The sequence below is a fragment of the Erithacus rubecula genome, assembly GCF_903797595.1.
Source record: "Erithacus rubecula genome assembly, contig: scaffold_528_arrow_ctg1, whole genome shotgun sequence".
In the NCBI taxonomy this organism is placed as follows: domain Eukaryota; kingdom Metazoa; phylum Chordata; class Aves; order Passeriformes; family Muscicapidae; genus Erithacus; species Erithacus rubecula.
The window spans coordinates 1-67,500 of record NW_027635810.1 but is presented as its reverse complement, the minus strand read 5'-3'; the positions used below and the strand labels follow the sequence as shown (position 1 = coordinate 67,500).

General features: G+C 40.9%; 1 protein-coding gene across 1 annotated transcript; it reads right to left on the bottom strand.

Moving 5' to 3' along the window:
• Window positions 1-46,298: 46,298 nt before the first annotated feature.
• RNF31 (ring finger protein 31) lies at window positions 46,299-67,455 on the bottom strand (the record flags this gene model as incomplete). Its single annotated transcript, XM_079332791.1, has 12 exons — window positions 46,299-46,846; window positions 47,507-47,603; window positions 49,346-49,403; window positions 49,996-50,109; window positions 53,162-53,280; window positions 56,021-56,135; window positions 58,856-58,945; window positions 59,621-59,719; window positions 61,728-61,901; window positions 63,292-63,522; window positions 66,169-66,348; window positions 67,210-67,455. Coding segments are annotated over 12 exons (1,752 nt in total), but the record flags the coding sequence as incomplete, so codon positions are not given.
• Window positions 67,456-67,500: the final 45 nt, after the last annotated feature.

Below are 67,500 nucleotides of genomic sequence, written 5' to 3'. Positions count from 1 at the left end.
CCCCGCTCACTCCTTTTAAGTTGCTCAGTTTCCGGGGTTTCATGCCCCTCCTCTAGTAGTTCTACACATGCTCCTCGGGTTTCATGCCCCCCCTTCTAGTAGTTCCGCGCATGCTCCTTCAGTTGGTAGGGGGTCTTCTTCTGCCTTCTGGTGGTCGAGGGATGAAGGTGAGTAGTCTTCCTCACCCTTATTTTACTGACCCTTACTAACACTTAAGGCGATAGATAATTAACGCAAGCAAATTGAAAATGACTATCAGCATCTTGGCAAGCAAAGCAAAACAATTAGAGACATCTTGGCTCACTCTCAAGGTCTTTTCAGACAAGCAAAGCAAAATAATTAACAGCATCCTTGCAAGTAAAGCAAAATAGCAAAATGATATCCCAGCCTCCAAGTCCTTGCAAATCCTCTCAAGGTCTATCAGGCGAACAAAAGGTTTTCATCACAACTCCCCCCTTTTTCTATATTATTACTTTTGTTCACTAAACCTTTGTAATTCTTTCTTACTTAATTCTAAATAGTCTTCTGTTTCTTCCCCATTTAAGGCTTCATATTTTGCTCGTATTAACATGAGGTGAGCTGCTTCTAACTTGTTCTTTACTATGCTAATGATTTTGTTAAAAATGCAAGGGCCAAGAGTGAGCGCTAAAATTAGCAAGATTAATGGTCCTGATATGGTAGACAACAAGGTTGTTAACCAGGGAGAATAGTTAAACCAAGATTCATACCAACTTTGTTGGGCCTCCCTTTCTTTTTTACATTGCTCCAGTTGTTTCTGGAGCTCAGCCATAGTGTCAATTACTACCCCAGTATGGTCTGCATAGGTGCAACACTCCTCCCGCAAAGCCACACACAGCCCCCCTTGCTGTAAAAACAGCAGGTCTAATCCCCATCTATTCTGTAATACAACTTCTGAAAGAGATCTTACTGATTTTATGAGACTGTCCATTGCCTTCTCTATTCTACTTAAATCCTCATCTACTGACATTCTGAGATTTTTAGATCTTTGCTGTTGGTTCACTAAGGAAGCCACTCCTGTCCCCACTCCAGCACTTCCTATGCCCAGTAATACAGCAACTGTGAGGGCTGTAAATGGTTCTCATTTTTCTATATGATGTTTTGAAGGGATTTGGTGAGTATACACATAGTCTTTTGGGTAGTATACAATCCGGGGCATTACCATGACCTGAATGCAGTATTCGGATGTTTCATTGAAAATAGATATTGATATACACGGGGTTACCCCTAATGTATTACAAACCCACTTGGTGTTTGCAGCAGGGATTAACCATTGAGCCGGTTCGTGGGAATCAGTTACGGCCATTTTTACCCCACAGAGGTGGTCTTTATCTCAAGGTGTATTGCCTATACACCTCCCCTTCCCCTTTACCTGAGCCATTGACACTCCTGGGGTGTTTTCTTTTCCCCTTTTCCAAAGGCACAAGGAGGGATTTGTCCCATTTACTCTTCTAGACTTTGCTACAGAACCTAAAGCTTCATAAAAGGGTGGATTAATACTGTAGCATAACCAACATTCCTTAGTCAAATTGGAGTATGTGTCATTCAACAGTCTAAAGGTAGAATTTTCCATAGGGCCCCTCTACTTGATTGTGTCATGATTGTGGTTCCTATTAACTGTGATTTATTGTTGGCCTCTATGAAATTTTCTTGGGTCATGCTGTCTAAGTCACCCTGATTTATTTTTGTGGCTTCTGAGTCTATTATTGCAGGATTTGGTCCAACAGGTTGAGGATCGTGGGGTACAATTTCCTTTTTTATAATAATATATCCTCCCTGGTCTTTCCCAGGTTTCCATATTCTAACTCCCCAGATTTTTCCTATTACCCATCCTGGGTCCTGGGGCTGCGTGACGTTAAGATAGACCCATTTGCAAGTGCCGATTTTCATCACCCCCCCTGACAGATCTGTCCAATGCTTTTTGCATCCATGTGGACCTCTTTCAACTCTTAAGTATTTATCTTGGATTTGGACCAGCCATCCCAGGGAAATCGTTTCACAGCCCCAATATCCACAGTAAAATTCTCCGGGGTAATTACAGTATGACCTTCCTGGGTTGGATGCTGGACACATGTAGAATACACTATAGAGGCTAGAACCCCTCCTATCAAGCAGGTCATCCAGGGTTATATTAAAGCTAGGACTTCCCGAAGCAATTTGTGTTTGAATTTCTCTCTGACCTTCCCATCTCATAAGTGACCATTTAAAGGGCTCGTGACTCGCATGCACCCCTTCTAAAACCATTAAACAAATTATTCCTAACTGGAGGTAGCAGCTTTCCCATTGTCCGCAACTTATTTGCCAATGATTTTTTTGATTATTCCAGTGTCTATTTTTCCTGCCCTGGATTTTGAACTCTGTTCTCCTCTTTGCACCTGGGTAACCCTCTCCACAATATTTTCCTCCTCTGCCTCACACACCAACTCGGTTGCAACGAGCTATGGGGAGTTCCATCTTCTCGGCAGCAGGAGTATTCTTCAGGAGGGGTGCTTGTCCCATGCTTTTTGATTCGTTTTATATACTTGCTCCACTTACGGGCTTTAATCAGAGCAGTGTAACAGCTGAGTTCAGGTACCCACCGTCTACACAGGGCAACTACAATTTTGGCCACAAATGGGGTAGGTTCGTTAGAGCGATAACAGTAAAATTGAGGGTTCACTCCCTTTGAAAAGATTTTCCACCACTCTTCAGATCCCACCGAAAGCCCACCAGCAGCCACTATGGTGGCTAGGACTTGAGAAGTGAGTTTCCTTTGACTCAAATAACAATTGCAACACACCCCCCTAGGGATGTAACCGTTGCAGCAATGTGTCTACCACTCCTCTTTACAAACTAAACAAACAAAACATAAAAATGGGTTACAATTTCCCCAACAATTTTCAGCATTGCATTTGATTTTAACTTCAACAGCCAGTAAGCTTTCCCTGCCCTCTAGTGGCGCTCCAGTTTTTCTGTTTTCTATTGTGAAAAAAAGTATTGTGGGTCCCAAAATTCAGCATCCATGTGATACAGGTCTCATATCCTAGAGAAAGGAGAAAAAGGGAAAAAAAAGTCTCTCAAGGTTGTACCTTCTTTTTCAGTGTTTGTTTCAAGTCTCCAGGTGTGCCTTTCACTTCCCACTCAGGATCGTTGGTAAACTTGGACGGATCTATTGGTCCTTTGATTCGACTTGCATGAGTCCACCCTTTCTCTGCAGTGCGCACCGCTGTGTCAGTTGTAAGCAGCACCTGGTAAGGTCCTTCCCACTTAGGTGTTACTGGATTTTCCTTCCAACTTCGGACCAGTACCCAGTCTCCGGGCTGAACCTGGTGTAATACAAGATCTAAAGGTGGTCTCTGAGCCAACATTCCTTTTTCCCACAACTGTTTCCTGAATTTCATTAAGATTACTAAGTACTTATTAACATACTGTTCATTAACATTTGGATTTGTCTGTGTCTTTTCCAGACTATAGGGCATGCCATATAACATTTTGAATGGGGAAATTCCTAAATCCGCTCGGGGTTGAGTCTGAATGTTTAACGAGGCCAGGGGAATGCACTTAACCCATGATAACTTTGTTTCTAATACCAATTTAGTAAGTTGTTTCTTTATTTCTCCATTCATCCTTTCTACTCGGCCTGAACTTTGAGGGTGCCAAGGAGTATGCTGTTCCCATCTTATTCCCAATGCTACTGCTAACTCTTGAGTTACCTTCGAGGTAAAATGTGGCCCCTTATCGGAGTCAATTGTTTCTGGTACAACATATCTGGGAACTATTTCTTCCAGTAAAACTTTTACTACTGTCTGTGCGGTTTCTCTGGATGTCGGGATTCCACATAATGGGTAAGATGGTCTACTATTACCAAAAGATATTTAATCCTCCCCACCTTTGGCAATTCGGTAAAATCCACTTGAATATTTGCAAAGGGTTGTTTTGCTAAAGGCCTTCCCCCATGGGGTAATTTTCTGAGGTTGCTTCTATTTACCCGCAAACAGGTAGGACATCCCTTTGTAATATGTTTAGCCATATCGTGGAGCCCGATGCCCATATATTTGGCAGCAAAGTGATCTACCAGCCCCTGGGCTCCCCAATGAGTTTTCTGATGTAATTTATACAGTATCCTTTGAGCTACTGCCTTTGGTAATACTTCCCGGCCGTCTGATAATATCCACTTCCCTGATTCCTCTTTAACCCCCATTCTCCTAAGTTTTCCTTTTTCCTCATTTGTAAAAATTGTATCAGTCTCTTCATCGTTATTGACTCCATCCTCATCTTTTTGCCCCCCTTTTTCTTTTAGGACCATTTCTTTCAGGGCTGCCCGTTTTGCCTCCTGGTCTGCAGCATTGTTTCCCCTGCTTTTTAAATCTATTCCTCATTGGTGTCCCTTTAAATGAACTACTGCTAACTTCTTTGGCCCTCTCAGAGCTTTTAATATTTCAACTATAAATTTTTGGTGTATCAGATCCTTCCCCTGTGAGTTAATAAGACCCCTTTTTTCCCATAACTTTCCAAATGTATGGACTACCCCGAATCCATATCTAGAGTCAGTAAATATTGTCCCCTCCTTCCCTTCAAGAAGTTTTAAAGCTCTTAATATTGCATATAATTCACATGCTTGGGCAGACCATGATCTGTCTAGTGTGCCCGATTCTACCACTTGTAAGTTTTGACCCTGCACTATTGCATACCCTGATCTTCTCCTTCCTTCTATTACCCTGGAGGATCCATCCACAAAAAGTTTTTCACCACTTTCCAACTCTTCTTCCTCCAAATCCGGTCTAATCTTAGTCTGTTCTTCTATTGTAGCTATACAGTCATGGGTTAAAGATTCATGCTCTGGCTTCCCATATAAGAATGCAGCTGAGTTCTGTAGTGTAGTAGTTTCTAATGTCAAATTGGGTGCCTCTATCAGAATCCCTTCATACTTTAAAAGCCTAGCATCTGATATCCATTTTTCTGCTTTTTGCTGTAATACACCCCAGATATTATGAAGGGACATTACTTTAAGATTCCCATTAAAAATAAGTTTTCTAGCTTCTTCCACCAGTAAGACACATTCGGCCACTATTTGTAAACAGGTTGGCCAGCCCCTACTCACAGGATCTAAAATTTTTGACAAGTAAGCAACAGGCTTCTTTTTCCCTGCCCAATCCTGGGTAAGTACCCCAAATGCAACACCCTCTTCTATGTTCACAAACAAGAAAAAAGGTCTTCTTAAATCTGGGAGACTTAAGACTGGGGCATGGACCAGACTTTCTTTTAATTCCTGAAGTTTCTCTGTGTCCTCCTGTTTCCATTTCATTATTCCTTCCTGTGTTAATTTTTGGTAAAGAAATCTAGCTTTACTGCTATAATTCTCAATCCACTGTCTACAATACCCAGTAAATCCTAAGATTTGACGAACTTGTCTCTTGTTCTTTGGAATAGGTAGTGACATAATTGCTTGGATTCTTTCAAGGTCTATTCTTTTCTCCCCCTTCTTTAAATAGTGTCCCAAGTATTTTACCTCCTCTTCTACAAACTGAAGTTTAGCCTTAGAAACCTTTAATCTCTTAAGCCCCAAAAAGTTCAATAGCTTTATACTTTCTTTTCTCACATCCTCTTCATGTTCCCCTGCTAAAAATAAATCATCTACATATTGGATCAAATTGACTCCCGGTCTTGTTTGGTAATCCTGTAAAATTTGTTCCAATGCTTGTCCAAACAGATTTGGAGATTCTGTGAACCCCTGGGGTAACACTGTCCACCTCAATTGTTGCCTCCTCCCTGTATCAGAATCTTCCCATTCAAATGCAAAGTAAACCCGGCTCGCCTTGTCGAGAGGGCAGGCCCAAAAGGCATCCTTCAAATCTATGACACTATACCATAAATTATTAGGCCCCAATTTACTCAAGAGTGTATATGGATTTGCCACCACGGGGAATCGAGCCACTGTGCGTTTATTGATTTCTCTTAAATCATGAACTAACCGATAAGTGCCATCTGATTTGCGCACAGGGAGTATCGGTGTGTTAAAGGGTGACATACATGGTTCCAGCAGCCCCTTGCTTAATAATCTATCTACCTCAGGTTTCAATCCCCATCGACCCTCAGGGGATATGGGATATTGCTTTATTTTTACCGGGACCTCCGGATTTCTAATAATCACTGAAAATGGGTTATTTTTAGCTGTCCCACACTTTATACCATACTTCGGGGTTTATCTTTTCTTCATCTTCCACCCTAAGAGAGCAGAGTTTAATTCGTAGTTCATTCTCTGCTACTTCTATCCTAATTCCTAGTTCTATAATCATATCTCTTCCTAATAAATTATATTCAGATTCCAATGCTAACAAAAAGTCTCCCAATCCAATTTTTGATTCTGATTCAACTGTCACCTTTTTAATAACCCCCACTTCAAAAGGTTCTCCTTTTGCTCCTACCACCGTGGCAGTTTCTTTAGATAAACTACATCCTTTTGGCAAAAACTGAATAGTCGATCTTTCAGCTCCCGTGTCAACCAGAAAAATTATCTCCTGGCCATGGGGACCCACCTTTAGTTTTATCAAGGGTTCCTTATGATGTTTCCGGGTCCCCAAAAGATAGAGCCCCTGACCCCTCTAATCTGTCTCAAACTCCTTCTCATCCCGAATCCTGACCCTACACTCTTTCTTGAAATGTCCTTTTTTCCACAATAAAAACACACCTTGGTGTCACATCTCTCCCTAGGCTCCCTAGGCTCCCTAGGCTCCCTTACTGGCCGCTTCTGTGTCTCCCTCCGATCTTGTTCCCTACTTTCTTGTACCACAGCAACCATCATTTTAGCCTGTCGTTTGTGGCTCTCCTCTTCCCTCTGAACATACACTTTTTGGGCCTCTCTTAATAACTCATCTAAGCCTCTATCCTGCCAATCTTCTAATTTTTGTATCTTCTTTCTTACATCCTCCCAAGATTTAGACACAAAATGTACCTTTAACACTGCCTGTCCCATTTGGCCATCTGGATCCATCCCTGAGTAAAGCTGGAAATTCTTTCTTAACCTTTCTAACCACTCTGTAGGAGTTTCATCCCTCTTTTGTCTCTCATTAAATGCTTTATTGATGTTCTGGCCTCTCGGGACTGCTTCCCTAATTCCCTGAACTATGATTGTCCTTAAGTCCTGCATGTGTGCTTGATGCACAGGATTCTGATGATCCCACTGAGGATTTTGAAGGGGCCATTTAATATTAGCTGGAGGACCCTGAGCGTGTTGGGCATCCCAGATACGCATCCCCTCTCTCCTAATCATATTTTTCTCTTCAGCAGTGAACAAAATATTCAGAATGGACTGTAATTCCTCCCAGGTGTACATATTGGGGCCCAAAAATTGGTCCACTTTTTCAGCAACTCCCAGTGGGTCCTCTAATAAATGTCCCATTTCTTTCTTAAATTCCCTACCATCCCCTGAACTAAGGGGCACAGATATAAATCCTATTCCAGCCTGAGGTCCCCCCATGGGCATTTCTCTCAGTGGGAACAGATTTTCCTGGTCTTCCTGTTCTTTCCTTGTTTTACTTCTTGTGACTGGCCCTTGATAAGTGAGTCTGAGTCCGAGTCTTCTGCTTGGGGTGGTGCACTCGGAACTGGCACAAACGGTGGTGGGACAATCAAGCTTTCCTCCTTTTTATTTGCCTTCTTCTTTTTCCCTCTGCCCTCTGGTTTTTCAGTTAGTTTATAAATAAAAGCTTTAGGAGGGGCCACCCAAATTTTTGCATATTCACTCTCCTCTCTATTAGGGGGCTTCTTCATGTTGACCCAAAAATTTAACTTTCGTGTTATCCATTTTTCTGTTGATCCAAAAATTGGCCAGAACACATTTTTAAAAATTTCCTTCCCACCCCAAACCTATACACAGTAATGTATCATCTTGGCCTTATCCTTATTCTCCATCCCAGGGAAATAGTCCCAGTTTTCTAATATAAATCCCAAGGGACTATCTCTGGGTATGGGTGGGAGCTTAACTGCTGCAGAGGGTTTACTCTTCCCCTGCCCCATTCCTCCGGAGTACCTTCACTCACACTACAAATCACTTTCGCTTCCCCTGTTTCGTGGCCCACGCCCTCGCGGGTCAATGGGAACTGCACTACTGAGGGTCCGCACTTGCTTGGGGAGTCGGGCTGCCAACCCCCCTCTCACTCACACACCATTCGTCGTACTCCGGGATCCCGACCCTGCCCAAACGGATCCCTTTATACTCACGCATCCTGTGTCTTTGTCCGGACTTTGTGCACAAAATTTAAGGGGTCAGCCGGGCCTTCTTACCTTTGCTTTTTCCTTCTTAATTTGGGTTCGTCAGTCGAGGTTGGGATGGGGCCCCCGTCCCGGGGCCACTGAAATGAATCAGTGGAACGCGCCTCCCCGCAGGTGGGGAACCCACTCCGAATTCTCGATCCGAGTCACGGCACCAAATTGTTATAAATGAACGCAATGGGCCATAAAGGATCGAATCAAAGTTAAAAAGATTTATTAGTTACAGAAGGCAAAAGCAAAATCCACAGCGCCAGGCGACAGGGGAGCCTCCAGCTCCGAAACTGCCGCGCCCCCGCCTCCCCGTTCACTCCTTTTAAGTTGCTCAGTTTCCGGGGTTTCATGCCCCTCCTCTAGTAGTTCTACACATGCTCCTCGGGTTTCATGCCCCCCCTTCTAGTAGTTCCGCGCATGCTCCTTCAGTTGGTAGGGGGTCTTCTTCTGCCTTCTGGTGGTCAAGGGATGAAGGTGAGTAGTCTTCCTCACCCTTGTTTTACTGACCCTTACTAACACTTAAGGCGATAGATAATTAACGCAAGCAAATTGAAAATGACTATCAGCATCTTGGCAAGCAAAGCAAAACAATTAGAGACATCTTGGCTCACTCTCAAGGTCTTTTCAGACAAGCAAAGCAAAATAATTAACAGCATCCTTGCAAGTAAAGCAAAATAGCAAAATGATATCCCAGCCTCCAAGTCCTTGCAAATCCTCTCAAGGTCTATCAGGCAAACAAAAGGTTTTCATCACAAAGACCATAGTAGAATATTATAAGTGCCCCTGGAGCAAGGCAGTGGTCAGGAGAAAGCACAGTCACACTTCCCACCAATGCACACAATCCATATGGGAATCTTCTACAATATACCTGTTTTGAAACCAGCCAATGTCTGATCGAGAAGAAAAAAAAATATGGTTTAAGAGTAGTTTCAGGGTTCTTTTGCATATATTTGCAAGAAAGTGTAACTGTGCAGAAAGCTGAAAGTAATGGTAAGAAATGCAACTCAAAGGATACAAAACCCACGATGAGACTCAAAAAATTCCTTCCAGGGCTCTTGAAAAAAATTTTACTCACCTCTAGTCTCAGCATTCTCAGAGAAGGGTAAGTTAAATTCTACATCTACATGTTTTCTGGTTTGAAATTGTGAGTAAACAGAGTCTTTTGTGAAGTAATGATATATCTCTGCACAACATGAAAAAAAGCAGAATTTGTGACAGAGCAGATATAAAGGAAAAATTTTTTTAAAAATTTTTAAAAAATTTTTTAAAAATTGGCAAAAAAATTGAATTGTTCATCCTTAACATATGCCATATTACACTGGGAAAGAACCACATGGGGCTCTTGAAAGAATTTGTAAAGTGGGAAAAAAGAGGATGTTTATTGTCTATAACAATCATGCATGTCCACTGAAAGTTATTAGTGCTGATAGGGATAGGTAGGTGAGAAAGCTTCAGTTAGAGCTTTCATGCACTTTCTTTGCCACCATAATGGATATTACCAACTTAGTCCTGTGAAATGCATGCTTCTTACAATAAATCCTGTTAGGAGGTCAGCAGAGTGAGGCGGCATTTTCTTCTGTTCTCTTAAAAAGACTTCTAAAAGGTAAAGATTGTGACAGGGATGGTCTTGTAAAACAGGTTCCCCTTAGAAATTCTGTGTTATGTCAGTGCAGCAGCTGGATTGACATCCACAGGCACAGCCAGTTTTCATTCACATCTGGGAGAATGGCTGGGATGCCTGCCATGGGCCAAAACTCCATTCTCCCATTCCTTCTCACAACTATGCCTCCTATATGCATAATCAAATGTGCCAGCACTTACTTGCCAAGAAATGTTAATTTCCTTTATACCTCACATCTTAGCAACTTAAAGGAAAAAAAAAAAAAAAAACTTGCTCAGGGACACCCTAAGGAACTTCTGCACTACAGGTTGCTGTGAGAAAGGATTTTGTACTGCCCAGGCACCAGCTTGTTATACAGATGTTGGAGGATGAAGCTGAGCAATGGCTGCAAGAAGAAAGAATGAACTCTCCTCTTCAATTTTTGTAGATGCTGAAAGATTCTCCACAGCACAGACTAACTGTGCTTGCCTTTGTCACTCAGGCTTTGGTGGATTTACAGGATGTGGTTCATTCTTATATTTTTATGCAAGAGGAGAAAACCCCAAGGAAGAGTGACAGCATTATCTTGTAATTTCCCAGACATTCTTGTACAAACCATCTAATTCCTGCATTGTAGAGGCTTGCATGAAATAGAAAATCAAACCCATGAATCTCAGAATACAGTTAAAAAATCAGACTAAAGGCTACTGTCCTTAACTGCTAAAAAAAAGAGCTCACAGTAATACATGCAGTACAGATAGCACTACTCTGAATAATAAAAATGCTCAATACCTCTAATAATAGGTCTCAATTACATTTCAATATGCAGCTTCAGTTGCTAGCAATTTTAACAAACTTCATTTATTTGAACTCTTGTCTCTAATAGGCCAGTCTCTGGCTGCAGCCTTTTAACACATTTTCTCAAAATTAATTTATTTCCAATAATGAGATTTTTCCTTTACAGCAATAGCAGAAGAAATTAAATAAAATTCTCACATCCCTTCTCTACCTCTGCCTTATGAACAAGAGGACCCAAGAGATAGCAGCTCAGCAACTGAATAGGAAAACTGGAGTGCCCACGCCCTCCTGAAGCCAATTGCTTTGGGGCTTATGCTTTATTATATGTCATATGGGCTCAGGAATATGTGGTTTGGATATGTCTGGTTCCATTGTGGTTTAGACCTCTCAAAATCAGAAGTCAATATGGAATTACCAATACCACAGAACAAGCAAATATAAATGTTGATTGAGGACTCCCTCCCTCCTACTCAAAGTTAACACAAGAAAGACAAATCATGGCTGGATCAAATATTGCAAATGTATTCCCATAAGTAGACCCTGTCTCTGAAATTATTTGCAGGCTGACAACCTTGACAAAAAGGAGAGCGGTTACTGAATTTACCATAAAGGTTTTATCAGGAAAATTAAGTGAAGATGCCATTAGGGTAAAAGTCTAGACAAGTAAACTTCTATTGTTTAGAGGCACATTCAGTATTCCGTATGTGAAAGAAACAATCTATTGATTTCAGGAGGCTTCTGCCAAAGTCAACAGATCTCTCTAATGCCAACAGATTTCTTCCTCCAAAATAAAAGCCTTTATTATATAAAGACCTTTCCTAAATAGATATAATTTCTCTGCAGAGGAGGAATTTTATTTGTTGCATATCCTCTTTGACGATGCATCTGTAGAGAACAGAAATAGCCAAAAATAAAGGTCTGCTGATATGCCACTTTTGTGATGATGTTGGAGGGGTGGGTGAGTCTTACTGCAGAGCTCCAAAAAGAGCAGCATGAAAGCACCATGCTCCTGAACATATACAAGCTGCATTATTCTGGTTTTTGTATGGCAGCAGAGTACAACTCGCTGGATTGTCACAGGAAAGCAAATACCGCAGCATGGAACCTTCAAGTCAAGTAAATACCTCTCACTTTGAAGTGCAACCCAGTAGATATTGCAAAACATTTATAGTTTAATATATAAAATACTTCTAGTAGAAGAAAATTAATAAATAAAACCAAATAATTACCCTACAAATTTAAAGGAATGTTACTTGACTTTGAAGAGATACAAAGGTCACCTTTCCAAATAAATAATATATACTATTTTTTTTATATACTAAATGCCTGTGAAGTAAAAAAATGGACATTCAGGAAAGGCAAGAAAGGGGTCAGACACAGACTTCCTGGATAAACAAAAATAGACAGCATTGGAAGAGAGACAGGCTAGTGTAACCTTATAAGGTATTTGATAATCAGTTGACAGGCAGACCACAATTTCCTTAGCTGATTGGATTTACTCAGAAAAGCACACACAGGGATGCAGCTGATAACAATCCAACTACTTAAGCCAAATACCAGAATAATCAGAGATACCATTTGCCCAGGTGGGTTTAGAGGTCAGCTAAGAAAGTGGAGAGAAAGCACAGAACTAAAGAAAGGGAGCAGTAGAGGCTTTGCTCTTTTTCTCTGTACTCAAGTGTGACACTATCATCTATAAAAGTACAAAACTCCTTTTGGTTCAGTGAACTACATCCATTGGACACAGGGTGCAACTTATTTCACACACAGTCTGTCAAATGCCACTGGAGTCCTTTTACAGCTGGCTGGAGTCAGAGAAGGACAAATCTGGCAGGAATGAATTTTGGACAAAAGAACAGTCCTAGAATTTTTTCTTCCAGCATGCTGAAGCAAGAAGAGGTCTGTGGGTCAGTCTGTCAGCCAGGATGCAAACACATCTGAGAGTGGAAGACAAATGCTCAGCTGGGCAGCTCTCACTTTCGTGAGGGGCTTGCAATACAATTTATGCTTCAGATTTTATGTGTGGTATGTAGGAGGGTTACTCAATTTGGGAAGAACCTAAAAATTTCAGGTTTTCTATCAGCTGATTGTAAAGGTATTATTCCTCAATCATTTTTCTAAAAATTTTCCATACAATTATTTTTCTAGAAATTTCACTTTGCCAATGTAATTAGCATAATTGCTGCCTAGTGTAGTCAAAAATGCAAATCCTGGCAGTACAAAATGTGTAAGTGTATAAGAGCTAAATTTGAATAAAGAATAATGAACTCAGATTTTAAGTTAGGAAATGAAGTGTTTTTAAAGTACTCAGGAAAGCATGAAGGAATTCCTTCAAATTTGGCAGGCAACACACACACAGTGAAAAACAGAAAAAAGGGCAAAATAGAAAAGTTTCTAGAAGGATTATGAAGAATAACAAGTACATCATGAAGAAATCATGTCAAATATAATAGACACACACACATACTGTGTGTCTATGTATACATTTGCATGCTACATAATATTTACTAAAGTGGCAAACTAATATTTTAGTTTGTCAGTAGGCTATTTCAGCTGATGTAGAAGTGAATCTTTTCAACTTCTCAGAGCTCTGTTACACAGTACTTGCAAAATTAAGATTTAGGTGAATTTGGAAGGTTGAGCATATCTCTCAGAAGGCTTTGAACTCTGAGCCCTTTCTTCACTGTTGTTTGGTGCTAAATTCCCTTGTTGCTTGGTGTTTTGCTTGACTGCTATGTAATCAAGCTGTGGTCATTCATAGGCAAGCAGCAGGCCATTCATCTGGATGCTTTCAGTGTGGGTTCAAGTGCTCTTTGGCTGGAAATACTGAATTATTTTGAAAAATGAAACCCAAACTCCTGAAAATTAGTACAATGAATCACAGTGATAAATACTAATAATTTCCTTTCTACTATCCCATTAATGGAGCTTACTTTTGAATGTGTAAAAGTTACGCACTCTGATTAATACATTTTCACCTAAAATCTTTTCTAATGAGCAAACAAGCTACATTTAAGTAAATTAATTATGAAAACATATTCAATAGACAAAATCTGTCCCTTCTGCTCTCTTGGTAAAATGACATATACAAAACCTTTATTAAGGTCAACCTTATTTTATGGCTCTGAAGACAGATATGTGACAATTTTTGAAAATATATTAGAAAAAGATCAATAGAAGCAGTAAGGGACAAAAGCAATATCATATAAATTGTCCTGTGATAGATTAGGCTTTTGAAAGCATCTCTCACATCCCCAGACAACTCAGGGGTGCAAAATGAATATTCTTGTTGACATTTTAGTGTTCTGCTTCGTCAAGGCTAGACTCTTCAATATTTTTAGTGCACCATTTTAAGCCAACTGCAGCTGTCTCTCTAGAAACCTAATAATAAGCATAGCAAAATTGTACAGAATACTTCCTCCACAAACCAATTTAACATCATCTTTCAAAATTCAAGTCAACAGCTTAAAGTGCAAAACCAAACTGAAATTTACTTTGAGAAATGACATGATGCATGGTACTACTGCAATTTTTTTTGCATCACAAAAATGTGCTTATTATACTCCCTATTTGTTTTAGCAATTGGGTATACACACATAACACTGTTTCTTTACAAATTATTAATGCTTAATCAATCCCAAGTTAAGGATAAAGAAACATGTTCCAGAAACACAACATAAGTATTTTCTCTTGTCTGATCTATTACCACAACTTAGTAAAGACCTTACTCCAAATCCCATTGAACTCACTGAAAAAAAACAGATTTCAGTAACAGCACATGCAATCTGAGGTCTGCTTGGCCATAGTACAGTATATGGAATATTCAGAAAACATAAAAATAATCTTCCAGCAACATACATATTACAGATGTCTCATCCCAGTGTTCCAACCCATACAAGCACACTCTGTGAATACATTCAGAAGAATTGCTGGATTACCCCTAATGTAACCAGTATACACTTTTAATTCGCTCTTCTTACCTTGCCCTGTAGCACTGTGTTATGGGCTGATGTTTGGACTGGCTCCTCTCCTTGCTTCCCCCGTGCAGCTGCCGGTCCCTCCCTCGGACGGTTTTATCTAAGCTGGTGTTTTCCGGCTCTCTCTCTTGCTGCGCTTCGGTTGTGGGCTGTGTCTTGCTCTCTGCCGTCTGCTCAGCTGTAACCCCCTCCCCTGGCTGCTTTGGCCGTTTTTTCCCTTTTCCCCCACCTGTTTTGTCTGTGCCCCTGTGTTGGCTTGTCTTGGGTTTGCTTTTGCTTGTCTTGGGCTCACTTTAGCTTGTCTTGGGCTTGCTTTGGGCCTGCTCCCAGCTGCCCCTCCCCCTCTGTCCCTTCTCCCTGCTCCAGGGATTTGCACCGACTCCGGAGGATGAGGATCTGGACTTCGGGGGCCGCTGCTGGAGGTCGGCTTGGGAGGCTCTGCCGCTCTCCCTGGCGAGGACCGGCTGGGTTCATCTTATCTGGGTTTGGGTTGGGGAGTGTTTCTTTTGTATTTTTGTTAATAAAAAAGTTTTTTCCATTTTCACCAGAAGAACAATTCTTTCTGAGCTCAGTGAAGGAAGGAATTGTGAAAAAGAAAAGGGAGGTGGGGGGGCCCTTTGGAGCTCTTTTTCCCCAAATTTGTCCTAAACTTGGACATACTTTTTGGTGGCCCGTATGGGGATCGAACTCACGACCTTCAGATTATCAGCACCAGAAAAAAAGTGGAAAAAACTTTTATCTAATACTATGTTGGTTTCAGCTGTCGGAATGGCTAAGTTTCTTAAATCCATAATGTCTTTCGTTGTGGGGGCCTGTTTGTATGTCGGCTCGTTAGGTTTCTTTGATGTTTTGATGCCTTTGTGGTCAATGGGTCTGTTTACTCATCCGGAGATAGCTCTGGTGTTGTCTTTGATGCGTAGTTTTTGTATGAAAGGGATACTGATGAAAATGCTCATCGGGCTAGGCTTGGTTGCAATGGCTTACAGGAGATTTATGAGAATGTTGGAATCTACTTCAGGAATGTATAAATCATGGTTTGTGTTATTTATTAGAGGAGAAGCAGGCAAAGATTTCCTGCCTTTATTTCCTTTCCTCTCCTCTGAATCGGTTACATCTTTATTAGAAAACATTCAGATCTCCCTGAGTATTAAGGAAATCATCTTTATGGCAATTAATTTAGTAAGGCTTTGTTGCACCATTTTCAGTCTATATAGAATGAAGGCTGAGATTTCTAAAGGGGCTGGGAAGACTCCTGATTTAGGAGTCAAGCTCGGCAGGAGGAATCTTGAGTGGAATGGCAAATGGGAGAAAATGGGCCAGATTTTAAAGGAATTTTCCGACCCCATAATCTGGGAATTCCCAACTGAAAAGATTCAGGATCCAATCGAGGTTGCAAGCTACTTAAAAGGGAAGTGCCAGGATGGTTCTAAAGAGAAAAGGATTATTACAGTAAGCTGGGCCCTAGCACATGCATATCGCACCCTGCTAGGCACTATAGAGCAGGAGACAGAGGAGAGGGAACAGGGAGATAAATTGTCTCCTATCCCAGTTACGCAGGTTGTTGCCAACACCCTAGGCTGAAACCCAGCAACTAAACTGGAGAATATGCCCCAACCAATGGCTGTGGCTACCAGTACAAGAAGTGGGAAACGCACCAAGAAGACCGATCGGCCGGTGGAAGATGATGATGATGATGATGCTGGAGAGGGACCCTCGATACCTCCTGATGTAAAATTAGGAGTCAAGACAACTGGTGGGAGAGCAGAGACCAATAATGAGTCCTTTTCCCTGAAGGATCTTCGTGGATTAAGAAAAGATTACACCAGGAGACCTGATGAATCTATTATCAGCTGGCTGGTTCGTCTCTGGGATGCGGCAGGTGAGGCTACGGTTTTGGACGGCTCTGAAGCGAGACATTTGGGGTCTCTGTCCCATGATCCTGTTATCGACCAGGGCGTGATGAGAGGGGCTAACCCTCAAAGTCTCTGGGAACGGGTCCTGGATAGTGTGGCACAAAGATATCTGTGTGCAGACCTGTATGTGCAGCAGACCCGATGGAAAACCATAGAGCAGGGGGTCCAATGCCTCAGGGAAATGGCAGTGACAGAAATTATTTTTTCGGATGATGTAACAACTAGAAATCCAGACCTGGTACCATGCACACCGGTGATGTGGAGAAAGCTCGTGCGGCTTGGGCCACCTGAGTATGCGTCTGCCCTAGCGATAATGAAGAGAGATGAGGTGTATGAGACAGTACTCGATATGGCAAAGAAGCTTCGTGCATATGCGGATGCAGTACATGGCCCGACTCATGCTAGAATTGCAGCAGTGGAAACACGCTTGCAAGACTTAGAAGATAAGATACAAAAGAATCATTGGAAACTCAGGGAGGAGATTAAGGAGGGCCTCCTCCAAATCTCAGCTGTACAGATGAGAAATCCTGATATCCAACGCAGTCGTTCCCCCAGTTGGGAGAGAGGGTACACTCCCCGAGCTGAGTTTTGGTTCTTCTTGCGAGATTCTGGAGAGAACATGAGAAGATGGGATGGGAAGCCTACGGCTGTTCTGGCACGACGAATGCAGGATTTGAAGGAAGAAAAAATTTCCAAAAGGAAAGCCGCTCCTGTTTCTCGCAGCCAAAGTGCTGAATGTGATACTGATAATGACATGTCTGACCCTCTTGAGGGAGCTTCTAAGATGTATGCCTCAGAAAAGAAGGAGCAACAGGCTTAGAGGGGCCCTGCCTCTAGCCAGGGGGAGGCAAGGGAGAACCGTGTTTTTTGGACCGTGTGGATTCGATGGCCTGGCACTTCGAAACCACGGAAATATAAAGCTTTAGTGGACACAGGTGCAATGGCATTAAGTCTAATGGGACTTTCAGATCTGGATTAGGCATGTGTAAATACAAGTAATTTACAAATAATTTACAAAGACATTAAGAGACCTTGAGCTGTTTCTTTCTAAACAAGCACACTAAAATTCAGGTATTCTCTTTTATTGTCTTAGTGTTATACTTATGCTGCAAGTAACAGATATAGTAATGTCTCTGAAAACATTTTCTAATAGGCTTTTTCATCACCTTTCAAATCTCACTCATTCTCCCAAGATACTTCACTCAAAAAATACTTCCTTTTTCAAAACTGGATCAAATTCTATTGACCAACACCAGAAGGACAGGAATTGTGGGTTCTAGAAATCAGAGTCCTCTGCTTACACAACAGGAAGGACTTCAGTAGGTGAAACTTTCAGAGCTCCCCCACAATACCCTCCAGCTCTCACTCCTTATCAGGAGAGATGCCATTTTAGATACAGACATTCCCCCATCAAGGAAGAGTATTAACAGTTAATCTCAATTTACAGGATCTACCTTACCTTGCAGTCTCTAACAGATAGAGGTCTGAATTCACTGAAGATGCTGCCAAGAAGGCAATCAAGAGATGAAAAGCCCTGGATCCCATAAGCAATGTCCCAGGGCATTCCATCTCAGTTCAGAATAACAAGGAAAACAACGAGGACAGGTTGGAGAGGTGGAGGAAGAGAGATTCAAAAACATATCACACTAAAAAATGAATTCTCTCATGTAGGTCTGGATAACTTTTGCACTCCTATGCCTCTTCTGACATACGGAGTTGATGGATCAAAAGGAGGATGCAATAACTGGAGACAATCTCATTTCTTATCTGAAGTTTAAATTATAAATCTTTACAGCAGCTAAAATATTACCACAATAGCAGATTCTTCTCAAAAAACCCCCAAAAAACAAAAAAAAAAAACCAACAAAAAAACCCAAAACAAACAAAAAAACCCCACCCAACTGTATTTTTAGAAACTATTTTAATTTTCCTAGTGGCAGAAGACATGTTCATCTCAATACTTGAGATAATCTTCGCAAATTAGTTGTATTCATTAGAAAAGAGACTGAACTTCAATATTTTGCCTTCTCAAAGAGACAACAGATTTTTCAATAGGGAAAAAAGAAGCCCTGGAAAGTGATATTGTTCTCACCATTCAAGTGAAAATTCAGTCTAAAAGCAGAGATTGCTTTTTCTCAAGCTGGTGTGACAGCAGGTGTTATACGCATCACCATCAGCTTCATAATCATCATAATATGTTGCTTTTAAATAAATTCTTTCATCTCAAGCCTTTGTACATTATGAACAATTAAGCCTTACAACCCCCCAGTGAGGAAGGTGCATTAAAAGCCTGAACTTGTCAAGCACTTCTACAGAACAGAGTTAACTACAGTAATATAATTTAATAAAGAACGAATTTAACAAGTGAGAGCAGAAAAGAAAATATAATCTTTTTGTGTATAATTTTTGAATAGCCAAGAGCATTTCAGAAACCCAAGGGGCCACCCTCTCTGCTAGTGTCAATTAGTAATCTATACTGATTTACACAGTACCTACGAATTCATCCTTTAAATTCTTGGAGCTGCAAGACTCTGGGGAGTACATCACTATCACTATTTATAAGACCATACTGCTGACTTGTGTCTTTGCACATGTAATCATACAAATATTTCAGCTGATATCTAGAAAACATGTATAATGTTGACTTGATTTTGTCACCTACTCCCTGTTTCTATTTGTCTTTTCTGTAGAGAGCTGAGTAGTACCATGTCAGGGAATGGCAAACTGAAAGGAAAATGATATATAGATCCTTGGTTGCTTTTATAGAGTAGTGACACCTTGGTCACCAATCTGACTTCAATGATTCTGCATCACTGCATTCTCTATTTTGCTGTATAGGCTCCAGCACAACATCTTGTACTTCAAAAAACTAAAGTTATGAGAAATCCCTACAACTATCTTGACAGTGCCTTTAGATTGGATATACTGGGAAAAATTTCTTCACAAAAAGGGTTGCCAAACATTGCAACAGGCTGCCCAGAGCAGTGGTGCAGTCACTATCCCCAGAGGTATTTAAAGTCCATGTGGATGTGGCACTTGGGGACATACATAGTCTAGTGATGGGATGGTCAGTGCTGGATTAACAATTATGCTCAAGGATTTTGTAGATCTTTTCCAACCTTAACAACTTTATTATTCTCTCAGAGGTACTGGAACTTTCCAGAAGCACAGTACTCAAGCTTGGAGTGTCTGGCCAAAATTTCCTTTACCAACACACGGAAAACACTCCAGCTAGTGTCTGCTTACCTCCCAGACTGATAACAGTACTTCAGAAGCACCAGGGGACAGATGCCACCTAGATTTTTTTAGTACTTTGAATTCATTTAGGATGATATAGTTCAACGTAAATTTGAAATACCTTTCTTATGCATTAGTCTGCTAACGATACACAGTTCACTCTCAGTATAAAAAAAAATAAAGCACCATAAAAGACAGCTGCATTCCTTCCATAAAGTACAGTGTATGTCCCTAATGGCATATGATTTCAAAACAGATTTCCAGTTCCACTTTCTTGGGGTATCTCATTACAACATTTTGTTTGCAAAAACAGACTATAGGAATACTTCCTATATTTTTTGGTAATGCAACATTTAATTTTATGGTGCATAAAATGCATTTCTCTTAGCAGATGTATTGGCTCCCTGATATTATGACTAAACTGCTTCATATCCATAAATGCTGTGTGGTGAACTAGCAAAGCTATGGCATTTATCTCTGTTGTTGTAGCACACACTTCTACTTGCTCCTAACATCCTGCTTCTCTGAATAACAAATTTAGTTTTGATTGCTTTTAAGAGATTTGATCACATGCATGTCATATATATTCTTAAATACATTTTAAGATTATGCACACAAAGTTTCCCAGCTATGCCTTCAAAAGTACATAAGAATTACACAACTCCTTATAGATAGGAAATTACTAAAATAAATAAATAATTTTTAAAAGTGCAATATCAATTTTCCACAAAATGAAATTCAGCCTTTCCCTTGTCAGAGGTTGGCACCCTTTTCAAATCAAGGTTAAACATCCCATTTAATCATATCCTGTCAAAAAATTACATTCTGCTCTGTGTTGAAAAATTTTATGGAGAAACTGTCCTGGTTTGAAAGGACAGGTGCCTGCCAGTAAGGGCAGAAGTTTCCCTTTGAAATAGAGACTTCGGTTCCACTCCCCCCAAGTATTATAATTGTTTGAATCAAGTACTCTGAGGCAGAGATAAAGGGAGTGGGAATAACAGCTCTTTTACTAATATATATCTAACTGTACAAGCAGAAAACAACAGCAGTTGTTAATACTGCTAACAGAACAGAATAGATAATTCGGTGTCAGTCCCTTTAGATGCAAGCACACTGTCTCTGTGCTTAGTCCCAGCCCGGAGCTGCAGAGGGCAGGCAGGAGCGCAGGCGGGAGGGGGCGGCAGCGGCCACGCCGGTCTCAGGTGGGAATGGGCTGGAGCGTGTTGGGCAGAATGAAATGGTGAAACCCCACAAATATGAAAGCATAAATTCTGAAAATGATGTTGAAATGTTAGCCACTTTCAAGACATCAAGCTTTAGTTACTAACAAACTAGAAGACAATGGAGTTGCCTGCTAGGTAATCCCCTCCTTGATGAAACAATGACTCCTGCTACAAATGGGTCAAAGTCCTTGTTAAAGGTTAAAGTACAACACACTATGGTAATACGAAAACTCCTATAGGCTGTATGTAAATGCTATAGAATTTGTATTTTGTAGCAGATTGGTTAGCGGAAATTTAAATATTCATAGTAGAAAGAAATTTAAAGTGTTGTAAACAGGAAGTCGTTCTCTTCTCTCTTTTCTCTTTTTTCTCTTTTCTCTTACCTCTCTTACCTCTCTTACTTCTCTTATTCTTCCTCTCTTGCTCTCACTCCCCTCTCTTTCCTCGTTCCTCACTCCCTATCCCTCTCTCTCTCTCATAACCCCTCACCCTCCTTTCTCTCCTCCTCACGCTTACCCTCTGCTTTTCATTTCTTTCTTCCTCCCTCCCTTCATTATATTATCCCTTTTCTATCCCAATATCCCATTCCCAATTCCTGTCCTACTTTGGACTGTAGCAGGCAGCCCTCGGTAGGATTTCTCAATACCCACGCCCTCTTTGTGCGTAATAAATTGTTACTGTAACCATCAGCTTATACTGGGCTCTGGAGTTTGTCCCTAAGAACTGTCCGAGAACACAAAGAAATCCTGCAGGAGCAGGCGGCTCCTCATTCACCGTTTGTGTCCGGGTGATCAGCTGTGTCCGCAGAGGCAGGAGGCTGGAACGGGGCAGATGCAGGGCAGGTGATCACAGAAGGTCTGGCTCTCCTGTGCTCGGCCACGTGGGCTGAAGATGGGGCGTCCTCCTCCGAGCTCGCCAGAAACACAAGTTCTTCCCCCCCCCCCCCCCCCCCCCCCCCCCCCACCCCGGAAGCCTCAGAGGCCCCTCCAGGAGCCGCTGTAATTGACACCTTTTGTCTAGAGTCATCAGAGATCCTGGGTGTAACCCGGCCAGCTCCGTTGGCATGATAATGGGAAAAATTCTTTCAATTGACACAGTAATAGGAAAACACTCAACCCCCAACAGAAACATAACTGCAATATCCCCTAATTAATTCAGGGGAAACCATGGGCATATGTATCACAGATGAGAAGAATGACTGTGAGGATCCTCCAGAGCCACACAGCGGTTGTACCACTGCACATATCCTGCAGACATCCTACAAACAAGAAGTGATCTGGAAGAAGCCAAAGAGGCAGTTATATTATCTGATTTGTGGAAATTCTTCCCTATGTATGTTATGATATGAAATAAGGTAATATTTGTTTGATTGTGAGCTTTTTCCAGTTGGCTGCTGTGACTGGGTTTGACAAAGGAGAGTGAGATATTTCTGAATATCTGTACATGAATGTTTCTGTTCTCAATATCCTCTTACTGAGAATTTCTGCAATCTGGTACCAGCAGCTCTGGCAGCTGATGAGCACCTGACTTTACAAAACACAAACAATTTTAACCTCCTCAGTTCTGCCCTTCAATGCAGCTTATTTACTGGATCTGTGAGTGCTTTTTCTAAATCTAGTTTCCAATAACATATTACTTGAACCTGCAAGTGTCCACTTAAAAGAACAAGCAAATGAGCTCCACAAAGTGATTGTTCTTTGAAATAAGTCACAAATCATAGGAATGACTGCTGTGAGAATTAACTTCACTAAAATACTCGGGTTTGAACACCAACAGACAGTTACAGAGGAAATACCTAAAGACAAAATTAAAATTATTAGATTGAAGTGTTGATGCGAAGGCATATCAAATATTTCAGCACCATGAGCAACCAGGATCTGGACTAGAAAGGAAACTGCTTGCAGGCCATGTTTGTTTTATCTATCAAGTATAAACTATGGTAAATGAGAATGTACTTTGCAATGGAATGGCACATTGTTTTGATATGATTGTTCACATGAAAATGTCACTCATCAGGCTTAAGAAATAAAGCAATGCCATGTCATGATTCAGTAAAATAGTCAGAAACACACTGTAGTATACTCTGTCATGTAGCACCTAGTCTCCACATCTTACTGGAAATCATCAAACACTAAGTATAATTCTACATGACAGTCTGTTTAACACCAAAGCATGCTACTTAAGCCAAGAAAGCTATATATGTGTGTGTGTGTAGAGTGGAGATACATACATCAGATACAACAATTTTGCTTATTTTGAAAGCATTAGTGTTTATTTCAAAGATATTTATCTGACCTGCTGGAAAGCAGCTCTATGGAGAATCCTGATGAGCATCCTGATGGACAATAAACTGTCCAAGAGCCAGCAGTGCCCTGTGGCCAAGGAGGCCATTGGCCTTCTGGGATGCTTTAGGGAGGGCATTGCCAGCAGGTCAAGGTTGGTGACCCTGCCCCTCTGCTCAGCCCTGGTGAGGCACATCTGGAGTGCTGTGTCTTGCTCTGGACTCCTCAGCACAGAGAGATGAGGAGCTCCTGGAGCAGATCCAGTGGACAATAAAAAAGATGATGAAGGGATGGAGCACCTCCCTTAGGAGGAAAGGCTGAGGAAGCTGGGCCTGTTCAGCCTTGAGAACAAGTGACTGAGAGGGGAACCTGTCAATGTCTGTCAGTATCTGTAGGCAGGTGTCAGAGGATGGACCAGGCTCTATCTGCTCAGTGGTGCCAGGCAATGAGACAACAGGCAATGGGCAGAAACTGATGCAGGGGAAGTTCCACCTGAATATGAGGAACAGCTTTACAGTGCAGGTGACTGTATATTGGAATAGGTTGCCCAGAGAGGGTCTGGAGTATGTGTGAACATCTCAGTGGAGATGTTCAAGTACTGCCTGGTTGCAATCCTGTGCCATGTGCTGCAGGATACCAGAATAGGATCATTGGAACAGATAACACACTGAGGTCCCTTTCATTTCTGTCCATTCTGTGATTCTGTTTCCAATTACACGTGTGAAGTTGAAAATATGCCTAATAATACCAGGTAGAAAATAAAAGGAAAGTACCACAAGTACTTAGGTAATGTATTATTTCACTAATAGAAATTCCAGCAGAGTAAAGGAACTTTTCAAATATCTTCCTCTCCATGCCAGAAAAATAAAAAAATTTAAAAAAAAAAAAAAAAAAAAAAAACACTCCTGAGATCTTAAACTTTAAGTGTTTTCACACAAGTGGCTACATAAAGAAATAATTTCTGTTTAAAGACACTTTTTGAGCTAAGTAAGATTTCGTTTATGGTTTTGGTGTATGGTTTCACTGAGCAGCACTCAAGTGGTCATTTTTAATGTTCACTGACAAAGCAAGTCAAATTCTGGGGAAAAGATGCTCTCTGAACAGCTCTGTGAAACTTTATGCACACTACTGTTGTGTTGGTGCCGTTTTCTTCTTTTTTTCCAAGAAAATCTCCCAGTAAAATTACCAGATATGTTCTACACTATGAATAATAGTGAATAGCAAAAAAGAAAATAAATCTCTTACAGTGTGCAACTAGCAAACAAAAAAACCTACACTGCTGAATAGCACTGGAGTAATGATGTCCTGTTATTGTATAATCAGAAAACTTGAAATAAAAATATATACTGGGCAGAAAGCAAGCTCCAAGTTAAAATTACTATCACTCATGCACTGCAGCCAACATGTCAACATTTCAGAAACTGACATTTTATTATAAGACCAGAAATCTGATAATTGCACAGCCACCAAAGGGACTTGAAGAAAGTCATGGGCAGCAGCATCAAACCTGTACAGAGAGAAATCCGCTGCACAGGAGTGCACAGCCTGAAAGGCTTGTACTTCTGAAAGGTAATCTGAAGTCACGTATTTAACAACCAAACAGTGAGAGTCGGCAACAGGGCAAGATTCCTCAGTCTGTCCTGCCACAGACTATTACATCCATCTAAAATAAACCTTTTAAACTGTGGTCTATATGGCACATTAGCCAGCACAGTAATTCTCAAGCTCCAGCGGTTTGGCAGAACGTCAAAAATTATGGGGCAAGATAAAGACAGTGCATTTCTTACAGTGGAGTGTCAGATGCAAGTAATACTGGGATGTTGCTGTTGCCATGAAAAAACTCTGCTTTTTCAGGATCCACAACCTCATTTACTCAATTGACCAGTATTAGGGTATTTAAATACATATTGAAGACATTAAGAAGCTGAATGAAGATACTTAAGAAATAATTGATTTTTGTTGTTTCCAAAAGACACATAAAGGAATAAGATACTTCTGTATCAATTAGATACTCAAGGGAATTCAGCTTAGGTCATTCACCTATTGTATTTTGTAGTTGTTGAATAAGTCAACAAATCCTGCATCACAATACAACCTCTACAGTGGCTTAGATCTACCTCTCTTGTTCCACTGAGGAGGTACTTCAGTGAAATGGGAATGTTTCTCAGAGCACTGTACAAAGTTTAGTGAACCAAATGAGATTACAAGATTAGCCATGTGCAAACTCGTAAGAAATCTGAGTCAAACTAGAAACGTTGTGACAGACCAGGAGCAAGACAAATAAACAAGGTGTCACCTGGGAACAATACACAGTCAAAACAATGAGAGAAATGATACTGTTCACTCACAAAAAAGCAAAACCTCACAGGGAAATAACAAAATGTAACAGTCTCCTTAATAGTTTTAACACAAAGATAAATAGAGGTAGTTTCTCCAAACTGAAACACCTTAATCTGATCTCTAGCATATAAAATTCACAGATTGAACCTTGGGGCATCAGTAACACGTATGTGCCAAATAAGCCTGCAGCAAGCATTGCTTTACATTAATAACTACGATTTGGTGCTACCAATACTTTTGAGCAGAGGGCAGGAGTAGCTGATAATGTGACCTAAAACAATACTGATATACCCAGTTGTATAAGAAGAGTATTGTAATAAAGTTCATGTTTTACATTTGCTTATTATAGCAAATACTTCCTAAAAAAAGAACCAACCCAACCTCATCATCAGCAATACCAGCAAAAAAAACATGCCATAAACCAGGGCACAGAAATCTACTGTAGCATAAATCTAACATATGAGCACTTTGATCTGCTGAGTAACATCATGCAGATCAGGCTCAGAGAGGTTACCTTCTCTACTGTCCTAACCCCTGGGTGGTTTAGTCTCCAAGAAAAAATGTAAAGATGCTTAGTGATGTAAGGAAAGCTGAATATGATCTCAACTGGTTTCTAACAGCATTGCCATAACATCAGGCAGTCTCCCTAAATCTTTGCATTATTGAAAAGGGTTTTTTCTTTTTTTCTTTCTTTTTCTTTTTTTTATTTTTTTTTTATTTTTTTTTTTTTTAATCTGAATAGAGGCTCTACCTCTATTGCTATTAACTTGTGAGTAACAATCTTCATGAGAATACCTATATTGAGGGGGAAGAAATCCTGAAGCCAAGAAGTCAGTAGAAGAATCAGTTTGACAAGTCTCCAGGGTGAGAAAGTAAGTCCACAGGACAGCTACCCAACATAGATTTTTGTTTCCATTTGGCCAACATCTGAGATTTGCCATTTGGAATAATCAGGGTCTTTGGAGACATTCCAGTTTCTTTAATACACTGAAAATTCATCCTGTTGTTTCACTTGTTTTAAATAGACAGAGGCAAATAGTGTATCATCAAGTGTACTAATTGATCCAAATGCAGTGCAAACTAAATTAAGGGAGTTGGAAATGCTGGAAAAATTAAACACAACATTAATAAAGCTGAAAATAGCTTAATAAAGCTGAAAAGAAGAGCTGAACAACCTAAGGCTATTTCTGATATTTCTTTATTTCTGTTAAATAGTTGTCTTCCTGTAGACTGCTATCAGCGCAGCAGGAGCCTTTCAAGAGAGGCATTTTTCTCATTCTGTGCATTTTAAGTTAGGTTTCTATGAAATTCAGCCTGTCTGTAAAAGTTGCTGCCAATTCATATTAAAAACATAACTGCAGCTAAGTAATGATAGTATCATGAGAACATGTGAGCTGCAAATCCAATCCAAGCCTTTATCTCAAATACAAAATCTGCCAGCTTATCTTTTAAAGAAGGAGCTACTGCACACAAAAGCAAGAAAACATCAAAACTAACAGAAAGAAATCAATCCTCATTAGAAGGAATCTCCTCTATATAAATGGATTGTGGAAGTCATTGGCTGGCAGCAAGGAACCAATTGCACCTTCCTTCTGTGTTGCTGAAAAGGATCTATCGTCACTGGAAGGTGTGGAAACACATGAGGTTGCAGAGGACACACCTGGTAAGCACACACTAAACGAGATGAGAGAGGATAAAGCACCCCAGATACAAAGGACAAATGGCCAAGGGGCCTCTGAATTACAGCTCTTCATCTATTTCTGAAGAGTGCCAAAGTGAAGGAATGCCAGCTGGGCTTCAAGAGGAAGGACAATCACCAACAGGAAACTTGGATCTTTGCTCAAACGCCATGTGAGAGAAGGGACAGAAGCATTTTAGCTTTTTCTTCCAAAAGTTCCAGAAAAAAAAAAAAAAAAAAAAAAAAAACCAAACAAAAATAAAAACCCACAAAGAAAGTAAAAAGGAGCAGAGGAAGAAGAAAGTAAAAGAAACAAAACATTTGGGATGTGTGAGAGGGTAGAATTGAGAAACTGAAAAAACATACAGAAAATTACAGCACTCCTAGATGTAAATCTCTCTGACAATCAGTCACCAGAAAAAGGGAATACTGTTGGCTGCATAAGAATTCTGGCCACATCTTTTAATATTTAAATTTTAAAAATCAAAAGGGAAGTGCCTGCTAACTTCAAAAGGCAGAATAATGCCATAAAGGGAAGAACACATATATTTCAACACATATAACTGTACAGAAATTAAAAGAAAAAGCTGTTACCCTTGGGAAAGTCAACAAAGTCACTACATCATACATATGATGCACATAGGAGTCTAAAAACAGATTCTGATGACTAAAAGGTAACTTTAACAAATATAAACCCATGGTCCTGATTCAGCTTAAGAATTATAATTCTTAACTGTAGAGATTGTGAAAGGACTTCTCATGTAAAATTAAGAGTAAAGATACTGTCCCGCTAATTCTAATACAAATTGCTCATTCACTCTTATGGTTACAATCTTCAAGATATTTTGTAGCAAAATTGTCACATTGGTCCAGGAAGCATCAGTGCGAAGGTACTGCAAGTAACTGAAAAAGAACATTCTGCAGATCTGGTGAAAATAAAGTACATCAGTTCCAAGGACTGAAACTCCAATGAGTGCTCTCCCAAATAAGCATCTGAGTTGTCAGATCAGTCTAAGGCATAATGCTTTTAGCTCCAGAAGGGTATTACACGCTGTTGTCTTCCCCATTTATGCCACTGGCACAACCCCAACACAGTTACAGTACTGTTTAATTACAGCTTGGCCTTTTGTACATTTAATGATGGCCACAGATGTAAGGGATGGCAATTTGAGTGGTACAGCTCTGCAATAAAGCTAGCATAATATATTTCTAATATGCATTACAGCTTTTCCCTAAAGTCTGCTGCAGCTTTGACAGGTACACATATTCTTGATGGACATTAAATGTCTAACATAAGTCAGAATTGAGACCCAAATACCAAAATGTTTAAGTTGAAAGTAGAAAGGCTGAATATTATTTACAGAAATCTACAATCTAGTTCATTCTCTCCTAGAAGAATTGAGGGGGGAAAAAATCTTGAGCCATTAGACGAGAATTATTTTAAGTAAGAAAACAAGGCCTGTACTGAATCCTTCTTGTTAATGTCACACCTGGACAAGCCCTGCCTGACCCAGCACACACCACACACCTGCCAGTAACCAGGAACCATCTTGCACATAAAGTCACATGAAGAAGAGGGCACAGGGCACAATACCTTAAACTGCTCATGGATTGTCTTAGCATGAAAAGACATACACATTGAAAGAACTAAATGGAGGAATTAAATAGCAGCAAATTCTTAGTTCCTAACACACTAAAACAAACCAAAAATCCTAACTTTCACAGCAAGATGAACTTTACTGAAACCGAATAAAATGCTCAGTGAAAGTAAAGCAAAGTGGCATGGATGTAGGCTTGTATGCTGCTATAAACTTTTAAAAGTAGAAAAGCAGTCCCAAACTACAGTTCAGCTAGTTCTAACCAGTCTGGTCTATCTGTACTCACAACCTCTTCTGCTACTTCCATTCTGACTTCACTTCAACAGTTAAGGCTTTCTAATACAGGCTCTCCTCATTTAAAGCAAAAATTTCCTTTCTTCCAGGACACAGCTGCTGCTCAAACAAGTCAATCATACTGTCAGCAGAAGAATTAATTAAAAGCCTGGCAGCAGCAGTGATCCCAGTCCTGGAAGTGATAGCAGCTGAAGAGAGGCTGAAAGAGACATTAATTAATGAAGAAATTCCAACAACTTTTGCAGATATCATCTTATCTGTGTTTCCATTGAGGTTACCAGCTGCTCTGAAAATGAGAGGAGTCACTGGGAAGTAGCCAGAACACTGATGAAATGCCTCCATTCCTGTCCATGACCAAAATACCCAGTTCAAGCATCATCTCCCCAGGAAAAATGTTGACCAAGACAATCAATAAGGTTATTTAAAAGGGGCTTCAAAAATTTATTTTTTCCAAGGGTCCTTCTAATTTGCTTTTCTGAAGTCTCTCAGGGAGCTACATTTTCTTTACCAAAGTGGTAGAGAAATTACACAGGACAGTCAGTCAAATGGATATAAATTTCCATCTTTCTGTCAGAGAATATAAGTGGAATAAAGGTGGGTATAATCACTGAGTCTGTATTATTATTTGAAAGGTTCGCTACTGAACAGGTGTCTGAAAAACTTTTATATTTTGCTTTCGTGGTTTGTCTCACTGTGGCTAGGCTAGAATCTTTTGAGAAGATGACACCTGGAAGCTATCAGTGTGTAGGGAACCTCCAGGATTTGCAGTTTCCCACACAACTTCCAATGAGTCCATTGCCTGGACACAAAAGGAAGACTCTCAGGGTTAATATTACAAACCATGGAACTTGTAAATGCTGCAATGACAAAAACACCTGTAGAAACTATTTCTATCATAAAATATTCCTACTAAGACTGCAAAAAGGGTGCTTGTCATCTTCTCAAGTCCAGACCTGAAACTTACCTTAGGCTTTAGCTCATGCCCCAAGAAGAAAAATGCAGGGAGGTTCCCAACTTGTGACTGCTTTGCAGAATTGGGGTTCGGTCAAGGTTGGGGTCAGAGAGTAAGAATTTCAATAATATTTGGAGAATTCCCTGTCACTACTGCCTCAGCCCTGCTTTTTCTGCTGTTTGCCAGCTCATCTGCTTGAGAGTGCAATGCACTCAAGCGCTCGTATCCCTTCTGCCCACGTCCGTACTGGAGCTGCCATCACTTTGTGTGAAGCAGAAAGGAGAATCTTTCTCTAAGATACACAGTGTGTTTGCATGCTTTTAGCTAAGTGGAAGAGAAATTATGTATTTAGAAGGGTGATTGGAGTTATACTAATAGATATGGCTTATCCAGTCTCTTAAACAGCAAAAACGCATTTTTCTGATCACTGACTAATTACTTCCCCAAAAGATGGTGGAATCCTGTTTATTAACCCAACTGCAGCTGCAGAAAACATTGTTGGCTTTTGGAATTTCTGCATAAGAATGTTGAAATCTCTTTCCTTGTCACTCTGCCATAGCAACATTCCATTAAACAGATATTCACTTTATAGTCTCTTTTGCAACAGACATTCATTTACATCTATTTTACATGAACTAAATTTGGCACTGACTGTAGTAGACCAGATGGCTAAATGATACAAGAGCTTACCATAGTGATCATCTTTATTTACTGCTCTGTCCTGAGCTGTATAGATTTCTAAACATTTGCATAGGTGCTGGTGAGATCAGAATTTTTTTCACGTGAATTTAATTTTTCCTCATTCAGGTCAGGTCACTGACTTTGATTTTGGTTTTAGATTCTCTTTGTATATTTAAAAATAAACATTCCCATGGAGAAGCATCAATTTAATCCATACATTAAATTGGTATTTCAGGCACAAACAGAAAGGGTGTAAGGAGTTTGTTTGGTTGAGTTTTTAAGCTCTTCTCAGACAGGCCACTTGTCCTCATTTCTCTCTTTCCAGGCTGGTGCATATGATGCTATGTATAAAAGCTGGACTTTGTCAGTAGATAAGTGAGGCTTTTCTCATTGAGAGCTTTCTTTCAATGAAAGAGTATTATAAGCATTTTCTTACCATTTTTTTCCTTGCTGTCTCATTTATCCACTTGGATACTGAGATCCACGTGTCAATCCTGTAGCACAGGCACACAAAGCACAACAACACAATAAACCAGCATCTCACACCACATCTACCATCACAGTGATCACATCAGAGCACACCCTGAGGGGAGAGCCAGAGTGCTGTTAAATATGTCCTTGTGCTCCCTCACCCACAGTTACTTGGGCTACAAAGCCAAACCTCTCTATCTCTGAACTTCTAGCTTCTGCTGAAATAAGGTATTAATATTCTTATCTCTTAATTTACTGCTTCCCCTAGTTTCACTCTCCGTTTTGACTCAGTGCATTAACTGCTAGGTTGGATTTCTTATTCAAAAATCCAAGTATTAAACGCACAAAGGTATTTTCTGGCTTTGATCCTTTTCATTGAAATGCAAACCATGTCTTTATTATGTCTTTAAACACCTTGAAATAGAACAGCTTACCTAAAAAGAACTTCTTCTGCACCTCCTCCTTAGTAAAAGACCTTGACCTAGTAAATACATCATAACTTATCAATGTCAGAAAACTCTTCCCTGTGTTTTGGAATCATGGTCATGGTCTGACAGATTCTTGGCACTGTCTTGGTCTGGCCAATCAATCACTTCAACCCCTGATTTGTCATTATGTAGAAAATAGGACATGCCACAGAGTCATGGAGTACTTGTACGCAAAAGGGTGGATTGAGTCAGTGCCTGTCAACAGGGACAGATCACTACCATAGCCAGATCACCCCAGCTCCTGCCACCAGGCAAGAACACCTACCAGAAGTACATCACCACAGCTGGTTTTGTTCTCTGTGGTGCCAGACGATGTGGCAGTGTCTGTGAGAAGCTGCTTGGTGTCAGATGTCAGCAGATACCTGTCCTTATGCAGAAGATGTCCCACTCCCCTTCCAGGAGCACACAGATGTGGTAAAGCACTACAACCTTACACATAAACATCTTTCATTAGCACCATGGAGACTTTTAATGCTGATCTCTCTCCTTCTATTCATACATAGACAACTCACATCAAGTTTTGCTCAGAAGTGCTGCTACAGCTACAGCTGGGGCAGCATAGGAAATCAGCACATCCTTGCAGCCCATCTCAGCACTTTGCTTTCTCTGGGTTCTTCCCCTTTGAGATCTGTCTATAAAATAACTTTATATGGAATCAGTTGATAAAAAAACTCTTGCATTATTGCACCTTAAATGCTCAGGAATCTTCTTATTTTCAAGCTGCTATATTCTTTAAAATTTTGAATCATTTGCTCTTGTAATGACAGTGTCCTTTATCACTTTTCTTCTTCTCCCTTGATGTTTATCTCTGACTGGATTTATACATGCTACAAATAACTCTTCACAAGCTTCATACTACCATGCTAAAAAAAGAACTCTCTTTAATCCATTTTATCAGATAGATTCTGCGTTTCTGCACACACTCTCATAGTCATCACTGAACATGTTCCCCATTTAAAATCATCTTTCTGGAACAAACATGACAGAAGTACATACAATATCTTTAATGAGATCTTACTTTAATTTTTTATACAATATTAAAACTTCTCTGCCTCTACTAAAAGTACCTCACCTTTCACTGAGCTGGTTCACAGTAGCAGCTCACTCTCACCTAAAGCAATAGACCAATACCACCTCACTTTCTATGCTACTTTAAAATGAGAAGCCCTGGCTGTATAGAAAAATTCCCTGTAATCAGCTTCTAAGACTTCTTAAGCTATTATGGTACTTAAAGCTGATGATTACATTAATCCACAAGATGATGTAATTCTTCCTGAAGGAGAATTCAGGGTGGAAGTCCTACAGACCCCCCGTAAGTCATCATTAATACATAATTGTTAAGATTATTGAGGCCTTTTTGGTATTTTGAATGGTGACCCCATGCTATCCACTAACTTTCACACTGAGCTCTCAGGAGTACCCTCTAACTGAGTAACAACACCTTAGATGGACCCAGATCCATCCTGACTAATTCACCACAAAAGCTTCTGCAGAATTCCAAATTCCCACAGTGGCTTTGGCCCAGTTAACATTGCTGAAATAAGCATTATTCATTTTGGTGCATGAGAGAATCAACATCCCCAGGAACCATCCCGCATTTAGAGTCTTCAATAATTTCATAGATCTCAATAGACTTTGCTTCCTGGCCATTCCAAAAACTGCACTGAAGAACTTGACCCAATGAGAGCTGCTCACAGGGTAAGGAATGTCAGAAATCAGGATGTCTGTGAAACCTGCTGGGAACCAACCAGGCTACTACAATACAAGCTGCAGATACTGAGCAAGTATGTTTTTCCAATGCCAAGTTCCCAAGTTGTTATTCAGGGCAGCCACAAACATATCTCCAAACTAAGGCAATACACTTTTTTGTTGCAAGTCCCTGCCTCAGTTCAGGAGCAACTCAAGCTTTCCTAACAAAGCTCTCTGTACTTGTTTATTTTAGCAGAAGTTGCAATAATGAGGCAGCATATGGAGTACAATTTTACCTTCCTACAGGATAATTTTTCAACAGAGATTGCTTTTTAATATTATTGTCATGCTGCTGATAGACAACAGAAGTCTACATTTCCTTTTCAATTCCATAAAGAGTTTACCACCAACAAAAAGTCCTGCTGTCTGTCAAAAATCTATCTTTCCAATTCGTGTGTATCAGCATGCAGTAATACCTAAGTAAATTTCAAGGCAAAAATATCTTCATAGGGAAAGTGAATAAATTTTCTTTTATTTGGAATTTATATTCTATAATAAACACAGGTATTAACACTCAAAACCATGATAATGAGTGACTAAGCAAAACAGGTACTGCAAAATCAAGAGAAAAAAGAGGTAGTTCAACTTCAAAGCTCCAGATAAGGAGAAGGGTGATGTACTCAACAACGTTTTTGCCTCATTCTTCAATGGCATCCTCTGTTCCCACATCTTTCAAGTGGATGGACAGCAGGATGGGTGTGGGAGTTCAGGGTTTTTCCCTGGCTCCTTTGGGGGTGCAAAAACCCCCCTGGCAGACCCCTCAGAGACCCCCGAGTGCTGCCCAGGAGCTGCAGGGGCTGGATTTGGCTCCTTGGGAGAATCTGCCCACATTGAGAGAAAAGACACAGAAAATAATGATGAGTAGAGTGTAAATTAGAATGTTAGAATGTAGATAAATAGGTTTTCTTGAATGTTTATGATAAGGGACACGTGGCCAAGATGGAGAATTTGGGGGGTGGACACCTTTTCCTCCTTCTTCTCCATGTCATCCATGTTGGGTGACACATTGGCACTCTTGGATTGGATGGGGTCAGGGCTGGACCATTTAATAAAATTGTATTGTATTGGTAAAATTTTGTAAACATGTAATACGTAGTACTAACTATATAAGATAAGCCCTGCCTTCACCAGGCAGATTCCACCATGGATGCCAGGCTGAGCAGACCGCTGCTGGCCAGGCAAAAGGTCCCAGAGATAGGAAATAATAAACAGTCCTTGGGAAAAGAGAAAACCGTCTCCGGCAGTCTCTCTTCGGCGGCTTCGGGGAAAACCAGGGTTTGAACCACCCTTTGTGTCCCTCTGGGGTGATCTTGGGGCAAAGGAGAAACCCCAGACTGGGACAGATGGGGACAGTGGGACCAAAGTTCTTCCCACTCCAAGTACATCAGGTTCCTTAGACCACCTGAGGAACCTGAATGTGCATAAATATGTGGGACCCATTGAGATGCCCCCCAGAACTCCGACAGAATTGGCTGATGTTGCTGTAATGCCACTCTCCATAATGGTTGAAAAGTCATGGTGGTCACATGTAATCACAGGTGACTGCAAAAGGCGAAACACCATACCATCTTCCAAAAGCGTAGAAAGGAGGACCCTAGGAAGTACCAACCTCTTAGCCTCTACCTCTATGCTGAGAAAATCATAAAATAGATGTTTCTAGAGGTTGTGCTAAGGCATGTGGGGGACAGGGAGGTGAGTTGGGACAGGCAGTACAGCTTCACCAAGCACCAGTCCTGTCTGACCGACACAGTGCCCTTCTGTGATAGGGTGACTACATCAGAACCCAAAAGAAGGCATACATACAGATGTCATTTTTCTGGACTTCTGTAAAGCCCTTGACAGTCCCCCACAACATCCTAAATTCATGAGATGGATTTGATGGATTGACTGTCAGATGGATAAAAAATTGGTTGTACAGTAATATCCAGAGGATTGTTGGTCAATGGCTTGGAGTCCCTATGAACATCAGTGAAAAATGGTGTGCCTGGGGGCCATATTGGGACCAGTGCTATTTAATATCTTCATTAATAACACAGATGAAGGGATCAAGTGCACCCTCAGCAAGCTTGCAGGTGTCACAAAACTGAGGGTGAAGTGACACACTTGAAGGATGGGGTGCTATCCAGAGGGACTTGGATAAGCTTGAGAAGTGAGTTCATGGAAATCTCACGAGGTTTAACAAGGCCAAGTGCTGGTGCTGCACCTGGGTGAGGTTAGCCCCTGGTATCAATTTAGGCTGGAGATGAACAGATCCAGAGTAGCCCTGCTGAGCAGGATTTGGGGGTGCTGGTAGGTGAAAGGCTGGACATGAGCTGGGAATGTGCAATTGCAACCTGGAAAGTCACCCGTGTTCTGGGCTGCATCCAAAGCACCGTGGGCAGCAGGAGAGGGAAGGGATTCTGCCCCTTTGCTCTGGTGAGACCCCACCTGCGGTGCTGCATCCAGCTCTGGAGTCCCAGCACAGGAAGGACATGGAGCTGTTGGAGAAAGTCCAGAAGAGGCCACCAAGGTAATGCAGCACCTCTCCTGTCAAGAAGGACTGAGAGAATTGGGATTGTTCAGCCTGGAAAACAGAAGGATTAAGGGTGATCTAACTGTGGCCTCCAGTACTTGAATGGACCCTGCAAGAAAGATGGAGAGAGACTTCTTACAAGAGCATGGAGTGACATGACAAGGAGAATGGCTTGGATTTAGATATTAGGAAGACATTTTTTACTGTGAGGATGGTGAGGCACTGGAACAAGCTGCTCAGAGTAGTTGTGGATGCCCCATCCCTGGAAGTGCTCAAGGCCAGACTGGATAGAATTCTGAGCAACCTGGGATGGTGAAAGGAGTTCCTGCCCATGGCAGGGAGTTAGATGAATTCCATCCAGGACGTGGTGATAGATGATCTTTTAAGGTCCTTTCCAACCCAAACCATTCTATGATTCTATGAACTGACTGAGCACTACCTCTTATCAAAAGGGGAAAAAACACAACACAAAACCCCACAATAATATAAAATTGATACATCCTGCTTTATTATATTGATTGCAGTAATTAACTCATTAACTACATCTTCGAATAAGGTACCTTTTTATCTTCACCTGACTTTCTAAAATGAAAGAGAGAGAGCACAGTCTGTAAACATTTCCAAGACTCAGATGCTACAAATGGCAATAATTTCTCCAGCAATATGATACTATTACAAGAAAGCTTTGAGTCATGGACATTATCAAGGACAAAGCTATATCCTTGCTAAAACCCATTGAAATCATTGTAGGATTCAATGATCAAGTTTTAAAAAAGGGAACATCTTTTGTACCACAGTGGGTAGTGCTTTCATAACCATGTGTAAACTTTTCTACCAATTTTTGTGCGTGAAACATAACTATGTTACATAACACAAGCATAATTTATTCCCAATTTACAAGTGCTAGATATTCACAACACAAAGACATTCTGCACTGGCAAAGATGACAAGAACAAATCTGAAACGAAGCCCAGATCCATGAAGAAACTTCCAACAATTGAAAATCTCTCACTAAAAAACTTCTCTTAGCTCCAATTTTGGTGATCTGCAAGATCTTACTCTTCAGGTGATTGCTGCAACAGGAGGATGTAGAAACACCACTGCACCTTATGAATATGTAGCTGCCATAAATTCAGCTGAGTTTCTGACCTTTTTTCCCCACAAACTCCTGGACTGCTATTTGCTGTACTGTGATATTCACCTGCAATTTAAACCAATACAACACATAAACTGTAATTTTAGGACACAATAAGGTCAAAAAGTTTATGTCACTATCACTAAAATTTGGGGCTTATAAATATTTGCTCTACTTATTTTTCAGCAGTCTTCTACAAAGCAGTACCTGCACTTCCTAACCTCTTGTTTCCATGTGCCTGTCCTGCTCTCCAGAGATGCACAGACTGATGCTGTGCAAGCCAAACCCAAAGAGAGACCCAGAACAGAATAAAACTACTAATTTACTTCCATGCTCCCAGGAGAATCTTGCTGTTGCAGTCTGGCCTTTATTCTCTTCCCACACACCCCTGGAACAGACAGACTTTTAATCCATCACAAGTTTTATCAACATATTGCTTCTGTGGAGTATATGAAATTATTCTTACACACTTGCAATTAAGAATGCCATTTCACGATCACAGGGACAGGGAAATATGAAAATAATAGAGCAGAAAGCCAGAAGCAGCAAAGACATCTCTGAAACACACCATGGTGTTAGGATTTACCAGTTTCCCCAGCTGTGCATGGCCGTCTTCCATGTGTTTCCCACAATGAAGAAAGCCCCTCACAAACCTAAAGGCAGATCAGCCATTCCTCATCACCTCCTGATAGCTCATATTTGCTCTCCTTCTCCACACTTCAGTTTCCTACCCAACTCCACAAGCTATATTAATGCAGCTAAAATGCTTAGACCCAACGTTATTCTCTGTTTCTGGATTTTTTTTGTTTTCTGAATAAAGGATGTCCTAGCACCTTCATGTAACTGAAAATCCTGACCTGTCCCAAACATAGACCTCCTACCACTTGAAGGTCAGAAACAGATAAAAAGAACAAGCTGAGCTTGGTTTACGTAAGGAGTTACTGGATTTGTGCCATTTTCATCCAGACTCCAAGGAGGAATAAACACGATCTCTTACAACATAAAACAAAAGCATCAGTTGAGAGGGAAAATCTGCCAAGATACAAAACAAACCCCAGTGAAGCACTGCAGGTGAGTGAGTAGAGCTGTCAAAACAGAGAGAATTGCTGAAATCATCTGCATCTATCACCACTATCAGCCATGCTGGGGTGGTAAGCTCCTTTCAGGAGAGATTAAAATGTAAAAATGAATGTTGAGACTGATCACTTAATTTCATACTGTAGTATGCATTATCTTTATTACTATATTTTCTTATCAAGAGTAATTAGAGTAACCTTAATAGCACTTTGTTCAATCTAAGTGTGCACTTCCCTATATTATTTCTTCATTTTCACTTCTAATTTGTGCGCTTTATATCATCTGCTTTATCTTACACAACATCTCACTCTGCAACACTGCTAACCCTTTTATCAGGCTGTAAAACTATAGCAGAGGAATAATTTCATCCATATATATATGTGTGTGTAGGTGTCTAGAACTCATCAGTGCTGAATAGCAACTGGAATTTCCCCAGGAAACTCAGGGATAACATTTGTATGATTCCAAATGTTCTCCATGTTGGATCTCCAATGTTCATATTTGACATCAAAGATGGGACAATCAACAGCATGGTTTGACCCCTTGACAGCTCAGAATTATCTCATAATTACTACATATTGGGTCACACAGATATTGGCTGGAGTCTTGCCAAGAAGCCTAGCTTTGTACACGATTAAAATACATTTCAATTCTTACAGCTCAGGTGTTTAGCTCACCTTTCTTCCAGCTTCCTCAGCCCCTACCACTGGTTTGTTTGGTTTTGCATTTTTTTTAATAGGGCATGTATAGGCAATATAGTTATTTCTTGCTCTTGGTCTTCCCAAAATGTAAAACTTAAAAGCTTCCTACTTACATTCATGCATTTTAATTAAAATTGTAAAATATAAGACTTCCAGACATAATTAAACCTAATACGCTGTTCCAGATCAGAAACTAATTAAGTTTCAGTATTTCCTATTGCTAATAATCACCCAGTCAGCAAATTCCTCTCCCCTCTTGTCTTTCTGCCTGCAAGGCATTGCTGCCCCAATACTTAATTGGAAATTAAACATTTCCTCACTGTACAAGCTGGCCACACTTATACTTCTATTTAAAGTTCACAATTAAAGATGCTTCTAATGTTGAAAAATAAATAATCAGCATAAGAGAAAAATATATTTCTTGAATGTGTAAAATTGACATTCAATGAGCAACTTTTGTAGAGAAGAACTCTAGAATAGAAGTTTCCAAGCACAATATTCACAAGTTTCTCGTTTGAAAAGAGGGTGAATAACCAAAGATGAAAATGCATGAGATAGACAAAGGTTCATGTAATTGGAAGACAAAGACACACTAAAACAGATCGCAAAAATAAAATAATTCTCCTGGTTTGAAAGGACAGGTGTCTGCCACTAAGGGCAGAAGTTTCCCTTTGAAATAGAGACTTCGGTTCCACTCCCCCCAAGTATTATAATTGTTTGAATCAAGGACTCTGAGGCAGAGATAAGGGGGTGGGAATAACAGCTCTTTTACTAATATATATCTAACTGTACAAGCAGAAAACAACAGCAGTTGTTAAAATTGCTAACGGAACAGAACAGAAAACTCGGTGTCAGTCCCTTTAGATGCAAGCACGCTGTTTCTGTGCTTAGTCCCAGTCCGGATCTGCCGAGGGGCAGGTGGGAACGGAGGCAGGAGGGGGGGGCGGCAGCGGCCACACCAGTCTCGGTGGGAACGGGCTGGAGCGGCGGCTCCTCGCTCACCGTGTGTGTCTGGGTGATCAGCTGTGTCCACAGAGGCAGGAGGCTGGAACGGGGCAGATGCAGGGCAGGTGATCACAGAGGGTCTGGCTCTCCTGTGCTCCGGCCGCATGGGCTGAAGATGGGGCATCCTCCTCCGAGCTCGCCGGAAACACAAGTCCCCCCCTCCCCCCAGAAGCCTCAGAGGCCCCTCCAGGAGCCTCTGCAAATGACTCCTTTTGTCTGGAATCATCAGAGACCCTGGGTGTAGCCAGTAAGCTCCATTGGCATGATAATGGGAAAAATTCTTTCAATTGACACAGTAATAGAAAAACACTCAACCCCCAACAATGATCAATAGGGAAATTTCGCAGGCAGACACCTATTGTAAGACACAGGGTTCAGGACACAATGCGAGTTTTATTTCTTAGTGAAATGAAGCTCATTACAAGACTGTTGTAATGCGTATTTAGAGGAGCTGTTTGGCACTCAAAGAACAACCAGGCTTCTATGTGCTGGCATCATTAGTCTGGGAGACAAGAAGTACAATAGGGAATTTTAAGAGGGAGAAACCCAGTCTCTGGCACAGGGCCCTGTACACAAACTCAGGGTTATTTCTCAGTGAAATAAAGCTTACTTCACCTATTTTGTAATGTCTATCTAGAGGAGGCTTTTGGCACTCAAAGAACAACCGGGCTTCTATGTGGTAGCATTTTCAATCTGGGAGAAATCCTGATTTGTTTTGAAATCTAGAAGGCAGAAACCCAGTGTAAGGCACAGGGCCCTGGACACTAAAAGGGGCCCTTTCCCTTTGAAAGGAAACACATCATGCCAGTTTCCTAATACCTTTTGGAGGAAGTGTTTGTGACTCCCATTTTATCCAGGGTACTAAGTGGTGGCATCTTTTGTCTGGGAGAAATCCCAATCCATAGAAAATTTTGCAGGCAGAAACCTAATTGCAGGAACAGGGCCCTGGACACAAACTGACATTTATTTCTCAGTGAAATGAAGCTCAGTTCACCACTTCTGTAATGTCTACTTAGAGGAGGTGTTTGGCATTCAAAGTAAAACCAGGGTTCTATGTGGTGGTAATTTTATTCTGGGAAAAATCCTGATCCTAATGAAAATGTATCAGGTAGAAGCCCAGTCTCAGTCACAGGGCACTGGACACAAACTCAGGTTTATTTCTCAGTGCATTATAGCAGACTTCATCACTTTTATAATCTTATATTAGAGGAGGATTTTGGCACTCAGAGAACAACCAGGCTTCTAATTTGTGGTATGTTTAGTCTGGGAGAAATCCTGATCCAGAGAGGAATTTAGAAGGTGGAAGTCCAGTCTCAGGCACAGCTCCATGCACAATAATAATGGCCTATTTTTCTCTGAAATTAAGCTCACTTCACCACTTTTGTAATGTCTACTTTGAGGATGTGTTTCCCATTGTAGGAAGAGCCTGGCTTCTAAGTGGTGGCATGTTTAGTCTGGGAGAAATCCTGAACCTTAGGGAAACTCAGCAGGCAGAAACCCAATTTCAGGGCACAGGGACCTGGACACAAGCAGGGGCCTATTCCCTTTGAAGAGAAACACAGACTCCCAGTTTCCTAATATCTTTTGGAAGTATTGTTTGTGACTCCAATTGCAGCCAGGGTTAAAAGTGGTGGAATTTTTATTCTGGGTAAATAATGAATCCAAAAGGAAATTCAGAAGGCAGAAGCCCAGTCTCAAGCATAGGGCCCTGGAAACGAATTGAAATTTAATTCTCAGTGAAAAAAACTCACTTCAGCATTTTGAAAATGTCTATTTAGAGGAGGCTTTTGGCACACAAAGAACAGCCATGATTATAATGGTGGCATCTTTAGTCTGGGAGAAATCCTGATCCGTTCAGAAATTTAGCAGGCAGAAGCCCAGTCTTTAGCTCAGGGCCCTGGACAAAAACAGGGGCCTATTTCTAGGTGAAATAATGGTCACTTCACCTCTTTTTAAATGTCTATTTAGAGGAGGCTTTTGGGACACACTGAACAGCAAGGGATCTAAATGATGTCATCTTTAGTCTGGGAGAAATCCTGATCTGTAGGGTAATTTAGCAGGCAGAAGCCCAGTCTCAGGCACATGGCCCTAGACACAAACAGGGGCTTATTTCTCAGTGAAATAAAGCTCAATTCACCACTTTTATAATATATATTTAGAGGAGGCTTTTGGCACACAAAGAACAGCCAGGAACCTAAGTGGTGGCATATTTAGAATGGGAGCAATCCTGATCCGTTCGGAAATTTAGGAAGCAGAAGCCCAGTCTCAGGTGCCGGGCCATGGATACAAAAAGGGGCCTATTTCTCTTAGAAAAAAATCTCACTTCACCACTTTTGAAATTTCTGCTTAGAGAAGGTGTTTGGCACTCAAAGAACAGCCAGGGACCTAAGTGGTGGCATATTCAGTCTGGTAGAAATCCTGATCCATAAAGGAATTTAGAAGGCGGAAGTCCAGTCTCAGGCACAGCGCCATGGACCAAAAATAATGGCCTATTTCTCTGTGAAATTCAGCTCACTTCACCACTTTTGTAATACCTATTTCAAGGAGGTTTTTGGCACTGGATGATGAGCCAGGGAAGAAAGTGGTGGCATGTTTAGTCTGGGAGAAATCCTGATCCTTATGGAAATTTAGCAGGCAGAAACCCAGTCTCAGGCACAGGGCCTTGGACAGAAATAGGGGCGCTGGACACAAACAGGGGCCCTATCCTTTTATAAAGAAACACGCCCTCCCAGTTTACTAGCACCTATTGGAGGAAGTGTTTGTGACTCCAATTGTAGCCAGGGTTCTAAGTGGTGGCATCTTTAGTCTGGGAGAAATCCAGTTCAATAGGGAAATTCAGAAGGCAGAAGCCCAAGCTCAGACCCAGGACCCAGGACACAATTAATGGCCTGTGTCTCTGTGAAATATAGCTGACTTAAATATTTTTGTCATGTCTATTTAGACGAGGTGTTTGTAAATGCATGAAGAGTCTGGATTATATGAGGTGGCATCTTTAGTCTGGGAGAAATCCTCATCCTTAGAGAAATTTAGTAGGCAGAAGCCCAGTCTCAGTCCCAGGGCCCTGGATACAAACTGAGGTTTATTTCTGTGTGAAATAAAGCTCATTGTAGCTGTTTTTATGGTTGAGAGCTTTCCAACCCTGGCGTCTGCAGCCCTGAGTCCAGATATCTCTGAACTCTGGACACAAACCCCTAGCTACCCACTAGCAAAGTGTAAAGGCTTGAGACCGTGCAGCAAAGGTTCCGAAGATAACTTTTTTGTCATCGAAGGGAGATGCTAACAACGGTCTAATTATATGAGATAACAAAGAGTTTACATAGGTTTCCAGGGGATTGAGTTTCTAACCAATAAAAACTACAACTTACAAACTAACCAATTATCTTAAAACTCTAAGGAAGAAAAGAACCAATTAACTTGTGACTTTAAGAGCCAATAGAAATCCTAAGAGATAACAGGGTTTTCGATAGGGAGGGGGGATTTCGTTTGAAGGAATTTCTTAGTTTCATGGGATGGCGTCCCAGGAACGTCCCAGGAGTGTAACATCTTCTACAATTTTAGGGTTTTTTCCGGCCATTTTTTGTGCAATTTCTATGGGATATTTGTGCTTCTCAGTGCAAATTTTAAGAGATTTTTCCTGTTTTCAAGGCTGAAATAACCCTGGATTTTTCCTGATGCTTTTGCTGGCAATCCTTGCAATTTTGGCAGCTTTTAAGTGTTGTTGTATGGATTTCAGGAGGTTTTTTGCCCGTTTTTCGGGCAATTTTGTGTATTTGGGGCCATATTAACTCGCATTTTCTCTGGTGTCCTGGTTTTAAGGACAGGTATCTGCCAATAAAGGCAGAAGCTTCTCTTTGAAATGAAGAATGTAAACCCTCTTACTCCAAATTACTATAAATTTAAAATTAAGGGGCTCTCAGGCAAAGATATGGCAGTTAGGTATAACAGCTCTTTACTGAGAAAATAGAAATACAGTATTACAAAAAAAAAAAAAACCCAAAAAAAAAACAATCTCAACCCTGACAAAGTCAGAATACAACCTGACACCCTGTCAGTCAGTCAGGGTGTTGGTAGCAGTCCGATCAAATGGTGGCTACAGTCCCCCTGCAGTGGCAGATGTGGTTCAGCTGGAGCAGTGCTCCTGTAGAAGGGTGCAGCCTTCCTCCAGATGTCCAGGGATGATGTAGAAAGGTCCGGCTTCACCTCTGGAATCCACTGGAAAGAAGGTAACTTGATGTCCAAAATCTCAATTTTTATCTGGGTAGGAAAGGTTTGGCTCCTACCCTGGCTGGAGCATCTCCCACAAGTGACCCCAAAATCCCCCAAAATCATGCCAAACCCCCCTAAATTCACCCAAAAACCCCATTTCCCCCCCATTTTTTCCCATTTTTTCCTATATATGGTCATTTTGCCATATTTATCCCCTCATTTGCATATTGCCTGCAGTGGGCGTGGCCAGATGGGCGCCTCCTCCCCCAGCAGTCAGCACAGGTGCAGTTGGTCCCCAAATGCACCCAAATTCCTCAAATTCTCCCAAAATGATGCCAAAGTGACCCTAAAATGTCCCAAAATCCCCCCAGAATGATCCCAAAATTGATCCTCAAACTGCACCAAATTTCCCCAAAATGTCCCAAAAATTTCCCAAAACTGCCCCCAAAATCTCTCAAACTGCTCCAAAATTACCCCAGAAATGACCCCAAATTTCCCCAGAACTGGCACTAAATGACCCCCAAATTACCCAAAATGACAGAAAAGTCCCTCCAAATGCCCCAAATTGTCTCGAAATGTCCCCAAAATGTTCCAAAAACCCTCAAAATGCCCCAAAATTTCCCAAAATGACTGAAAAATACCCCAAAATTTCCTCAAATTTTTTCCAAACCCCCCTCAGATTTACCCCAAACTCCCCAAAATGCCCCAAAACTGACATGTTCCCCCACATTTTCCTATTTTTTCCATAGATGGTCATTTTTCCCCATGTGGGAGTCCAGAGTATTCCCCTGGCTTCCCTGGGAGGTTTAAGACCCCCCCCCCTGGCGGGGTCCCCAAAGTCTCTGGAATGAGACCCCAGTGTCCCAGGGGCTGGATTTAGCTCCTTGGAACAATTTACCAACACTGAGAGAAGAAATGCAAGCTGCAAAAATAAACAGTGTTAATTAAACTGCTAGAATGTAGAATTAGCAGATTTCTAGAATGTTTTTAATAAGAGACACGTGGCCAAGATGGAGAATTTGGCGTGTGGATACCTCTTCCTCCTTCTTCTCCGTGTCATCCATGCTGGGTGACATGCTGGCATTTTCAGATTGGATGTGAACAAAGCCGACCCATGTTAAAAGACTGTATTGTATTGGCAGTCATTTGTAAATACCTAGTATGTAATCTAGACTACATAAAATAAGCCCTGCCTTTCTTAGGCAGATTCTGCCATGGACATCTGGCAATCAGACCACTTTTGGCTGGACAAAGCATTCCTGAGATAAGAAACAATAAACAACCATGAAAACCTCTAAGAATCACCTCCTACAGTCTCTCATCGGAAAGAGCTGGGTTCCAGAACACCTGCATGTCCTCCTGAGGTGATCTCAGGTCTAAGGAGACACGTCAGGCTATGACACCCCCGTGTAAGTCCTCCTCAGTTGTATATTGCCTGCAGTGGGCATGGTCAGATGGGCACCTCCTCCCCCAGCATTTGGTGCAGGCACAGTTGGTGCTCGGCTGGGTCACCGACCCCAAAAGGTCCCGAAATTATCCCACAATTATCCCAAATTGACCCAAAGTGACCAAAAATTCCCCCAAAATGTCCCCAAAATTACCCTAAAAATTCCTCAGAATGACCCAAAGTCCCCAAACTGACCCAAACTGACTCAAAAAATGCCCCAAAATGATGCCAAATTGCCCCAAATTCTCCAAAATGACCCCAAATGTCCCCAAAATTGCCCCAAAAATTCCCCAAAATGACCCAAAAAACCCCAAAATGTCTCAAAAATTCCCAAAATATCTCCCAAACCACTAGAAAATTACACCAAACCCTCCCATAATCACCCCAAACCCCCCCCCCAACCACCATTTTTCCCACCTTTTTCCATTTTTGAGCATATTTAGTCATTTCTTTCCATTTTTCCCATATATGGTCATTTTGCCCATATTTGTCCCCCCTCATTTGCATATTGCCCACAGTGGGCGTGACTGGACGGGCGCCTCCTCCCCCAGCAGTTGGCACAGGTGCAGTTGGTGCTTGGGGGGGGGTCACTGGCTTCAAAATTACTCCAAAAGGTCCCAAAATCACCCCAAAATTACCTAGAATTAACCTAATATAACCCAAAATGACCCAAAAAATTACCGCAAACCCCCTCAAAATGCCCCAAAATAATCCTAAATTACCCTAAAACTGTCCTTAAATGACCCCAAAATTATCTCAAAGTGACCCAAAATTGTTCCAAAATGAACCCAAAATGCCCCAAAAATGAACCCAAATTTCTCCCAAATTCCCCAAATTCACCCAAAAAAACCCCAAAACTGCCATTTGCCCCCATATTTATCCAATTTTTTCCCATATTTTTTCCATTTTTGACCATATTTGACCATTTTTTTCTGTTTCCCCATATATGGTTATTTCTCCCATACACAGCCACTTTGCCTACATTTGTCCCCCCTCATTTGCATATTGCCCGCGGTGGGCGTGGCCGGACGGGCGCCTCTTCCCCCAGCATTCGGCGCAGGCGCAGCAGGTGCTCAGCCTCGCTCTCGGCCGGGCGGCGGCAGCTCCTCCCGGCCGCCAGGTGGCGCTGGGCGGCAGCGCGCAGCTCAGCGGGGCTGTAGAGAGGGGCGGGGTCCAGCCCGTGGCGGTTGATCAGGGACACCAGGTACTCGGTGTAGTGACCGCTGAGTGACCAGAGAGTGACCGGTGAGTGACCACAGCACAAAAAATATCCCAAAAAACCCACAAGAAATGCTTTAAAAATGCCTAAAATTCACCCAGAATTGACTCAAAATTGTCCCAAAATTACGACTGAGTGACCAGTGAGTGACTACAACCCCAAAAATGCCCAAAATATGCCAAAAAACACCCCAAAAAATGCTCTAAAAATTCCAAAAAACTCCCCAAAAATAAAAAAAAATCCCAAATTTTTCATAAAACGACTACTGAGTGACCACTGACAACTGAGTGACCAATGAGTGATCCCTGAGTGACCACTGACCACTGAGTGAGCCCTGAGTGACTCCTGAGTGACCCATGACTACTGAGTGATCACCGAGTGACCGCAGAGTGGCCACTGAGTGACCACAACCACAAAAATGCCTCAAAAATGCTCTTAAAAAATCAAAAAAACTTCCCAAAACATCCCCAAAATGACCGCTGAGTGACCACTGAATGACTACTAAGTGACCACTGAGTGACCACAACCTCAAAAAGATTCTAAAAAATGCCTAAAAAATGCCTTAAAATATCCCAAAAATTCCCCCAAAATCCCCCAAAAAATCCCCAAAAATCCCTATATTTTCCTAAAATGACCCCAGAGTGACAAGTGAGTGACCACTAACCGGCAGAGTCCGGCCTGTCCTGGTGCCGTTTCTCTCCCGCAGTTTTCGTCCCTCAGAGTCGCCCCAAGCTCCTTCTGCTCCTGCACCGGGCACTGACCTGGGGAAAAAATAAAATTCTGGGGGTAAAAATGGGGATTTTGGGAAAATTTGGGGATTTGGGGGTTTTGAGGAGTTTGGGAGAAAAAAATGGTGGTTTTTGTGCTGAAAAATGGGGATTTGAGGGGGAATTAGGGGATTTTAGGGGAAATTTTGAGGATCTTGGGGAGAATTTTGGAAAAAATTGAAATTTTGAGAATTTTAAAGAAAAAAATTTGAGAAAATTTGGCCATTGTGGGGATTTTTGTGGGAAAATTTAGGGATTTTGGGAGAAATTTTGGGCAAAAAATGTGAGGAAATTAAAGATTTTGTGGAGGAATTTGGGGATTCTGGGAAAAAAATGGAAATATAGCGAAATTTTGAAGAAATTTTGGGGAAAAAATTGGGGATTTTTAGGGTGAAAATTAGGGATTTTGGGGTGAAAATGGGGATTATGGGAAAAAATGGGGAAAATAGAAAATTCTGAGTGAAATTTGGGGATTTTTAGGGGAAAAAAAATTGGGAATTTTTGGGGGGAATTTGGGGAGAAAAAAATTGGGGATTTTGGGAAAATGTGGGGATTTGTGGGGTGAAAAACAAAAATTCTGGGGAAAATTTGGAAATTTTTGGTGCAATTCTGGGGATTTTTGGGGTAAAAATGGAGATTTTGGGTAAAAATTCAGGAAAAAAGGGAATTTTTGGAAAAATTTGGGAAAATCTGGGGGAAAATTTGGGGATTTTGGGAAAAAAAGTTGGGGATTTTTTGGGGGAAATTTTGGGGGAAAATGGGAATTTTAGAGAGAAAATTTGGGGATTTTTGGTAAAAAATTGGGGGAAACTGAGAATTTTGGGGAAATTTTGGGATTCTGAAGAAATAAAAACGGGAATTTTGGGTGAAATTCAGAGATTTAGGTAAATTTTGGGGATTTTCGGAAAAAAAATGGGGATTTTGGGAAAAATTTGGGGATTTTCAGGGAAAATTTTGAGGAAAAAAGCAAATTTTGGAATATTTTACAAAAATTTGGGAAAACATGTTCTTTTTAGGGTGAAAATATGAGGACTTTGGGAGAAAAATTAGGTATTTTTAAGGACAAAATTCCAGGACTTTTGCTAAAAAGATGGGGGAAAATTGGAATTGTGAGATAGAAAAATGAGAGAAAATTGGGAATTTTGGAGAAAATTTTGGAGATCTTTGGGGGAAATACGGGAAAAAAAATGGGATTTTTGAGAAAAAAATTAGGAAAAACTTGAGGATTTTTAGGGTGAAAAATGGGGATTTGGGGAAGAAACAGAGAGAAAATTTGGAATTTTGGGGAGAATATTGGGGATTTTGGGAGAAATTTGGGGATTTGGGGAAAATTTTGGGAAAAAATGGGAAATTTGGGAATTTTGGGGGGAATTTGGGGAAAAAATTGGGAAAAAATTGGGGTTTTTAGGGTGAAAATTGGGGAATTTTTGGTAAAAAATTTGAGGGAAATCTGGAATTTTGGGGAAAACTTAGGGATTTTTGGGAAAAAAAAAACCTAGGGATTTTTGGGGTGAAACTGGGGATTTGGGGGAAAATTTTGGGGTTTTTTGGGGATTTTGGGAGGGTAATTTTTGGGATTTTAGGGGAAAATTTCAGGACTTTGATGAAATTTGGGGATTTGGGGAAAAAATTGGGAAAAGTTGGGGGATTTTAGGGAAAAAATTAAGAATTTTGAAAAGAAAATTTGGGGGAAATTTGGCGTCTCCCAGTCCAAACCAGTATAAACCGGTACAAACCAGTTGGGTTGGGCGGGGCCTCAGGGGGCGGCTCCGTCTCGAAGGTGATGTTCGCAGCCTGGGGAGAAACCAGTATGGACAAATATGGACCAGTATAAACCAGTATGGACCAGTAACCCCAAAATGCCCGATTTTTCTCCAATTTTTGCCTTTTTTTCCCCCAAAATTTCCCCCAAAATCCCTCCCAGCATAAACCAGTGCAAACCAGCAACCGTCAATCCCATTTAACCCTTTCCTAAACCTCTTTTCCCCATTTCGTGGCCATTTTTAATCCCTTTTTTGCCATTTTTCACCATTTTTCCCCATTTTTTCACCTCCCAATACAAACCAGTATAAACCTGTAACCCAAATCCTATTTAACACTTTTTAACCCTTTTTAACCCCTTTTTTCCCATTTCCCCCACACACTTTTTGGATATTTTTAACCCTTTTTTGCTGGTTTTTTCCCATTTTTTCACCTCCCAGTACCTCCCAGTATAAACCACTACAAACCAGTATAAACCAGTAACCCAAATCCCCTTTTTTAACCCTTTAACCCATTTTTTGGCCATTTCTTGGATATTTTTAACCCTTTTTTCACCATTTTTTCACCATTTTCCTGTTTTTTTGCTTCCCAGCCCAAACCAGTATAAACCAGGAAGAATTCTCACCGTGAGCAGCTGCTGGAGCCGGTCTGGGGCCCAGTCCCGCAGGTAGAACAGACAGTCCCGGGGGTGGTGGCCATGCAGGGACCCCCGCAGGTGGCACTGGGGGGAGGGGCAGCTCTGGATTTTTTGGGGGAGATTTTGGGGAGAAAAGGGAAAAAAAAAAAAAATTTATGTGAAAAACCGGGGAAAATGGGGAAATGGGGGAATATGACCCAAAAATGATGCAAAATTGACCCAAAAATGACCTAAAAACTTCCAAGAAATCGACACAAAAATGACCTGATATTGACCGAAAATTAGTCCAAAATTGGCAAAAAAATTGCCCAAAAATTTATAAAAAAATAATAAAAAATCCACTCAAAAATTACCCAAAAATGGCCCAAAATTCACCCAAAAATGACACAAAAAATGATCCAAAAACGACACCAAATTTACCAAAAATTGACTCAAAGTTGGCAAAAAATTGACCCCAAAATGATCCAGAAATGATCCAAAAATGGCAAAAAATGATAAAAAATTGGCAACAAAATTGACCCATAAATGCCACAAAAATGACCTTAAAATAGCATAAAATTGACAAAAAATGACCAAAAAATGACACAAAAGTGATCCAAATTTGACGCAAAAATTGGCCCAAAAACGGCACCAAAATGGCACAAAAGTGACCTAAAATGTAAAAAAATTAACAAAAAAAGACAGATGAATAACATGAAAATGACATGAAATTGACCCAAATATTGAACGAAAAAATCGACATAAAAGTGGCACAAATATAGCTCACATTTGACCCAAAAAAACCCACAAAAGTGACCCAAAATTCACAGGAAATTGACCCATAATTCACAGGAAATTGACCCAAAAATGCCACAAAAGTGACCCAAAAATGACCCAAAATTGACCCAAAAATGACCCAAAAAATGGCACAAAAATGGCAGAAAAAATGACCTAAAAAGTGACAAAAAATTAAATTAAATGGACACAAAAATGACCTAAAATTGACTCAAAATTGGCCCAAAAATTGGCAGAAAAATGATACTAAAATAACATGAAAATTCACAGGAAATTGACCAAAATATGACCCAAAATTGACAGAAGATGACACAAAAATGTCTCAAAAATGACCCAAAAACTGACATGAACAAAATAATAAAAAATTGACCCCAAAATGAAGCAAAAAATATCACAAAAATGACGCAAAAATTAACACCAAAATGGCGCAAAAATGATAAAAATTGACCCAAAAAAGAAACAAAAGTGACCTAAAAATTCACAGGAAATTGACCCAAAAATGCCACAAAAGTGACACAAAAATGATCCAAAATTGACCCAAAAATTGCACAAAAAGCACGAAAATGGCACCAAAAATGCATGAAATTGACCCAAAAATGGCACAAAATTACCAAAAAAATGAATAAAATGGACTCAAAAATGAGCCAAAAATGACCTAAAAATTCACAGGAAATCAACCAAAAATTGTTACCAAAATGGTCACAAAAATTAACATAAAATGCAACCCAAAACTGGCACAAAATTAATCAAAAAAACAAAAAAACAAAAAATTACAAAAAATTGGTGCAAAAATTGACCCCAAAATTATACAGAAATGAAAAAAATTGACCCCAAACAGGCACAAAAATGACCCAAAATGATTAAGAAATAACAAAAAAATTACTCAAAAATTGACATAAAAGTGGCATAAAAAACGGCACAAAAATGACACAAAAATGACACAAAAGCAACAAGAAAACGGAAAAAAAAAGACAAAAAATTGTTACAAAGTGGCACAAAAATGTTCCAAAAATGGCAAAAAGACAAAAATTGACCCTAAAAAAGACATAAAAATGTGACAAAAATGACCCCAAAATGGCATGAAAATGACATGAAATTGAGTCAAAAAATGGAAAAAAAATTACAAAAAATTGACACAAAAATTAACACCAAAATGACACAAAAAATAACATGAAAATGATCCAAAAATAGCACAAAAATGACCCAAAAATGACCAAAAAAATAAAATAGCACAAAAATAAACCAGAAAATTGCAAGAAAATGATAAAAATGACTAAATATCGACACTGAAATTGGCATGAAAATGACCCAAAAAATGACACCAAAATGGCACCAGATTGTCCCCAAAATGACACAAAAATGGCAAAAAAAGGACTCAAAATTGACTCAAAAATGGCACAAAATTGACCCAAAAAATTACTCGAAAGTGGCACAAAAGTAACAGAAAATTGACCCTAAAAAGACAGAAAAATGACATAAAATCAGCCTGAAAGATGGCAAAAAATTAGAAAAAATTGCCCTAAAATTGCCACAATGACCCAAAAATAGCAAAAAAAGAGAAAAAATTGGCAAAAAAATGACCCAAAATTGACCCCAAATTGACATGAAATAACCCAAAAATGACCCAAAAAGGACCCAAAAATGACCCAAAAAGGACCCAAAACATGGCAAGAAAATGATAAAAAAAGAAAAAAATTGACACAAAAAAGGCACAAAAATGACCCAAAATTGGCACAAAAATTGACACAGAAAAAAATCATAACATAACCCAGAAGTTGACCCAAAAGGGCCCCAAAATCCTCTCCCAGTCCCTCCCCATATAAACCAGTAAAAACCAGTAATCCAAATCCCATATTTACCCTTTCTTAACCCTTTTCAACCCGTATTTTCCCCATTTTTAAATTGTTTTTCACTGAATTTTCACCGAATTTTCAGTTTTCCCCCATTTTTCCCCTCCCTGTTCCCTCGCAGTCCAAACCAGTATAAACCAGTACAAACCAATAAGCACAAACCCCCTTTTAACCCTTTCCACATTTTCCTAAATTTTAACCCTTTTTTCCCAATTTCCCTTTCCCAGTCCCTCCCAGTACAAACCAATAACTAAAACCCCATTTTAACCCTTTCTTCTCCATTTTTTCACCCATTTTTCACCCATTTTTCACCCAATTTTCACATCTCTTACTCAGTCCCTCTCAGTACAAACCAGTATAAACCAGTAACCCCAAACCCCTTTTAACCCATTTTCCCCCATATTTTTCTAATTTTTATCCTTTTTTCACAATTTTTTGTCATTTTTCACCCTATTTTCACCCCATTTCCACCATTTTGCCCCTCCCAGTCCCTCCCAGTATAAACCAGCATAAACCAGTGCGATTCTCACCCCGGGCTGATGGAACTGGGCCCCGCAGCCGGCACAGAACTGGTGCTGGCACTGGGAGCACTGGAAATGCAAACAGCCACCTCGGGCCAGGGCGAAGCACTGCCCACACTGGGGGCACTCTGAAAGAAAAATCACAAAATTTAACCAAAGTTTGGGAAATTTAAAAAAAAATTGGGTTGAATTTAGAAAATTTGGCAAAATTTGGGTGAAAATCGGTGAAAAAACGGGGGAAAAATTAGGGAATAGGAGAAAAAAAATTCCCAGATTTTCATTTTTCCCATTTTTCCATTTTTTCCCATTTTTCCTCATTTCCCTCCCCTATTTTTTCCTGTAATTGTGATTTTTTCCCAATTTCTCCCATTTTTCCCTTTTTTTTCCTCATTCTTCCCATTTCTTTCTCCAATAATTTTGATTTTTTTCCCTGCTTTTCTACTTTTCCCCCATTTTTTCTCATTTCCCCCCCAGCATTTTTACCCAATTTTTACCCTGGCTTTCCCTAATTTTTTGCTATTTTTTTCTCCTATAGTTTTGATCTTTTCTCCCATAATTCCCATTTTCCCCCCCTTTTTCCCCCATAATTTTCACTTTTCCCATTTTTCCCATTTTTTTTTCATTTTCCCCCTATTTTCCCCGTTTTTCCCCCTATTTCCCCCCCAATTTTTTCTCCTAAAATGTTGATTTTCCCCCCATTTTCCCCCTATAATTTTCTTTTTCCCCCCATTTCCCCCCATTTTTTGTCCTGCAATTTTGATTTTTTTCATTTTTCACCCAATAATTTTCTTTTTTTCCCCCCTTTATCCCCATTTTTTCCTCATACAATTTTAATTTTTTTTAATTTTTCCCCCGTTTCTTTCCTGTTTTTTCCCATTTTCCCCCATTTTTCCCCATTTTTCCTATAATTTTCCAATTTTTCCCTATCTTTTCATTGCTTTTTCCCATTTTCCCCCATAATTCCACTTTTTCCCCATTTTTTCCTCCTATAATTTTGATTTTTTTTGTCATTTTCCCCCATTTTTCCCTATTTTTTACCTTTTTTCTCCTATAATTGCAATTTTTTTCCAATTTTTCATTCATTTTGCCCCCATTTTTTCCCCATTTTCCCCAATTTTTTGCAGTTTTCTCACCTATTTTCCATTTTATTTCCAATTTTATTTTTTCCCCTTTTCTTTCCCATTTTCCCCATTTTTTTTCCCCTTGTTCTTCCCATTTTTTCAATTTTTCCCCAAATTTTTCCTCCTATAATTTTGAATTTTTCCCCCATTTTCCCCCCCATTTTTTCTCTTATAATTTTTTTTTCCACATTTTTCCCATTTCCACCCCCCATTTTTTTCACATTTTCCCCCCATTTCTCCCCATTTTTTTTCTTCTATAATTTTGGGATTTTTTCCCATTTCCCCCCCCCCCCCCATTTTTCCCCATTTCCCCTGTTTTCCCCATTTTTTTTCCATTTTCCCCATTTTTAACCTCCTTTTTTTTTCCTATACTTTTCACTTTTTTCCAATTTTCCCCATTTTTTCTCGGCTTATTTTTATTTTTTTCCTCATTTTTTTCCCCACTTTTTCCCATTTTTCCCATTACTCCCCCATTTTTTCTCCTAAAATTTAGATTTTTTTCCTCATTTTCCCTCCTATAATTTTGATTTTTTTTTCTCAACTCCCCCATTTTTCCCTATTTTTTCCTGTTTTTCCCCAATTTTCCCATTTCCCCCCAGTTTTTCTCCTACAGTTATGACTTTTTCCCCATTTTTTCTCTATCTCCCCCATTTATAATTTTCATTTTTTCCCTTTCCCCCCATTTTTCTTCCATTTTTTCTCTTACAATTTATTTTTCTCTTATAATTTTATTTATTCACATTTTTTCCCATTTTTTTCCCTATAATTTCCTTTTTTGACCCATTTTCTCACCAATTTTTTATCCACTAATTTTTTTTTCCTTCATTTTTCCCCATTTTTTACCCCTTTTTCCTGTTTTTTCCCCCATTTTCTCTCCATTTTTTCACTTACAATTTTATTTTTTCCCACAATCCCCATTTCCCCATTTTTTCCCACTTCCTCCCCTTTTTCCCCCATTTTTCCCAATTTTTCCCTTATAATTTTCTTTTTTTTCCCCATTTTTCCTCAATTTTTTCACTTTTCCCCCCCAATTTTTTCTCCTACAATTTTGATTTTTTTTCTCATTTTTCCCCCATTCCCCCCATTTTTTCCCAATTTTTCCCAATTTTCCCCATTTCCCCCCATTATCCCCATTCCACCATTTCTCCCCCATTTTCCCCCATTTTTTCTTCTATAATTTCAACTTTTCCCCCCATTTTTCCATTTCCCCCCACTTTTTTCTCCTATAATTTTGATTTTTGCCCCCATTTTCCCCCCTTTTTTTCTGCTGTTTTTCCCCCATTTTCCCCACACACATTTTTCCCCCATTTTCCCCCAATTTTTCTCCTATAATTTTCAGGTTTTCTTGTCATTTTCCCCCATTTTTGAGTTTTTTCCCTCTATTTCCCTACTTTCTCCTCAATTTTACCTTAAAATTTCTCCTATAATTTTGATTTTTCCCCCATTTTTTCCCATTTTCCCCAACTTTTTCTCCTATAATTTTGATTTTTTCCCATTTTCCCCATTTTTCCTCCTATAATTCTGATTTTTCCCATTTTTTCCCTATTTTCCCTGCATTTTTTCCTCCTAAAATTTTGATTTTTTCCCCCATTTTTTCTTCCAATAACTTTGATTTTTTTTCTCACCATTTCTTCCTTATATTTTCTCCTATAATTTTAATTTTTTTTCTTTTCCTCCTCATTTCCCCCATTTTTCCCCCCATTTATTCTCTTACAGTTTTATTTTCCCCCTATTTTTTCTCTCTCACCGATGCCCATCTCCCCCAGGAACGCCCCCAAGCCCTGGTTGGGCCCCGGCGTTTCCCTGGAGCGGAGCCACAACCCAAAATCAGCGCAGGACAGCGAGGAGTGACGAGGGTCCCACTGCCAGGAAAGGGTTAAAGTCAGTCCCTAAATACCCCAAAATTTATCCTAAAAATTATCCTGAAAATCCAAAAAAAACCCAAACCCAAAATCCCAAAAAACTACCCTGAAATCACAAAAAAAGGGGAAAGAGACAAAGAAATCCCAAAAATGCCCCAAAATTCCCAAAAAACGGCTCCAAAATTGCCAAAAAAACCCTATTCACAAAATTCCAAGAAATGATCCCAAAATATTCCCCCAAAATGTCCCCAAATTCTCCTAAAAATCCCCCTAAAAATACATGAAATTGTCCCAAAGATATGCTCAAAAATTCCACAAAATTATGCCAAAAATCTTCCCAAAAAATCCCAAAGTTCCACAAAATGATCCCAAAACGATCCCAAAATGTCCCCCCAAATATATATATTTTTTTTAATTCAAAAAATTCCATGAAAAAATTGGACCCAAAATCCCCCAAAATGGCCACGAAATTGGCATAGGACAGGGAGGAGTGACAGGGGTCCCACTGCCACCAAAGTATCCCAAAATTACCTCAAAATTATCCCAAATATTCTCAAAAAAACCTGACCCCAAAATCCCAAAAAATAACCCCAAAATTACAAAAAAAGCACCAAAATCACAAAAAAATGCAAAAAAAAAAAAGACAAATCCCAAAAGTGCCCCCAAATTTCCCAAAAAATTTCCCAAATTATCCCCAAAATCCCAAAATTATCCCCCAAAAATCCGACCCCGAAATCCCAAAAAAATGGCACCAAAAATCACCCAGAAAAAGGAAAAAAAGTCACAAAAATGTTCAAAAATTCCTGAAAATAGCCTGAAAAAGGCCCCAAGAAAACCCAAAATTTCATTAAATGATCCCAAAATCATCCCAAAAATTATCCCAAAATTTCACGAAGTGATCTCAAGTAACCAAAAACATCTCCCCAAAATGTGCCCAAAATACCCCAAAAACCTCCCAAAATCTATGAAATTGTGCCAAACATATCCCCAAAAATTCCCCAAAATTCTGCCAAAAATCTCCCCCAAAATTTCCAAAATTCCATAGGATTATCCCCAAAATTACCCCCAAAATTCCAGAAAATGACACCAAAAAATATCCCTAAAATGCCCTGAAAATTCTCCAAAACTCCACAAAATTATTCCAAAAATTCCCCTCAAAAATCCCAAAAATATCCAAAATAATCCAAAATTTCCATTAAAAAATTGGATCACAAAATGCCCCAAAAATGGCTCCAAAATCACAAAAAAAATAGGAAAAAAAATCACAAAAAATCCACAAAAATCCTCCCCCCAAAAAATCCCAAAAATATCTCAAAAAATCCACAAAAAAAAACCCCAAAAAATCTCAAAAAAATCATAGAAAATTCCCCAAATTCCTTAAAATTTTCCCCAAATTTTACCCAAAAAATTCCATAAAATTATCTCCAAAATTCCACAAAAAATCCCCCAAAAATATCCCAAAAAATCCCCTCAAAAATTGCCAAAAATATCCCAAAAAATCCCCCAAAAATCAAAAAAATCCCAAAATTATTCCCCCCAAAAATGCCAAAAAAAATCTCCAAAAATTCCTCTCAAAAATCTCCAAATATCACAAAAATTCCACATAAAAATTGCCCCCAAAAGGCCTCAAAAATATCCCAAAATAATACTAAAAAATCCCCAAAAATCCTCCCCCAAAATAAAAAAAATTCCCAAAAAATCCTGCAAAAAATCCCTAAAATCTCTGAAATTTCCCAGTTTTATCCCAAAATATCCCAAATATCCAAAAAATTCACCTCCCCAAAAAATCCCCAAAATTCCCCAAAATAATTTCCCAAAATTCCCCAAAATAATTTCCCAAAATTCCCCAAATTCCTTAAAATTATCCCCAAAATTGACGTAAATTTCCCCAAAAATTCCACAAAATTATCCTAATAATTCCCAAAAAACCCCCAAAATCTCCAAAATATCCCAAAACATCCCCCAAATTCCCCCAAAAAATCTTCCAAAAACCCTCCAAAATTCCACAAAATTATCCCAAAATTCTCCCAAAAATGCTCAGAATTCCATTAAATTGTCCCACCCGAAAAAAAATCCCAAAAGTTCAAAAAACGTTTCCCAAAATTATCCCAAAAGTATCCCAAAAAACTACCAAAAAATCTCAAAAATTCCCAAAAAATCCACAAAAGAAATTTCCCAAATCCCCCCAAAAACTTCCCAAAATTCCAGATTTATCCCAAAATACCCCCCCCCAAAAAAACACGGAAAACATTGGACCCAAAATTCCCCAAAAATGACCCCAGAAACCCCAAACCAGCACAAACCAGTATAAACCAGTAACCCAAAAAACCCACTTTTAAACTAACTCCGTCCCAGTTCATTCCCAGTCCAAACCAGTATAAACCAGTAAGAAAAAAACCCAAATCAGTACAAACCAGTATAAACCAGAAATCCCGAAATCCCAATTTAACCCTGTTTTAACCCTTCAAACCCGCTCCCAGTTCATCCCTGTTCATTTCCAGTGCCCTCCCAGTCCCAACCAGTATAAACAAGTAATAAAAAATCCCAAAACAGTACAAACCAGTATAAGCCAGTATAGACCACTACAAACCAGTAACCCCAATCCCCTCTTTTTAACCTTTTAACCCTTCCCAGCACCCCCAAATCCCCTCCCAGTCCCTCCCAGTTCATTCCCAGTACAAACCAGCAAGAAAAAACCCCAAACCAGTATAAACCAGTACCGGGAGCTGGCAGCGGGGACAGCACTGCTGGTGGCACTGGGGACACTGGGCGGGGCCACGCTCAGCCTCGAAGATGAACCCGAAGGAGCACTGGGACAAACTGGGAGTTACTGGTTTATACTGGGAAGGACTAGTTTGAACTGGGAGGCTCCCAGTATGAACCAGTTCAAACCAGTAAGGGAAAAATTGCATCCCAACATAAACCACCAAGGAAAAATCACAAACCAGTATAAACCAGTAACACAAAATTCTCAGTTCATCCCAGTAACTCCCAGTTCAAACCAGCAAAGAAAAATCTAAGACAATATTAACCAGTATAAACCAATAATCCCAAAATCTCTTCCCAGTTCATCCCACTTCCCTCCCAGTTCAAAACAGTAACTTCCAGCATAAACCAGTAACTCCCAGCATAAACCAGTAAGCCACAAATTCTAACCAGTATAAGCCAGTATAAACCAGTAACTCTCAGAAACCCCAAATTCCCTCCCAGTATAAACCAGTAACTCCCAGTAACTCCAAATTCTCTCCCAGTTCCCTCCCAGTTAAAACCAGTAACCCCCAAAACAAGACGAGTAACTCCCAATAAGAAACCAGTAAGAAAAAACCCAAAACCGGTACAAACTAGTAAATGCCAAATCCCCATTTTTAACCCTTTAACCCCCTCCCACTTCACCCCAGTTTGTTCCCAGTGCCCTCCCAGTCCAAACCAGTAACCCCCCAAACCCCTCCCAGTACAAACCAATATAAACCAGTATAAACCAGTACATGGGGGCACCACAGGAACTGGGGGTCCCTCAGCAGCTCCAGTTCCGTCAACTTCCGGGTCACGAGGCCAAAGGTGTCAGGGTCCAAACAGCGCCGCAGCTGCACCAGTAAAAACCAATAAAAACCAGTAAAAACCACTAAAAACCAATATAAACCAATATAAACCAGTAAGCACTCCTAGTATGAAAAAACACCAAATCAGTAAGGCAAAAACACAAACCAGTATAAACCAGTAAGGGGAAATGGGGAAATGGGGAATTGGGGGATCCCAGTGGGTTTTAAAGGGTTCCCAGTACAAACCAGTATAAACCGGTACAAACCAGTAAGAACTCCCAATATGAACCAGTAAGGAAAAATCCCAAACCAGAATAAACCAGTAACCCCCAAATCACCATTTTTAACCCTTTAACTCCCTCCAAGTTCATCCCAGCTTGCTCCCAGTGGCCTTCCAGTATAAACCAGTACAAACTAGTAACCCCAAATTTCTATTATTTCCCTTTTCTCCCCATTTTTAACCCTTTAATGCCCTCCCAGTCCCTCCCAGTTCATCCCAGTTTGTTCCCAGTGCCCTCCCAGTTCATCCCAGTAACCTCCCAGTACAAACCAGTAACCCCAAATCCCAGTTTTTCCCTATTTTTCTGTCATTTTTAACCCTTTAATCCCCTCCCAGTTAATCAGTTTGTTCCCAGTGCCCCCCAGTTCATCCCAGTAACCTCCCTGTATAACCCAGTATAAAACCTGTATAAACCAGTACAACCAGTAACCCCAAACCTCTATTTCCCGTTTTTCCCCATTACTTGCTCTTTTTTAATCCTTTTTTCACCGTTTTTTTCACCATTTCCCCTTCCCAGTCCTTCCCAGTTCATCCCAGTTAATCCCAGTCCCCTCCCAGTCCAAACCAGTATAAACCAGTAATCCCATTCCCCCATTTCCCCCCATTTTTAACCCTTTTCTCCGCCGTTGTTTCACCATTTTTGCTGTTTTTTCACCGTTCTTCATTGCATTGTTTTCCCCTCCCAGTCCAAACCAGTTCAAACCAGTTCAAACCAGTTACCTGCGGCTCCAGAGTGGACCAGTACCAGAGGCGCTGGGGTCTTGCCCAGTCCAAACCAGTGACTCCCAGTATAAACCAGTAACTCCAATCCCAATTTACCCCATTTTCCCCATTTTTAACCCTTTAATCCCTTCCCAGTCCCTCCCAGTTCATCCAGTTTGTTCCCAGTATAAACCAGTAACCCCCAATCCCAATTTCCCCCATTTTCTCCCCATTTTTAACCCTTTAATCCCCTTGCAGTTCATCCAAATTTATTCCCAGTCTCTTGGGAATCATCCCAGGAGCCTAACCAGTATAAACCAGTAACCCAAATTTCCATTTTCCCCATTTTCACCCATTTTTAACCCTTTAATCCCCTCCAGTCCAAACCACTGCCATCCCAGTTCATCCCAGTCCCCTCCCAGTACAAACCAGTATAAACCAGTACAAATCAGTAACTGCAAACCCCCATTTCCCCCAATTCTTTCCCACTTCTTGTTCATTTTTAACCCTTTTACACTGTTTTTTCACCATTTTCCCCTCCCAGTTCATCCCAGTCGCCTCCCAGTACAAAACCAGTTACCTGGGGCTCAAGCATGGACCAGTACCAGAGGCACTGGGCCTCATCCCAGTCCAAACCAGTGACTCCCAGTATAAACCAGTAACCCCAAATCCCCATTTTTTCCTTTTTCTACCATTTTTAACCCTTTTAATCCGCTCCCAAATCCCTCCCAACTCATCCCAGTTTGTTCTCAGGTGCGTCCCAGTTAATCCCAGTAACCTCCCAGTATAAACTAGTATAAACAAGTAACACCAAATTCTCATTTTCTCCAATTTCTTGCTCATTTTTAACCCTATTTTCATCGTTCTTTCACCATTTTTCCCCCCTCAGTTCATCTCAGTGACCTCCCAGTCCAAACCAGTACAAACCAGTAACCCAAACCCCCATTTTCTGCTGTTTCTCCCCATTCTTAAACCTTTCTCCATTGCTCTTTCACCGTTTTATCACTGTTTTTCCCCGCTTTTTTTTCCCCTCCCAGTATAAACCAGTCCAAACCAGTACAAACCAGTTACCTGGGGCTCCAGCGTGGACCAGTACCAGAGTCTCTGGGCCTCATCCCGGAGGTCGGGGCGGCCGCAGCTGGGGCAGCCCAAGGCACCGACGCCGCGTTCACGGACACCAACAGTGAAATGGAGCCGGAAGCACTCAGGGCACAGCGGGCACGAGCAGCCGGGCAGCCACTGCATCTGCACCAGTATAAACCAGTATGAACCAGTATAAACCAGTATGGACCAGTATAAGCCAGTATGAACCAGTAAAACTCAGCCATAATGCATTTCTATGGTGGTGTTGCTCCCTGGTGACAACATAAAGAATTGCAGGCATTACAGACTTTAAGCAGTATAAAACAATATAAACCACTACGGACCAGTATAAAGCAGTATGGACAAGTATGGACCAGTACGGAGCAGTATAGACCGGTATAAACCAGTATGGACCAGTATGGACTGGAATAAACCAGTATGGGCCAGTATGAACCAGTATGGACTGGTATGGACCAGTATGGGCCAGTATGGACCAGTATGGACTGGAATAAACCTGTATGGGCTGGTACGAACAAGTATGGACCGGTATGGATTGGTACGGACCGATATAAACCAGTATGGACCAGCATGGACCAGCATGGACCGTATGGACCAGTATGGACCAGTATAAGCCAATACAGAACCAGTAAAACCCAGGCACAAAGGGTTTCTATGCTGGTCCTGCCCCCCGCTGGTCACTAAGAGAACTGCAGGCATTAAAGAGTTAACCAGTTGCTGCCAGTTCATCGCAGTTAGCCCCAATAACCACAAAATAGTATAAACCACTATGGACCAGTATGGACCAGTTTGGGCCAGTATAAACCAGTATGGATCCATATGGACCAGTATGGACCAGTATGAACCACTATGGAACAGTATGGACCAGCATGGACCAGTATAAACCAGTTATGGATGGGTCTGGACCAGTACGAACCAAGTAAGAACCAGAAAGGTTTCCCATACTGGGTTTCTATGGTGGTCAAGGAGGGACTTGCAGGCATTAAAGAGCTAAACCAGTTGCTCCCAGTTCATCCCAGTTCATCCCAATATGGTTCCAATTGCTCCAAACCAGTATAAACAGTATGAACCAATATAAACCAGTATAAACTATTAGTAGCACAAATTAAGGTGAAGTCATTAAAACACCAAACCAGTATAAAACCAGCTCATCCCAGTTCATCCCAGTAACCCCAAATCCCATCCCAGTAAGCTCTCCAGTAACCCCAAACCAGTATAAATCAATACAAACCCGTGCAAACCGGTACAAACTAGTATACACCAGTACAAACCAGTATAAACCAGCAACCCCAAATCTCTATTTCCACCCATTTTTCCTCCATTTTTAAGCTTTAATCCCCCTCCCAGTCCTTCCCAAACCACTCCCAGTTCCTCCCAGTCCCCCAGTATAAACCAGTACCAAACCAGTACAAAGCAGTAACCCCAAATCCCATTTTAACCATTTCTCCTCCCTTTTATCCCCATTTCCCCATTTTTAACCCTTTAATTTCCTCCCAGTCCTTCCCAGTATAAACCAGTACAAACCAGTACACACCAGTTGCCGCGGCAGCCCCCAGCCACAGACGGCGCACTCGCACCTCAGCCTCCTCCTCAGCGCCGCACGGTCGGCGCAGGACCCCACGGCCTCCACCAGTTCAACCAGTAAAGGTTCCTTACTGGGATTGGGCACCGCTCCCAGTCCCAGCTCCCGGCCCAGCGTGGCCACCAGCAGCGCCCGGCCCCAGCTGGCCACGGGCAGGGAGGCCAGGATCTGACGGACCAGGGCCTGCGGGGCAAACCAGTATGGACCAGTATAAACCAGTAAGAAAAAAAGTAAAACCAGTAATGAAAAACAGGAAACCAGTAAGGAAAAATAAGAATCCAGTATGGACCAATAAGTCCAAATCTCATCCCCAGTGATCCTAAGTTTCCTTCCAGTGACGCTAAAATCCATCCCAGTTCATCCCAGTTCAAACCAATAACCCCAGACCTCAAACCAGTTGAAACCAGTAAGGAAAAATGTGAAACCAGTAAGAAAAAATGAGAAACCAGCATAAAAAAATGAGAAACCATTTAGAGTAAGCCCAGATCCTATCCCAGTGACCCAAATCCTATCCCAGTGACCCTAAAACCCATTCCAGTAAGTCCACACCCTGAACCAGTATGGACCAGTAAAACCAGTAAGGGGAAATGAAAAACCAGAAAGAAAACATGAGAAACCAGTAAGTTCCAGTAAGCCCAAATCCAGTCCTAGTGACCCCAAATTCCATCCCAGTTCATCCCAGTAAGCCCTAGACCCCAAACCAGTATAAACCAGTAAGGAAGAAATGCAAAACTAAAAGAAATGCGAAACCAGTAAGGAAAATAAAAAATCAGTATAGACCAATAACCTCAAATTCCATTCCAGTGGCCCTAAAACCCATCCCAGTTCATCCCAGTAAACCCCAGACCTCAAACCAGTATCAACCAATTATAACCAGTAAGGAAATATACGCAACCAGTTACGGAAAAGGAGAAACCAGTAACTCCCAGTAAACCCCAATCCCCTCCCAGTGGCCTTAAATTCCCTCTCAGTTCATCCAGTTCATCCCATTAAGGTCAAACTCCAAACCAGTAAAAACCAGTACAACCAGTAAAGAAAATGCAAAACAAGTAGGAAAAAATAAGAAACCTATATAGGCCAGTAAGCCCAAAATCCATTCCCGTTCATCCCAGTGACCCCAAATCCATTCCAAATAATCCCAGTTTATCCCAGTAAGCCCAGACCCCAAACCAGTATAAACCAACAGTGAAAAAAAGTGAAACCAGTAAGAAAAAAGGAGAAACCAGTAAGGAAAAATGAGAAACCAGTAAAAACCAGTAAATCCAAATTCTCTCACAATAGTGCCAAATTTCCTCCCAGAGACCCCAAATCCTCTCCCAGTTCACCCCAGTAACCCCCAAACCCTAAATCAGTACAAACCAGGATGGACCAGTAAGGAGAAACGAAAAACCAGTAAGAAAAATGAGAAACCAGTATAGAAAAATGCAAAACCAATATGGACCAGTAAGCCCAAATCTCATGCCAGTGACCCTAATTCCCTTTCAGTGATCGTGCAGCCCATCCCAGTTCATCCCAGTAAGTCCCAGACCCCAAACCACTGTAAACCAGTATGAACTCAGCAACAAGAAAGAAGAAACCAGTGAAGAAAAATGAGAAACCAGTATGGACCAGTAAGCCCAAATCCACTCCCACTTCATCCCAGTGACCCCAAATTCCATCCCAGTTCACCCCCAGTAACCTCAGACCTCACACCAGTATAAACCAGTAAGGAAAAATGAGAAACCAATAAGGAAAAACACAAACCAGTATAGACCAGTAAGTCCAAATCCCATTCCAGTGACCCTAAAACCCATCCCAGTTCATCCCAGTAACCCTCAGGCCCCAGACCAGTATCAACCAGTAAAAGCCAGTAAGAAAAAAAGCAAAACCAGTAAGGAAAATGTGAAATCAGTAACAACCAGTAACCCCAAACCTCCTCCCAGTATAAACCAGTAACCCCCACACCCTCTCCCAGTCTGAGCCAGTAATCCCAAACTCCCTCCCAGTATAAAGCAGTACAAACCAGTAACCGCCAAACCCCTCCTAGTCTGCTCCTAGTATAAATCAGTATCTCCCAAATCCCCTCCCAGTACAAACCAGTAACCCCCAAACCCCTCCCAATCTCTTCCCAGTAAAACCAGTAAACCCCAAATCTCCTCCCAGTATAAACCAGTTCATCCCAGTCACCCTCAAACCCTTCCCAGTTCATCCCAGTAACCCAGAACTTGATCCCAGTACAAACCAGTAACTCCCAGTCCCCTCCCAGTACAAACCAGTACAAACCAGTACAAACCAGTAACCCCAAATCCCCTCCCAGTACAAACCAATCCTACCCAGTAAAAATTAGTAACGCCCAGGCCCCAGACCAGTATAAACCAGTAGCCCCCAAACCCCTTCCCAGTATAAACCAGTAACCCCCAAACACCCTCCCAGTATAAACCAGTAATCCCCAAAACCCCTCCCAGTATAAACCAGTAACCCAAAAATCCCTCCCAGTATAAACCAGTAACCCCCAAACCCCCTCCCAGTTCATCCCAGTCCCTCCCAGTACAAACCAGTAACCCCCAAACCCCCTCCCAGTTCATCCAAGGCCCTCCAGTACAAACCAGTAACCCCAAGCCCCTCCTAGCATAAACTAGTTCATCCCAGTAACCCAGAATGTGATCCCAAGTACAAACCAGTGACCTCCAAAAACCCTCCAAGTCCAAACCAGTATAAACCAGTATAAACCAGTGACCTCCAAAAACCCTCCCAGTCAAAACCAGTATAAACCAGTATAAACCAGTAACCCCAAATCGCCTCCCAGTCCCTCCCAGTCCCTCCCAGTTTAAACCAGTATCCCCCAGTCACCTGCAGCTCGGTGCGGTTGAAGTCCAGCCCAGGCTCCTCCCCCCGGAAGTGACGTAAGTGGAAGGGGCGGAGCCGGAGCCGCTGTAGTTCCCTCAGTGCCACCCAGTGGCAGCCGTGGTGTCGCTGCAGCGCCTGCGATGAGACCGGCGCAGGGAAACCCAGGCTGGACAGCAGGCGCAGCTGGGACCAGGATAAATCACTATAAACCAGTCTGGACCAGTATAAAGGAGTATGAACTGTTTTGGAGTAGTTTAAACTGGTTTGAGTTGCTTCAAACCAGTTTGAACCAGTATAAACCAGTTAAAGATATTAGCACAAAAATCCCAATTATTTAATAAAAAGTGAATTAATTTGGACCAGTATCGACCAGTATAAACTAGTACGGACCAGTTTGGACCAGTATGGACCAGTATGGACCAGTATGGGCAAGTACAAACTGATTTTGACTGGTTTGAGCCGGTTTGGATCAGTATAAACCAGTATAAATCAGTAAAATACACCAAAGTTCCCAGTTTTAGACTGAGATCTGCCTGGTTTAGACCAGTTTGGACCAGTATAAACCAGTTTGGATCAGTAAAAACCAGTAAAAACTGTTTTGAAGTCGTCTGAACTGGTTTGAGTTGGTTTGGACCAATATAAAGCAGTATAAACCAGTTCATGATACCAGAAAGCACAAAAATAACTGAATTTGGACCAGCATAGACCAGTATGAAATGGCTTGGACCAGTATGGACCAGTATAAACCAGTATGAATTGGTTTTGACTGGTTTGGATTGGTTTTAAACCAGTATAAACCTGTAAAATGCACCAAAATCCCCATTTTTCGACCTAGATCTGCCTGGTTTAGACCAGTATGGACCAGTATAAACCAGCATAAAACCAGTATGGACTAGTATGGACAAGTAAGGACCAGTATAAATGAGTATAAACCAGTTTCAACCAATTCAGACCAGTATAAACCACAACAGACCCAAACTTCTTCCATTTTGGATCCAATTTCTGCCATTTCAAACCCAATCTTCAAGTCCCTCCCCACTTCACCTGCTGCTTGCGTCGACCAATCAGAGCACAGCGGGCGTGGTCCAGCCTCCCCTCCCCTTCCAGCCAAGCCCAGGCGGCTTCAGCTAATGAGAGCGGCCCCAGGGAGGCCCCGACGCCATTTTGGGAGGGCTCCAGCAGGGCCTTGAGGACCCCTCCAAGGCGGCTCCGGAAGTGCCTGATTTGGGTGTCCAGGTCGGAGGACGTCGGAGAATTCAGGAATTTCGGAAAAAAGGGGCAGGGCCGAGCGATTCTGGGGGGAGACCTTGAGATTCAGCAGCCTGGAAAAATAGG